The following is a 72,089-nucleotide window of genomic DNA, read 5'->3' as shown; positions in this document are numbered from 1 at the left end:
AAAAAGGCTCCTAGGTGTATTTTTAGGAGACAACACCACAACACCACAACACCACTTGGTCTGAAATTGGTGCCGGTACTCATTTTGTGTGCCGGTAGTGTTTATACTGTATTTAGGTGCAGGAACTCTGCAATAGTTTTAAGCCAATATTTTTAAGCTAATATTCTATTGGAAGCAGTAGACATTTTGAGGTGCCAGTACTCAGTTCTGGTGAGCTCCTGACCAAGTCAAACACTGTGTATACTGATTATGCTGCCAAAACTAATATTTCCAGATACAATAACATGTATGAGAGTTAACAGAACAGGTTATTACTTTTCTATTCTGAGTTTGTTTCAAACCAAAACTTTCAAGTTAGGGTTCATGTCAAAACAACTAAATAAATCTGAATTGTAATGTAATTGTATAATGGGTGGGAATGTACCTGCAGGTGTGCCAGTATGTATCACATATTACATTGATGTGTTAAACCCTGCATATTTCTACAATTTCTCTTCTTAAAATGTGATTTTAAACCGAACCCTAACCACACTACTAACCTTATGACTAACCCTAACCTTAAATTAAGACCAAAAAGTGCATTTTTGTTCTCATTAATTTGTATGATAATAGCCAATTTTGACCTTGTGGCTGTGCTATCACGTGGAAACCCAGATGAGAAGGGACAAGGTGACGATGCAAGCATACGTGACCAAAGAATATCCAGAGGAAAATAAAGATGTCATTATTTTAATTTAACTAGGCAAGTCAGTTAAGAACAAATACAAAATAAGTATTGATACACATTCAGTTCTTATTCCTGCTTAATAACAGGACTATCCAGACAAGGAAAAGTTGAGTTTAAAAAAAATGCCATGTGCGAAAACTTCATAAAAAGCTAACCAAAGGTTTTTGTTGAAATATACTATGTTAAAAACACAAAATACTAAAAATACATTCATTATTTTGCTAACAAAAATGAAATGCTATATTGTATGATAGTTGCTATGGTAAATGTATTCTACAATACACCATCTTGAGAAAGGTACACAAAAAAAATACTGCTAGTGTAGGTTGATTCCCATTTGGGTGGTTGGTTCGCTATTTTCAACAGTGCATCACAGTTAACATCTATAGAAAAGGCAGTGCAAGTAGCTAGTTACTTCTGGTAAAGTAAAAAACAAACATACAAATCAACATTTCAATGTCTGTTCATTTACAGTCAATTCATGTGTCTCTTTGAATAAAAATCACTGAATCAAATTTTTGACCATTTAATACCGTTATTAGACTTTATTCTAATGCGTTTTTTGGCGGTTGTTCTCTTCAAGCCTGTTCTTCTGGGTTTCCATGGTTTCCTAGCTGAAACAAAGAAAATGACATATCGTCATATAGGCTATTCTTCAGTTGTACAACTGACTATGTATCCCCCTTTCCCTTTCCCTTACTACGTCACAGTAAGGTGCAGAACGATCGGTTTGCCTGCTGGGGGGGGCAGGGAGAGCCTCAGCTCGACTAAAACCATGTAAAACTATTGAAAACTCTGTGCAAATTAACCTAAACTACACATACTTGTCAGTTATAGCATAATCATATATTATATTACACAAATATCCAATTAATGTGGCCAAAATTGAGAGATTGAGGAGTAATCCAGCTGTTTTGGGGCACTGTACTGCACTGAAAGCTGGTTGCGCTTGATCCCGTTAGAAATGGACAAAGTCATGAAGCATGTTCCTTATAACCTGATCCACATACTGCACCACTACTACAACTCATCTTCCTGGACGTGTGAGCGGTTCATCTATTCAGTATCCCCAGTCACATCATGACCACAGCTACATGTAACTTCTACCCGTCTATAATCTGCCACATTTAAATGATTATGTCTGTGCATGAGTACGTGTGTCATGGCCATTATTATACCTTTAGCACAGACGTCCATGCAGCTTTGCCTGGATATAAAGTTGTTGCTGCTTCCTCCACAGCCTGAATAGATGAACTGCTCACACATCCTGGAAGCTGAGTTGTAGTAATAGCGCAGTATAGACGCAGCACAGCCTCCTTTATCCAGGGGATCCAGGCAGAGCATAGGAGTAGCTGTCAATCACACAAAACAACTATAAGAACTCTCAAAGAGAAAGCTACTCTTCAGCTAACATTATCTCGTTTCTGGTGTCTTAATTACATTAGTAGATGTAAAATTGAGCGAGGGCACTGGATGTAATCATATCGGAAAAATGGAGTCTAAAGAAAGGACAATGAGTACTCTGTAAATGTAGTCTACTCTTCAGCTAGCATTGTCTAATTTTAGACCAAGAGGATCATCTCTGGCTTCTGAACATGAACAGACACACAACTGAGAGAAGGCTGTATAGAGGGCCATTTGGAATCATTTCAGGCCAATTTTTGCGGAAAATTAAGGCACTCGCAAACTGTGAGGCGCTTGAGTATCGTATTGATAGAGCAGGCTGTTAGTCAGGGTTGGTATTTTTGGACTGCTGTTCCTTCTATCTTGTTTAATTTCCTGATTACTTACAGATGTATGATCTTAATTTGAGCCAGCAGGAAACAAATCCTACAGCAACAGGAAATGTGAATTATTGTGTAGATTATATTTCAAGATGCAATATGTAACTTTTTGGGCGACCCAACTGAATTCACATAGAAATGTTAGTTATAAATCTGTCATTCTCATTGAAAGCAAATTCTAATTCTATGCTTCTTAAGTTACATTTTTGCATATTTTCCTTTTGGTTTTGTGCACCAGCTTCAAACAGCTGAAAATACAAAATGTTTGGTTATGGAAAATATATTTCACAGTGGTTTAGATGGTACAATTCTCTACACTATAATTTCTTATTTTGTCACATATCCTGAAATTAGGCAATCTATCTGAATTTTAGCAACCAGGAAATGGTGGAGCAATTTCTGCATAGTGCACCTTTAATATAAATGGTTGTAGGGGTTGATACATTTCGTAAGGGAAAATAAAGTCTGAAATTTTAAAGTGGGAATTACAAACTTCAGAAGCCTTTTTAAATGTCAAATACACTACACGTTTAAAATGTCCTGCATTGCAGGAAAGTTATCCTACAACAGTGTGATCAAATTAAGATCCTACATCTGTAAATATCAACTATTACACATCCTCATGGTTAGGTTCTGACGAGGATGTGGGTGTTTACAATCAAATTGCCCGGCCGATTTCATGAAAGAGGTTCCTCTAATCTTGTTTCTACATACTTCTTCATGTAATTCTTGTGAGCAAAGTTAAATATGTTTCATCAAAATGAATACAAAGTTAACAACACAACAGAGTAAGCACAGTAGAACACAGTAGAATATGGTTATAACAAGCATTTTCACGTGGAATGAGCCTATGTGCTCAACACTGATGTGTTAACGTGGAAATGTTTTCCCTATTGTGCAGTACAGCTGATAGAAAACAGCCTGACTGTTGACTTTGACCATTCTCCACATACTTTTGTGTGGTCTACAGTACTCCATGCAAGACATCTGGTTCTGGAAGCGGTTCTCGTTGCCCTGACAGCCACCGTAGACAAACTGCTCACACTGCATGGTGGTCATGTTGAAGAAGTAGCGCCAGTGCATGGCACGGCAGGGGCCCTCCTCCTTCTGGAACCTGCAGATCTGGGGGATCTCTGGTGGTTGTAGAAGGTGCAAAGACACACATTCGTATAAGAACTATTGAAAAATGAAACGTGTCACGGTTACCCTAAATAAATTGATGTGTCCATTTCAAATCTTTAGTACTTTAATAGGTCAGATTTCCACAAACATCATGATTTCAATGGTTACAACAGTTTTGATGGCATATGAAATAAATAAATACATTATTATAAACAGCAAACTTTTCAATGCAAAGGAAAATTACTGCAATTGCTAAACAAATAGTCTTTAATTAAAATGCAAATAAACTTACTTGGTATCCTAAAACATGCTTTCTTACATTCCATAAAACTCATGAAGTTGTTGCCATTCCCTTGGCAGCCTCCATAGCTGAACACCTCGCATTGTTGAGTGATAGTATTGTAGTAGTAACGCTGGCTATCTCCTCTGCAAGGCCCCTCGTCTACTGGAAGAAGACACACCTCTGGAATGAGAAGAAACACACAACATCAACACTATTGCTGGCTATGTAATTAGGGGCTCTATTCAATCTGTATCGCTGAAGCGTTACAGATAACATGCTTGACATGTAAAGGTCAATTCCTGTTAAATCGGTAGCGTTTACCATAATGAGGGAACATTGCCTTTAACTGTCAATCAAACTGTAACCCTGAAATCCCACGATACGGATTGAATTATTCCCCTAGGTAAAGACATCTCTGCTGAAGTACAGATTCATGTCAACAACAACTTTATCACTACTAGAAAGGCTTGAGCCAACGCCCATTATATTGATTATCATGGGGTTGAACGGTATTCTGGTGCTTTGAAAACTCTCATAACGAATAAAATCAACAGTCACGGTAATCAAATGTTTCTTTACCTTGTTTCGGTGACAACGCAAAAACGTAACAAAGGGAGCATGAAAATATCAGAAAAATCAATGAACTGAACTCCATTGTTGTAGATCGGTTCTAAATTCAACTACCCTTCTAATTTTACGCACGAGATGTGCAGCCATTTATACTATTGTAAAGGTTTTCCCAAGGGGCCGGAGGGGCGGGCTATAGCTGATGACTCATTTGTCATTTTCATAAAAAATCGTAGTAGGTCTTAAAACGACCTGATTAATGTGGTGATTTGAATCACAGACAATGTCATATTGATAGACAGCTAAAATATTTATGCAAGACGCCCATCTTGGTTAATAGCTATGGTCTAATCATTGCTGTGGAAATACACCAGAATAGATGTAGGCTAGTCTGGGAACGAAACTACTATGCTATTAATAAATCATCGGTTTCATGAGAATAATGAGTTGTTAACAGGTTTATGACCATATGTGTCATGTTGTGGACTGCTGTCTTCAGAGTAGTTCAATTACATGATAATGGTGTCTCTATACATTCCAAAATCCCGCATTCTCCACATAAGAGATGTTTCCAACATATTTACTTGTTGAGGATAAAAGGCTGTGCATGATTACGAAGTGCACATAAACATAACCTTTGCGGTTAAATTCACGTATCGGATAAAAATGTCAATATAAATGTGTTTCCATTACATTTTCTACTCTACTGACGGTTTTGTCACAAAAAAATGTTGAGTTACATAGAGAATGTGCCCACTCTGGCATAAACACGTGGGCTCTAGCCGACAACTAGCAACTACAGTGACTGTATAGCCTATTACTACATGATGAGATTATTATGGACAAAATAGCGAGATTATTTTTATTTGTCAAACAGCAAAGCATCGATCATAATGTCACCAGAATAAAATCCTCGATATTTACTGGAAATGAGCATTAAACTCATCACCATGCACTTTTACCACCCTGTCAAATTCATAATATATTTAATCTGTAGCCAATAAACGACATGCTTTCCCGCCTTGTAGTGGGAGGACCACACAACATGTCATCATCACATTACTCCAAGTTTATTTCTATATGACGGTTATTATATCAATATTTGTGCATAAAAGCATTCCCACCGCAATTTCTTACAAAATACATTTTATTGACACAAAAAGATCCCAACTTTTGTAGCATATTTTGTGTTGTCACATTTATAAAGTTTACCGACAAATTGCCTCTTTCCATCAGGCCTGTCATGATATTTTTTATCCAACAGGTACTTTACTCACACACAAAGTTTGCATTTGAAACGCAGTAGTTGTAACAAATATATCAGTAGAGTTGAAAGTGCGATGAAATCCCAACTTGTATTTGTCATTCGGTACATGGGAATTTAGCCAAATATTTTTTTTACGTGCACTATGTCATCAAGCACATCCCTTTATCTGCAAAAAGTCAGTTAGATGGAAATACCTCTGCTGGGAAAATGCGCATATTGTTTTCTGCAGATTTTTGAATATTCGCATGAAAATGTGTTGCAAATTGGATGGAAACCTAGTTATAGAGATTGTCTCCCACCATGTAGAGCACCAAACAAGTTTCAATTCATTTGCAGTGGAGATTCTTTTCATTTCACACCGGTCACCCTGTTTTGTTCTGTGCCTGAATCCAAAACATACAGGCAGCACAATTCAAATGTAGGCTAGGATCAGTGCTTGACCTATAATTGATTGAATATTGAATAGGAGCCTTGGTCTAAGAAAAGAAAGGCTTATTTCTCAATCTCAATACATTTAAATTACATAGGTGGAGTACAGCAACAAGAGGGGGAAATTATTTCATAACATGAACCCCTGACTGTCCTCTTAGTTAAACCTTGATTCCATCGCTCTCAGTATATTGTAGAGGACGCTGTCATTCATTCCATAGAAATGACCTCCACCCCATTCTCAACATGGCTCTTTCTCCCTTGACAGGATCATGTCTGACCAGTGACCACTATACTCCCACACACTTTTTCTCTCTGCACCTTTTCTCTGCATTGACATGAAACCTTTCTACATCTGAAAGGCACAGAACATGTAGGCTAATAGATACATAGGAACCCATCTCATGGATGCATCAGCTGCAGTTTCTTTCCTACATCTACACTCTCCACTGAAAACACGTTACCTTGCTTCGTCCCAAAGCCATAGAAAATGTGACTTATAGTTACTTAGACTATACTAGCCTACACAGCTCATGGATGCAGCTATTGCAGTATCTCTATGATTTCAGTTTAAGCTCATCAATCCCTTATATCTCCTGGAGAACTGCTATAGTTGTCATATTCATAAATCAAATCAAATCTTATTTGTTACATGCTTCGTAAACAACAGGTTTAGACTAACAGTGAAATGCTTACTTTCAGGTCCTTTTCCAACAATGCAGAGGATCCTAATGATGATGTATCCTTCATCATGACAGGTTGAAGGTAAATACAGATTAGCCTTCTTATCATGCTAACATGAACTGCCGTGTCCTTCCCCTTGACCCATATCTGCATAGGAACAGTGAAGATAACCACAGACAATATATTGAACGTATTAACGTATTATAGATATTCTTCCACACTTTATGGCAATTTTAGACGTCTCAAGAACACAACTTCCAATCTAACACCTGTACTTTGGAGAGTGGCCCTTTGCCCTCTGCTATGATTCTACAGTGTTGGAATAAAGGGCATTGTTTTAATCAGATTAAGATATTAGTATGTTTATGCAGATGACTTTATAACCTGGATTGAGGGAGAGGGATTTCTCTGGCAGTTTTCAGGGGTGGAAGACTGGTCCTTGTAAGACACGGCAAGTCCTTTTGTTTCTTGTCTTTTATGAATTAATATATGTTTGATGAATTCATATTATTCAATTCATTAATCTAGCAATCATAGGGAAGGGATAATCTGAGTGTAGGATTTGGGACTATTTAAAAAATATAATATACCAATGAATATTCACAACCCCAATCAACAAAACAATTAATGAAGTACCACCTAATGTATGCAATTATGATTATCAAGCTTCTACGTGGCACATTTTAAAATAGTTTTTGTGAGTGTGGCTCTACTTTAAGAATAATGTTTACCTTCCCTTCGGCAACAATGTATTTATTTTCTTTGACAGACAATGCCGGGGGTGATAAATATGGACGAGTTGACAGACGTGGATAAGGCTAAAATGGAAAGAGACCAAAAGAAGATTGAAGTCAAGCTTGAGAGATGGCTGGTAAATTTGACCAGCTTACTTTAATTGATCATTTTTCCAGTTGTAAAAGTAATATCTATGTAGGAACAATAAGAGATCTGGATTGGTGATCAAATGAGACTGTAATGGCATTCTTGATATTAAAGTTGTGTGTGTTACCGGTAGACCATTATTTTGTACGACAGACGTCTAAGTGCTGTACAGAGTTTATGGAGGACGTTCAGGCTGGTGTAGAAGAGGACACTCTGGTCAAAGGTATTGCAGAGGACAATAACCCATTCAAGGAGTTGAAAGATGGATGTGTTGTCAGCTGAAGAGGACAGGAAGAACAGATTAGACCCTCTCTAGTGCCCAAGGACATTCCCCCTACCCAGGAAACATTGCTGGATCACCATTAGCCAACCAAGAAGAAACAAAAAAAACAAATTAAAATTTCTGAATATATATAAACCTCATGAACCCATGTAAATTAATCTCCCTGAATTGATGCAGTAAATAAGAGTAGTTTTTGGCAATGATTGTCAGAGCTTTGTTGGATGGTTTATTTGTCAGTAAAGTGCTTGTCTCCCACATCTCTGAGTGTGCACCATCTGTTTCGTTATTAGATGAAATCAAAGTCATTAAATTAGCTTCTTTACAACTACAAGTCACCTGGGCTGTTTCCAAAGACTAAATAGCTGTTGAGCTCATATATTATAACTGATATACATTACCAGTCAAAAGTTTGGACACACCTACTCATTACAGGGTTTTTCTTTATTTGGACTATTTTCTACATTGTAGCTTGGCATTCTCTCAACCAGCTTCAACTGGAATGCTTTTCCAACAGTCTTGAAGGAGTTCCCACAAATGCTGAGTACTTGTTGGCTGCTTTTCCTTCCCTCTGCAGTCCAACTCATCCCAAACCATCTCAATTGGGTTGAGGTTGGGTGATTGTGGAGGCCAGGTCATCTGATGCAGCACTCCATCACTCTCCTTCTTGGTCAAATAATCCTTACACAGCCTGGAGGTGTGTTGGGTCATTGTCCTGTTGAAAAACAAATGATGGCCCCACTAAGCGCAAACCAGATGGGATGGCGTATCGCTGCAGAATGCTGTGGTAGCCATGATGGTTAAGTGTGTCTTGAATTCTAAATAAATCACAGACAGTGTTACCAGTAAAGCACCCCTACATCATCACACCTCCTCCTCCATACTTCACAGTGGGAACCACACAGGCAGAGCTCATCCCTACCTACTCTGTGTCTCACACAAAGACACGGTGGTTGGAACCAAAAATCTCAAATTTGGACTCATCAGACCAAAGGACAGATTTCCACTAATCTAATGTCCATTGCTTCTTGGCCCAAGCAAGTCTCTTCTTATTATTGGTGTCCTTAAGTAGTGGTTCCTTTGCAGCAATTCAAGCATGAAGGCCTGATTCAGTCTCCTCTGAACAGTTGATGTTGAGATGTGTCTGTTACTTGAACTCTGTGAAGCATTTATTTGGGCTGCAATTTCTGAGGCTGGTAACTCTAATGAGCGTATCCTCTGCAGAAGAGGTAGCTCTGGGTCTTCCTTTCCTGTGGCGGTCCTCATGAGAGCCAGTTTCATCATAGCGCTTGATGGTTTTTGCGACTGCACTTGAAGAAACTTGAAAAGTTCTTGAAATATTACGGATTTACTGAGCTTCATGTCATAAAGCAATGATGGACTGTTGTTTCTCTTTGCTTATTTGAGCTGTTCTTGCCAGAATATGGACCTGGTCTTTTACCAAATAGGGCTATCTTCAGTGTACCAACCCTACCTTGTCACAACACAACTGATTGTCTCAAACTCATTAAGGAAAGAAATGCCACAAATTAACTTTAAACAAGGCACTGTTAATCGAAATGCATTCCAGGTAACTACCTCATGAAGCTGGTTGAGAGAATTCCAAGAGTGTGCAAAGTTGTCATCAAGGCAAAGGGTGGCTACTTTGAATAATCTTTTTTGGTTACTACATGATTCCATGTGTTATTTCAGAGTTTTAATGGCATCACTATTATTCTACAATGTAGAAAATAGTAAAGATAAAGAAAAATCCTGTAATGAGTAGGTGTGTCCACACTTTTCACTGGTACTGTATGTTGTAAAGGGATAGGCTAATGTGAATTATTGAAAGATGGTACTGAGACAGACAGCTTGTAGCACAGATAACGCTAAAGCAAACATTCAAACTTATCCATTGTTTGTTTTTTCAAGTGCTTTTTCAATGGAAAAATGTCAAAGGGAAAATAAGCAGCAAGTATGTTTTAGTCACCACCTGCCATTATAAAGTTCACCCTTGGTACACTACGCCTTGATACTTTGCCAGTCATGACCTATGCCAACTGCAATGATACCTGACATGACCATTGCGCATGAGCGAATCCTAGACGCACACACAACTGTCACTTGTACAGAAATGGCTGATTGACGGAGCTCTGCGACTGAACTTGGCAGGTGGCCGTCATTTCTACAAATTAACCTTGATTAGCAGTACAAGAAAGCTGATTGGAAATGTGTCATCTAAATCCAAAGCCGCCAGTGGTTCACAGACAACGGCTGATCATTTAAAGACTATAGACTAGAATATTTAGCACGAAAGGTGTCTCTCAAAAGCTATGAACGAGTGCTATCCTAACTAGCTATCAGAGCATAGCATGACAACAATGAAACAGAATAGATAAATCATGATTAAATCTCACAAAGAAAGTGAACTAATACAGCTTTCGTGGATATGAATATTTGTGATATAACTCGCAAATGATAGTAACACTACATAACGTGAAAGTAGATGAAAGGTCACTAGCATAAAGGCTAATTCAGCTCGAGCTGTCCATAAACATGACGTTTTTTTTTATGTTGATAGAAACGAGTCAGGTTCTATTCGTATTGTATGAATAACGTTCCAGTTATGCCCTACGACAATATTTCCCAATATTACAAGCTTCTCAACCTTAACAGAACTGCAAAAGCCTCACATTGTTTTGCTACAGCCTTGTGGGAGAAAAAAATATCTACTGGCTGTCACGTGATGTCTGTCTTGAACTTGAAGTGATACCTTTGCACGATGGTAACATTCTACATCATCAATTTGATATTGATATTTTGTTAATGCAGTCGTTACTGCCCATATAATTAATGAACAACTAGCAAATTACCTGTAATTTACTCCCTGAGAAAGAGAAAACAGTATAGCAATAATCTGCTTGATAAACATGCTCTTCATATTAATCAGGCTTATTGTAAGCAACCCTGGTCCTGGAGTGCCACAGGTACTGAGGTGTTTGAGTTATAGCAAAGATGATCTATTATTGACAAGATAGTCGAGTGACCGCTCTAACAATGGAAATACATGTCCTCAAAGATGGAGGGCAGCCGGGAGGAGAAGAGAGCCCAACCATTAGGAAACTTAAATTAGATCAAATAAGCATCATGTTCTATTCGATCAAATAAGCCTGACATAGCATATTAGCAATTACATTTTTTGTAAACAAAATTAAACACACATTGACCTCCACTGCGTGGTCCTATTTTTGTGGACAGATTTTGGGCAGACCCTCTCGCTTCACCTCTGCTTCTCTGGTTATAGAGCCCACACTTTTAGCTTTAGACCTGAGAGACCAGTAAGTGGAATCCTGCCAATCATTCATGTTTATCATTTGTGACTCTTTAAATGACGAGGCAGGTGTGGGATACTGTACCTAGTTGGAGCAAGGCATAAGCTAAACCCTACAGTAGGCTACCTGCAGCTCTTCAAGGCTACATATTGCTAGACTAGACAGTCACCGGGGGCAACAATCTCAAACTACAAACAGAGACCCTATAAAAAGAAACAAACAAAGACTGAGCGGTAAATGGAATACATTTTTTGTGTGACTCAAACCCCAAAGGATGCAGGGAGGTTGAAAATAAACAGACATGCGAAAGAATAGGAAGGATATTAAAGCAAAAAGGAAATTAGGAACAATATGAATACAACACACCAGTGGGGAATATAGGAACTTCCGTTTATTAAAAGAATACAGTTTAAGGTTCCGTGCATTGTAAACTTGGTAATGGCACACAAAAGGGTTACGAGAAATTGTTGAGTGACTACAATGTCATAATCACATTGCATATCCAATCAGAGTGATTCAGACCTATCCCACCAGAATGTTCTAACCTCACTTCATTTTAGAGTAAAGTAGAACTTCTGAGTTTACTCAATTCCAAAACCTCAGCTCAATCATACCTAGCCTATGTTATTTTGTTTGACATATCAAGATTTCGGGGGAAATTCCGTTTAATCAAAATGTTGAACTGTAGTATACTTCTTCTGCTTACTTCTTCCTCAAGTGATAGGCAATTCCACTTTCACATTAAAATGTACGTCAAACAAAAAACAATTATTGCAAAGTTTAACAAACCATACCGCTCTATGCACAAGGACTACTTTGAACAATGTCCACAGAAGATTTGACAAAAATACATTGACTTGAAGAACAGTGCAGATGCAAAATAAGGTAAAATAATGACGGTCTGCGATGCTAACATGCTGACCAGACCGGACAAGTCGTGTGCGTGAGCATCGCAAAATACATTTAGAAATCCATGTTATTCAATTATTGCACCCACACTGCTCGCGTGTGCCAACGAGCGTCTGCGATGCCAAGGGCTAAAATAGAACTCCTTTCTATTTCTGACGCAGATCGCACTGAAAGTCCTGCCTCTCCCATCTCCTAATTGGTGTATAGAAGCAGGTACCCACGTGTCATCTTCTCATGGGTTATGCCCATGTGGGTGATTGAAAGACAAACTGTTTTGCCAGTCGTCGTGGTAATACTATGAAAGTTTAGATGCCAATCACCATATAAGTTCAAAGATGAAAAAGCCTGAAAGGAGGAGAGATGACTAGAAACGATTCGGTTGGCCGTTTTATGTATGGATTAATTGTCGTAGATGTGTGGATTAATTGGAGTAGAGGACCTTGTGCATTTCAAGTAAAATAACAACTCAATGTTTATATCCCAGGACAAATTAGCTAGCAACAGCAAGCTAGCTAAATAGGACAAATTTGCTAGCAAGTGCAAGCTAACTAGCTAAATTGCCATACATGTTGAATGCTTTTCGACCTGTCCCCAAATTAATGTAATTGTTTAAGAGTTTGTTTTGATATTTTAACCTGCGTGTCGTGATCGCGTTTGGTGTAGGGGGACAAAATAAATGTATGCACGATAGCTCACGATGGCGCACGCGCACAGCCGGTTTGGGTTTCGTGTTAGTGCTGTTTGTGCTGTCATTCTGGTACCAAAGTGGACATTTTTAAAAGTAGTCCTTGTGCATAAAGTTATAATGTTTGTTTTAATTTTCAATCATTGGTTTTTGTTTGACATACATTTTAAAGTTAACATTCTGAGTCTCAACTTCATTCTGTTACTGTGAAAGTGCTCAGATGTTACAGCTAGGTTTGAAACACAACCGTGTCAGGGGAAAGTAGTGTTCTTGACAGTGCTCTTGACCCCGACTCACAATTCACAGCTCTGCGGTGTGAAATTGTTCTGGTATGCAACACTACAAGTTAACAATAACCTTTGTACAGTGCATTGAGAAAGTATTCAGACCCCTTGACTTTTCCCTATTTTGTTACATTAAAGCCTTTTTCTAAAATAGATTAAATAAGAAAATGTGCCTCAACAATTTACACACAATGCACCATAATGACAAAGCAAAAACAGGTTTTTAGAAAAAACAACCTTATTTACGTAAGTTTTCAGACCCTTTGCTTTGAGACTCGAAATTGAGCTCAGGTGCATCCTGTTTCCATTGATCATCCTTGAGATTTGATTGGAGTCAATCTGTGGTAAATTCAATTGATTGGACATGATTTGGAAAGGCACACCTGTCTATATAAGGCCCCACATCTGACAGTGCATGTCAGAGAAAAAACCAAGCCATGAGGTCGAAGGAATTGTCCGTAGAGAGGGGAAGGGTACCAAAAAAATTCTGCAGCTTTGAAGGTCCCCAAAAACACATCATTCCTTTACCCCTTTTTCTCTCCAATTTCATGGTATCCAATTGGTAGATACAGTCTTGACCCATCGCTGCCACTCCCGTACGGACTCGGTAGAGATCGAAGGTCGAGACACATACATCCTACGAAACACAAACCAGCCAAGCCGCACTGCTTCTTGACACAATGCCTGCTTAACCCGGAAGCCAGCCGCACCAATGTGTCAGAGAAAACACTGTGCACCTGCGACCGTGTCCATTGTTCCCGGCCCACCACAGGAATCGCAGGTGTGCGATGAGATAAGAGCATCCCTGCCGGCCAAGCCCTCCCTAACCCGGACGACGCTGGGCCGATTGTGTGCCGCCCCGTGGGTCTCCCAGTCACGGCCGGCTGCGACAGAGCCTGGACTTGAACCAGGATCTCTAGAGGCACAGCTAGCACTGCGATGCAGTGCCTTAATCCACTGTGCCACTCAGGAGGCCCGCCTCCATCATTCTTAAATGGAAGAAGCTTGGAACCACCAAGACTCTTCCTAGAGCTGGCCGCCTGACCAAACTGAGCAATCGGGGGAGAAGGGGCTTGGTCAGGGAGGTGTCCAAGAACCCAATGGTCACTCTGACAGAGCTGCAGAGTTCCTCTGTGGAGATGGGAGAACCTTCCAGAAGGACAACCATCTCTGCAGCACTCCACCAATTAGACCTTTATGTGGTCAGATGGAGGCCACTCCTCAGTAAAAGGCACATGACAGCCCACTTGGAGTTTGCCAAAATGCACTTATAGGACTCTCAGACCATGAGAAACAAGATTCTCTGGTCTGATGAACCCAAGATTGAACTCTTAGGCCTGAATGTTAAGCGTCACGTCTGGAGGAAACCTGGCACCATCCCTACGGTGAAATATGGTGGTGGCAGCATGCTGTGTAGATATTTTTCAGCGGCAGGGACTGGAAGACTAGTCAGGATCAAGGGAAAGATGAGCAGAGCAAAGTACAGAGAGATCCTCGATGAAAACCTGCTCCAGAGCGCTCAGGACCACAGACTGGGGCGAAGGTTCACCTTCCAACAGGACAACGACCCTAAGCACACAGCCAAGACAATGCAGGAGTGGCTTCTGGACAAGTCTCTGAATGTCCTTGAGTGACCCAGCCAGAGCCCGGATTTGAACCTGAGCGAACACCTCTGGGTAGACCAGAAAATAGCTGTGCAGCAACGCTCCCCATCCAACCTGACAGAGCTTGAGAGGATCTGCAGAGAAGAATGGGAGAAAATCCCCAAATACAGGTGTGCCAAGCTTATAGAGTCATACCCAAGAAGACTCAAGGCTGTAATCACTGCCACATGTGCTTCAACAAAGTACTGAGTAAAGGGTCTAAATACTTATTTAAATGTGATATTTCCTTTTTTTCCAACCTGGGGTATTGTGTGTAGATTGATGAGAAAAAAACAACTATTTAATCCATTTTAGAATAAAGCTGTAACGTAACAAAATGTGGAAAAAGTCAAGGGGTCTGAATACTTTCCGAATACACTGTATATGATTTAGGGTCCCAGTAAAGATAAACATTTCCCTTTCCAAGACCTAGCAGATCCTCCCATTTGCCTTCCTGAGGATTTGAACTTTGGGAAATGAAGCATTTATTGCAGAGGAAGAGGGGTACCAGTACTCTGCTCATAGCTGCTGTTTGTAGCCTATGCTGTGTTTTATATCTGACAGGTTTATAACTCATGCAGTCCTCTGAAGTGAGTGGAATGTGTTTAGTGTTATTGTTCTGAAGTCCAGAAAGAAAATGTGTAAATCTGGTTGTCCTGTTCTCATAGGTTATACACATTTGTTTTTTTGGCTGGTAGAGGAGCCGTTACTGTCTATGTTGGAAAATAAGAAGTTCAGATCCTATGGTCTTATAAAATAAGTGGTGTGCAGAACTTGGACGGAATCACGGAATTCAGACATTAAAACGGAATTCAGACATTAAAATGGAATTCAGACATTAAAACGGAATTCAGACATTAAAACGGAATTCAGACATTAAAACAGAATTCTGACATTAAAACGGAATTCACCAATATTCAAAAATGTATTGAGCATACTAGGGAATCAAGTAAATGTATTTCAAATGAATTAATTTGCCCAAATTGATCGTATATGAACAGAATGCATCAGGGATTCGTATTTTCTGCAACTTTCTTAAGAGGAATGTCCCTGTCCATGTGTGTGCGGTGCACGCATCTACCACTTTGTGTAGCTGTTAGCGATTATGCTAGCTAATGAAAACAGTCTTCTGGTAGATGGAAAGGCTTCCTCAAAAACATTCTCAATTAAAGCTGCAATATGTCTCATTTTGGGCGACCTGACCAAATTCACCTGGAAATGTGAGTTATAGATCTGTCATTCTCATTGAAAGCAAGTCTAAGAAGTGGTAAATCTGGTCAATGTGTGCTATTTCTATGCTTCTCATTCTCAAGTTTAGTTTTTGCATCTTTTACTTTTGGTTTTGTACACCAGCTTCAAACAGCTGAAAATATAATATTTTGGTTTATGGAAAATATATGTCACAAAGGTTCAGAAGGTACAATGAATCTCTAAACTATACTTGCTTGTTTTGTCACATAAACTGAAATTAGGTTAACTATTATAATTTTAGTAACCAGGAAATGGCAGAGCGATTTCTGCATAGTGCACCTTTAAATGTTAACTACAAACTTCAGGATGTAATTTGTTTTGCAAATTCTTTGTTTTGCAAATTCTTTGTTTTGCAAATTCTTTGTTTTGCAAAGTCTGACATCACATGTGCGCTACAAAAACACAGCTAAACAACAGCCTCTTGCTACAGTAGGTGTGTGCTTCAATTAGCAGGCCTGGACAACTCTAGGGGGCTTGATTGGTGTCACACTTTTGCCCCAGCTAACACACCTGCCTCCAATAATGAACTAATCATGATCTTCAGTTAAAAATGCAATTATTTAAAATAAGCTGTGTTTGCTAGGGATGATGGGGAAAAAGTGTGACACCAATCAGGCCCCCGAGGACTGGAACTGCCCAGGTCTGAGTGGTAAACTACACCCAAAAATCTACATTTATTATATTTTTCTCAGACCTCAAAAGTGGTCTCCTGATGTGATTTAAGCATTATTGTGTTCTTAGAAAGTCCAAAAATAGTTGTTTTTCTATTAAAGAAGTGTGATTTAGAGAGTAAAAAGTGATTTTCTAGCTGAAGACGATTTGGAAGAACAAATCAAAATTGTTCCTGGGTTACATACTGTTGACATGGGACCTAGTCAAGAATAGTGCACTATGTTTTTTTTTACCTTTATTTAACTAGGCAAGTCAGTTAAGAACAAATTCTTATTTTCAATGACGGCCTAGTGGGTTAACTGCCTGTTCAGGGGCAGAACGACAGATTTGTCAGCTCGGGGGTTTGAACTTGCAACCTTGTGGTTACTAGTCCAACGCGCTAACCATTAGGCTACCCTGCCGCCCCATGTAGGGAATATGGTGCCATTTGGGAGGGATCCGTGGTACCAAGGCTCTGTTGGAGCTCCCATTTCTCAAGAACAGGAGTGTTCCACTCCTCATCCCTTCACTCCCTAAGAAAAGTCTTAATTCATGATGCAAATATATTATTGTCGCTCTATTTGGAGGGACTAATGTTGTGAACCGCTTCCATCTCATGCTACTCAATGCCTGCACAAATATCTGTATTGTATGTCCATGTAGCTGGTATACTCCAACTGGTACAGTTAGTATTAGGGTGACTTCATTGGGAAATTAGATTTTATGTTTGGCTAACATTGTTAGATGCAAACATAGGCTTGCAATTCTCAAACTATATGATTGTTGCTCTATTTTTCAGGAATGACAAGAATTTGGATTGGGTTTGGTGGAGCTAGGTTAGATGGTCAGAGACTTAACCTGTCTCTATCTGCAGTCTTGTGAAACTGCAATATTTGAAGCATTATTGTGTTCTTAGAACGTCCAAACATAGTTGTTTTTCTATTAAAGAAGTGTGATTTAGAGAGTAAAAACCTGAAAAAATTGGGCATTTTTTTTAACCGGGAAAAACTAAATGGAGGAAGCTGTATTTGGGGAAAAACTAAATGGAGGAAGCTGTATTTGGGGAAAAACTAAATGGAGGAAGCTGTATTTGGGGAAAAACTAAATGGAGGAAGCTGTATTTGGGGAAAAACTAAATGGAGGAAGCTGTATTTGGGGAAAAACTAAATGGAATCAGGCAAAAAATGTAACAGTCTTTATAGGGCCCAAGTATTTCATCTTGCGCAATCTTTCGGAAATCTGGAAATAACTTTTTGGTGTGCATTTACCACTTGACAGGTTTTTTATTTGTCTTGAAATGCCTTCCAACACACACAGAAAGCCAGATCCTGTGCTGTCCTTTGATTATGAACTTAATCAAATTGAATAAGACTGAATTTTAAGATTGTATTACAAACTCCATTATGAAGAGTGACTCATGACACCTGACAGTAGCTTATGCACTGAAGGAAGTTACATTAGACTACATTTTGTAATTTTCCCCCATTAACTTCATAATTATGGTGGTTTTAATTGCTTTTAATTTTCTCTACCACACAGCAATGCTTGAAAGCATATTGATAGATGGGTTTGTCAAGGGTCTGTTGACTCTTTTGGACATTAAAAGTGACAGTGCATTTAAACAATGTGTTCTCTATACTAACTACTGTAATAGAATTAGGAGGAAGCACAGGTAATTGTGTAACCTCGAGCTATTTTGCGAAGGTAGTATTCATTGTTTAGAACCTTTCCCCCCAAATGGACACCTATTTGTATGAGGACGTGTGAGGATCTAGACGAAGCAAAACGTCCATTTTCAACCTGAGTTTCAGGTGGCTTGTTGACACCATTCACGCATTGTAAATTAAATGCAGATAGGATCAACACTTAAAGCTTATAATAGTTATACTTTAAGGCTCAAATCTCTTGTTTTTGTACTGTACTTTATGCACCTTGGAGAAAGAACACCATCCATCTCATCATGTTGTTTGTCATTGCCAATGAGGTCAGCATCTTAGCATGTAGGCAAATCATCTTCCCCTAAGAAGCTGTTGAGTTACCAGAGAAATGTGGGATATTGATAGTATCTTTTTAAGTGATTTTCCAGCTGAAGACTATTTGGAAGAACAAATCAAAATTGTTCCTGGGTTACATCCCAAGTAGCACCATATTCCCTATATACCGCACAAGAACGGGAGTGTTCAGTCTTGTGAAACTGCAATATTTCATAAAGACTTGTTGACAGTGGAGAAAAAGCCTATTCATATTTTGAATGGTATTTTATTCACCTGACTGTAATAAATATGTAGGGAGTAGCACACACAAAACAGTTACAGAGTTTAATGGCTGTGATAGGAGAAAACTGGGGATGGATCAACAACATTGTAGCTACTCCACAATAGTAACCTAAATGACAGAGTGAAAAGAAGGAAGCCTGTAAAGAATACAAATATTCCAAAACATGCATCTTGTTTGCAACACGGCACTAAAGTAATACTGCAAAACAATGTAGCTAAGCTATTCCCTTTTTGTCCTGAATACAAAGTGTTATGTTTGGGGCAAATCCAATAGATCACATTACTGAGTACAACTCTCCATATTTTCAAGCATAGTGGTGGCTGCAACATGTTATGGGTATGCTTGTAATCATTAAGGACTGGAGAGTTTTTCATTATAAATAAGAAACAGAATGGAGCTAAGCACAGTGAAAATCCTAGAGGAAACCTGGTTCAGTCTGCTTTCCACCAGACACTGGGAGATGAATTCACCTTTCAGCAGGACAATAACCTAAAACATAAGGTAAAATCTACACTGGAGTTGCTTACCAAGAAGAAAGTGAATGTTCCTGCGTTGCCAAGTTACAGTTTTTACTTAAATCTACATGAAAATCTATGGCAAGACCTGAAAATGGTTACCTAGCAATGATCAACAACCAATGACAGAGCTTGAATCATTTTGAAAATTATAATGGGGAAATGTTGCACAATTCCATGTCCATGTGTACTGTATATCACCTTTCCCTCTTACCTTGTCGGTGTCATAAATCATCGACCAGGAGATCAACCCCTATGTGGACCAATGGGTAGCATTGCCCAAGTCTTCAAACTCCTTGGAAAAGCCGGGTTTTTGGGTGTCAACAAACCAGTTGGTACAAACTACACACTTCCCTTTTTTCTCCAAATTATTTCCTCTTCTCCTGTAATTACTCATTAAACTTTTTTCTGAGTTCTGAGATATTTCTTTGCCTGATTCTGATTAATTTATGGAAAATTATGCTTAACCTATTTCACCGTCTCGTTCCTTAAAAAATGTTGTCAGTTAAATGCACTTCCCTTTGAAGAGAAGAGGATGAGTCATTTCAGACTACGTAGATGGTTTAATTAATTTAGTGTTTTCATGAACAATCACCTGAATCGGAGTGAGACAAGGAGCAATGGAAGTCTATTGTGCTTCTGTATGGTGAAGCATCATTCCCCGTGAAAGGGTCTAGATAGATAGAGCAGTAGCAAGCGATAATGGGATCCTCATAGAACCCTGAGTGCCCGATGTGTCAAACTGTGCACTGCTCTTCATCAGAAGTCAACAAAAGAAGCTCTCAAGGTCTAGCATGAGAAAATTAAGTTTAGTAATTATTTCATTCCATACCAGACTCAAGATGAAATAGGCCAAAGATTACTCTTCATTTTCATAAGAAAAGTTAAAGGTGCACTATGCAGAGATCTCTCTGCTATTTCCCACATTTTCAAAAAAATGTAATAGTTCGCCTAATTTCAGTTTATGTGACAAAACAAGCAAGTATAGAGTCGTTGTACCATCTAAACCGCTGTGAAATATATTTTCCATAACCCAAAATATTTTCAGCTGTTTGAAGCTGGTGTACAAAATCAAAAGTAAAAGACACCAAAGGAAAAATAGAAATAACACACATAGAACAGATCTACATCTCCCATTTCTATGTGAATTTGGTCAGGTCACCCAAAAATATACACATTACAGCTTTAAGGAGTGCTTAGCATGTAATTCTGGCTTTGGCCCACTCCAATGAATATGTGGAAGTGAGAAACTGCCATATTGTGGTATATATATAGTGTATATATTTTCCAACTGTGAATGTGTGTAGTCACATCCCACAACAGCTGTCAGTCGCATCTCCATTCCAGATGCTGTCCTCTACCGCCTGCAGTGTCACTGAGAAAAAAAGATGAGACTGTTGGGACAACTTTGATTCAAATTTGTATGCATACTGAACACAAATATAAACGCAATAAGCAACCATTTCAAATATTTTAGTTTCAAAGATACTGAGTTACAGTTCACATAAGGAAATCAGTCAATTAAAATGCATTCATTAGGCCCAAATCTATGGATATTAAATGACTGGGCAGGGATGCGGCTATGGGTGGGCCTTGGAGGGCATAGGCCCACCCACTTGGCAGCCAGGCCCACCCACTTGGCAGCCAGGCCCACCCACTGGGGAGCCACGCCCAGCCAATCAGAATGAGTTTGTTTTCCCCACAAATTGGCTTTATTACAGACAGAAATGTATCCTCAGCACCCAACCACCCAATCTCTCAGACGATCCCGCAGGTGAAGAAGCCGGATGTGGAGGTCCTGGACTGGCGTGGTTACACGTGGTCTGCGGTTGTGAGGACGGTTGGACGTACTGCCAAATTCTCTAAAACGACATTGGAGGCAGCTTATGGTAGAGAAATTAACATTAAATTCTCTGGCAACAGCTCTGGTGGACATTCCTGCAGTCAGCATGCCAATTGCACGCTCCCTCAAAACTTGAAACATCTGTGGCATTGTGTTGTGTGACAAAACTGCGCATTTTAGAGTGGCCTTTTATTGTTCCCAGCACAAGGAGCAACTGTTTAATGATCATGCTGATTAATCAGCTTCTTGATATGCCACACCTGTCAGGGGGGTGGATTATCTTGACAAAGGAAAAATGCTAACTAACAGGGATGTAAACAAATTTGTGCATAACATTTGAGAGAAATAAGCTTTTTGTGCAAATGGAACTTTTCTGGGATTTTGCGTTTATAATTTTGTTCAGTGTATATGATATGTATTAGAAGTTTGAGGATTTAAAGTGATGATTCATTCCAAGATGTAGTTTTGCCAGATGTTTTCAGACCTCATAAGTGGGCGAGATTGGTTCAAGTCTCACCACAAACCAATCTCGATCCAAATACAGTATATAATACACCAAATTAATAGAAACGAGAACTCATCTCGGCATTAGTCGCACTAGATGTCAAAACATCTAACAAACGTTGATTTTGAAGTCTATCTACTTCTTTAACAAAGAGAGTAATGCAGTGGAGTGGGTGTCATAGGTCGTGGGCCCTGCGGGGAAATTGGCTCATAAATCTAGCTAGGTCAGAGGAGAGTATTGACTACAAAGCCCTTCAGCATTAACAGCTGGATTAGAAAGAATGGGGACTAGGAAGGCTGTCCGAGACACACTATATTACCAGATAGTATATTAGATATCCCCTTTGTGGTTTAGCCTACACTGTAAGAGACACTGATGAGATGAGACACATATTGCTAATAGCCCAAATGTGGCACTAATAGGGATAAGCGATACCACTGTTAGGCCTATTTGTGCTATTATTGTAGCTATACAGTACCAGTCAAAAATTTTGACACACCTACTCATTCAAGGCTTTCTCTTTATTTAGACTATGTTCTACATTGTAGAATAATAATAAGACATCAAAACTATGAAATAACACATATGGAATCATGTAGTAACCAAAAAAGCGTTTTAACAAATCAAAATATATTTTAAATTTTAGATTATTTAAAAGGTAAGAATGCCAAAACACTATAGCCTACGTGTTTTGTCAGTTTTATCTCTGTAGTTTTCCTCAGAATACTAAATTGTAAAATGTTGGTCTCCCGAAATGTGCCTCCAGACATTTGTCTGGTATGTATCGCCTGATCTACTCTAACTCTAAATAGTTAGTAGTACCTTCTGTGTTACCCTGAATGCTTGTACAATAGAGATCAGGTCTGTCCCCAATATAAAGCTTCTCTATGCTAAAACATGTATTAAAGCGCTAAGCTCTCAAAGTGTGCTGTTATGAGTCTGGTTAGATTGATTGGAATGGAAGAGGACTAGGAGGCTTAGCACTGACTAGGAGGCTTAGCCTTGCACTGCTGGGATGGAGAAATACCAGGTAGACTGGGAATGGTTTTCACAGAAGAGATAGCCACTGAGGGATTTAAAATGTCAAATACAGATGACACATCCTTATCTTCAGATGACGGCAAAGACTTAGCTGAGAACCATGAGGGACGTGGATTGCAGGAGTCATTTGGAATGCAAACATGACTGTGGTGAGAATGTGGAGTGTTACTACTCTGGGAGTCACCCAATGGAATGAGAGTTCTAGGGCTCAAAGGCAATACCAAGCTGGCAAGCTCCGACCTTAGAGTAGCTCCAACTATTTCAAAGCTTTTAATTTCTTGGAACATCTCTTGAAGCTGTAATACAGTACAAAACAAAACCTTGGCAGATAGTATCAACGTATGAAACAATCACATTTCGACTACTAATCTATCCAGCGGGCACGGCCCACTCTAGTTTTTACAAATGATATCCAAGTTTGGAAGCACAAAGCCAACCTTCACATTTCATAAGATACATTTTCTTCCATAAGGACATAAGGAAAGGCGGGATAACAGTGAAACACTAGAACCAGAACAGGAAGTGTTGCACAGTCAACGGGGAGCATAGCATGGATGACCTCTCCCTCCCTCCCTCCCTCCCTCCCTCCCTCCCTCCCTCCCTGTGTGTGTGTGTGTGTGTGTGTGTGTGTGTGTGTGTGTGTGTGTGTGTGTGTGTGTGTGTGTGTGTGTGTGTGTGTGTGTGCGTGCGTGCGTGCATGCATGTGTGCGTGCGTTCGTTCGTGATGTTATTCCACCCTCAGACAGGACAGTGGGATCCAAAATTCAGCCTCTGACATTGGCCCGTCTCTCACCAGACTGACGAGGCTTGGCAACACGGCTGGGTTTTCCACTGACCAGAATTTTTCTGATAGTTCTGTTATGATGGTCCAATGTTATGTTACCCTGACTTTAGCCTCCTCAGTGCCCTCTACTCTCTCTCTCAGCCACTTAGTAATAATATAATAATATTACACATACTCTACCGGTAACTCGTTATTCTTATCCTAAATGAAGTGATTTTGAGCACACTTACTTTTTGGGATTCTAATTTACGTACTATAGCATTCTCATTGGAAGTCATGGGAACACTCTGGAGTCGCTGCCAATTAAACGGTTGGATCTCTGTAACGCCACTCTAACATTATTACTGCTCATTTTGCTGAAGAGGGGCTTTATAATGCAGTTATGTAGTCCTTATGTATACCTTCAAAGTTGTTGTTTGTTGTAAGTGGGTCATTGTTGTGCTATAGTGGAATCCCTTCCTGTCACGACACACATGTAAGGGATATCTACGGCTGACATTGTTTGCTTTCCGTTGCTCCACTACCACGCCCAGCTATTTTGCTAAAACTCTGTCGAACCTTCTGCATTTCCGGCTGTCAATATTATCCTCAACGGGGTTCCAGGCCTGTCACACATTTATCTCCAAACAGCTTTCCCCTGGCTGCAACATGAAAGACATTTGGCAGGTGAATCTGACCATTCTGGCTGGAGAGGAGAGGATAAAACTCTCTGGTGTCAAAATGTTCTTGTAGTTATTCGTCATCATTAGTGTCTGTTTATGTCTTTTTTTTCTCGCGTCTGATGTTTTGTTGGGGGTTTGTGATGTTATGAAATCTGACAGAGGTGTCAGACTGTTGTCATTTTCCCATTGAATTACTGTCTGGTTCCATTTGGCAGATTAGAGCTAGTTGATTCATGTAAATTGGCCAATTTGATATTGTTTTTCTCTTTTTACATTAAAGCATTTTGTTCAGATAGCTTGACAAATATATGGGCATGAGATCAGAACTGCAGAGAAATTCTCTATTGAAACATAAAATGGGTGCATTAACATAGATTAACTTTACTGAACATTTAAAAGATTGCTAGTTGGCCTTCAGCGCTCTCTGTCTTGTGTGGAAAGTGCCCACTCATTTCAAGCTGTGGTAACAGATATTGAAGAGAAAAGAAAGGGGGCGGTGTGGAGTTCCCTCTGCGAGATAACTGACAGTTAGATGGTTTAACACTGTGTTATTAAAGGTGCAATGTGCAGAAATCGCTCTGCCATTTCCTGGTTGCTAAAATTAAAATAGTTTGCCTAATTTCCGTTTAAGTGACAAAACAAGCAATGTATAGTGTAGAGGATCATTGTACCATCTAAACCGCTATTAAATATATTTTCGATAACTAAAAATATTGTTTTTTCGGCAGTTTGAAGCTGGTGTACAAAACCGAAGGTAAAAGACAAAAAAATGTAACTTAAGAACGGGAAGCATAGAAAAAGCATACATAGAACAGATCAACCGCTTCTTAGACTTGCCTTCAATGACAATGACAGATCTATAACTCACATAGTGATGTGAATGTGAATTTGGTCAGAATCTTTAAAGCCCTGATGTCTTACCTGTATGGGCAATTTGCATAACTGTCATGATACACCAATGATCTTATACTTTTCAAGAAAAACATGTATTCTATTTTCTACGTAGCTTTACAGCTACTTTCATTGAATACATTCACATTTAAATACATTCCAAGCCTTGCTTATTAGGTTGCCGATCACCCAGGTTACTAGGATATGCTAAAGTATATTTAATTGTTTGCATAGTGCAATTAAGTTACTTTAAAGTGATTTGGGCATGAAGCGCGAAAAATGCAAATTTAGCATTGGATTTATGCCGCAAATGCTAAAAAGTTAGCATTTGGAGATAGTGGCTCGGTGAACTAAAAACATGGCTTGCTGTCTTACGATGTCCATAGACTGCTTACAGGGTAAAGAAAACAAATGTGTATTTTGTAATGTGTGTGAACGATCCCTTTAAGAGGGAGTTTGTATGTTATGTATCCTGGGTGAACTATTCCTATAAGAGGGTGTTTGTGTTTATGTGTACTGTGCAGAGTATGGAGGCCTAGGCCTGGACTTCAGCTACAGTATTGCCGTGTCAGAGGAGCTGGGTAACATCCGCTGTGGAGGCATCCCCATGGCCATCGGAGTCCAGACTGATATGGCCACACCTGCCCTGGCTAGGTAAGGTATATACTGCACCCATCTGGCACATAGGCATGCTATTTTCTTTATGAGCCAATGAAGAATGTTTATTTTAATCTCTATGGTAATTAGCCTCTGTTTATTACACACACATAAACATGTATAAAGTCAAGCTTTTTTGAAGACACTATTATAGACCACCTAGTCATCTGAGTTTCAACATGCAACAATAACAATCCAAAACTAGGGCTCAGTGACTTCTAGAAGTATTCTAATACAGAGATTTAAATACATAGATCATGTTATTCAGGATGAGTCAATCAGCTATTCATTGTACATAGCAAAATAAGCTTAAAGGGATAGTGTGAGATTTTGGCAATTAAGCCCGCTTTATACTAAGATAAACTAATGAATTCCATTTGTATGTCTCCACGTGCAGTTTGAAGAAGTTGAAGGTAGTTTGTGAGCTACTGCGTTAGAGCAGTGACTGGAAGTATACCGGAACAGCTACTTGAACAGCTCTTCAACACCACTGTCTCTGTGTGTTGTGGTACTGTAGGTTTGGCTCTGAAGAGCTGAAGAAGGAGTTTCTGCTGCCCTCCATAACGGGAGACAAAGTGGCCTGTCTGGGAGTGAGTGAAGTGGGAGCCGGTTCCGATGTTGCTAGTAAGTTGCCTTAATTTAGTATCCCACTAGTAATTTATTATGGCCTGACTTCCGCTTCCCCTAAAGTGAATTCTCAGTAAGAACTCAACCACTCAGGTCAAAAAAGTTGGTGGATCACAGTTGTTTGGAAAAGGTTATTCTACAGAACTTGGCGTCATATTGGATTTAGATCATACAGTGTCATGGATCCAAGATGGTCTGTTTCTAATATTCTCTGTTTTTAAGCTGTGGCTCTATGGATCAGGATAAAACTGGAACTGACCAACTGGAATTAGAATTACATCTATTAAGAGTACAGTCCAAAAGCAGTGTCTGTCTCTCTCTCTCTCTCCCTCTCTCTCCCCCTCTCTCGCTCTCTCTCTCTCTCTCTCTCTCTCTCTCTCTCTCTCTCTCTCTCTCTCTCTCTCTCTCTCTCTCTCTCTCTCTCTCTCTTTCCTCCAGCCATCAAGACGAATGTGGTACGTAAAGGTGTGAGTATGTGGTGAATGGTGGTAAGATGTGGCCAGCACCAGTGGCGGTCCGTCTCACAATAACAAGTCTCTCATCTGTCTGCCTATGAACTCTCCTGGTGAGACACACTGATATATACTTTGGGGGCTTTCACACCAAATTGTTTGGAGCGGTTTTCCCTCTTAGTTCTGTTCATTTGGACTGGTGTGAACACTCTATCCGCACTCGGCAGCACACGAAACAATGCAGCGCGGTTCGCTCAAAAACGCTGCAGTCTGATTCCATCCATACCCTGGTGCGGTTCTCTGCAGGTGAGAATGCAGTCTGGACCAAACACAGGAAAAGAACCAGAAGCGTGCAGTATTATTGGTTGTTTGACTGCGAGCATTTGATTAAATGTACACAGTAGCATAACTTGACATCACTGAAATATTATGTGTGTAGCAATGCGTTTATGAGCGCATCCCATGCAGATCAGAAGAGACGGTCACTTTGAGACACAACATCGGGAGTCTGTGTATTGATGGTCAGGGAGTCCAACCAATATAGGCTACTGAATATAGCCTCCCGCATGTTGATGGATGACCAAAGCGAAAGTAATATGATGTTTGGGACACGCAAGTTATGCTTCTTGATAATCATACATGGATTTAACGTGAGAATTTTCTCCAATAAACAAATGACTTGTATTAACACTGTGGCAATGTGAAACCAACTGGACCAAATGAAAAAAAAATACAATGTAACAAATAATCAAACTCTGATTCGAACTATAGCTCAGAACTATGTGTGAAAAGCCAACTCTGTCTAAGCAAACTCTCCAACAGTCAATAGCTTCATCTCCCGTTTTTGGGCCTAATTCAGAAACAAAGTAGTCAGGTAGTCATTCAAAAATCATGTTATAAACACTATTATTGCACACAGAATGAGTCCATGCAACTCATTATGTGACTTGTTAAGCAAATGTTTACTCCTGAAGGGGTTGAATACTTACTGACTCAAGAAATTAATTAATTAATTCATTTGTAAAAATTTAGAAAAACATAATTCCACTTTGACCTTATCGGGTATTGTGTGTAGGCCAGTGACCAAAAAACTCCACAATTGAATCCATTTTAAATTCAAGGTATAACACAAGAAAATGTGGTAAAAGTCAAGATATGTGAACATTTTCTGAAGACACTGTAGATATTGACATTTCTGTAATACAGTACCTCTGATTACTCAAATTTTCAGTGCTCTTGGCACTGTGACCTAAAACCAAGGGATTACATTGTCATTTCACTCTGCTGTGTCATTCCATTAGGGAGCTAGCTCATAGTCTCTGGTGTCCCACCCAAGACCACATGATGATGCTCCATCTCTCTCTCCGTTGTTTCCCTCGCAGGGGTTCACATCGCCCGCACGATCGACAAGACGGGGATGTCTTCCGACACAGCCGAGGTCTTCTTCGATGACGTGTGCGCGCCCTGCAAGAACCTCATTGGTCAGGAGGGGATGGGCTTCACCTATCAGATAGTTAGCTTCTTTACTGGCTAATCGTTAGTATTCAGCTAACCACAGTTTGTGGTCATCAGCTATCCTTTAGCTCGAAAATCTATTGCTAGTTTTTTACGGCGCGGCTCGGACCAGAACATACCGGACCTATTTTTCTCTTCATGTCCCCGGATTTCAACCGCAAGCTCTGGACATTTATACCTGGATCTCGAAGCTAGCTGGCTGCTATCCGTGTGACTATCGGCTTACGTCGATCCCGGAGCAAACATCAATTATTCCGGAGCTAGCCAGCTGAAGAGTTCCATCAGCCACTCCTGGGCTACAATCACCTATCCGGACCCGTTTTACTGCCAACGCGGAGCCCCACCGGGCCTTTACAACTGGACTACCGACGTTATCTGCCCAAGGGAGTCATCCAGCTGGCTCCACCGTCGCGATGTTACCTTAACGCCCATCTGCGGTCCGCTAATCGTTAGCTGTCTTATTGGCTGCTATCTGAATAGATCTATCGGACAATTGTTTTCTTTTTTTCTTGGGCCTCTATAACTATATCTATTTTTTTTGTGCATTGGATTGATCCCCTCTACCACACGGAACCCCACTAATCCTACCACACGGAACCCCACTAATCCTACCGACGGAAACTCACAAGGTGGCTAAAAACAGACCTCCATCCTATGCTAGCTTGCTACCGATGGCCCGGCTAGCTGTCTGAATCGCCGTGACCCCAACCAACCTCACTACTCAAGGGACCCTTTTGATCACTCGACTAAGCATGTCTCTCCTTAATGTCAATATGCCTTGTCAATTGCTGTTCTGGTTAGTGTTTATTGGCTTATTTCACTGTAGAGCCTCTAGTCCTGCTCACTATACCTTATCCAACCTATTAGTTCCACCACCCACACATGCGATGACATCTCCTGGTTTCAATGATGTTTCTAGAGACAATATCTCTCTCATCATTACTCAATACCTAGGTTTACCTCCACTGTATTCACATCCTTCCATACATTTGTCTGTACATTATACCTTGAAGCTATTTTATCGCCCCCAGAAACCTCCTTTTACTCTCTGTTCCAGACGTTCTAGACGACCAATTCGCTTTGCTTTTAGCCGTACCCTTATCTTACTCCTCCTCTTTTCCTCTGGTGATGTAGAGGTGAATCCAGGCCCTGCAGTGCCTAGCTCCACTCCTATTCCCCAGGCGCTCTCTTTTGATGACTTCTGTAACCGTAATAGCCTTGGTTTCTTGCATGTTAACATTAGAAGCCTCCACCCTAAGTTTGTTTTATTCACTGCTTTAGCACACTCTGCCTGGCTTAGGAAGACCACCAAAAATTCTGAAATGTTCATCCCTAACTACAACATTTTCAGACAAGATAGAACTGCCAAAGGGGGCGGTGTTGCAATCTACTGCAAAGATAGCCTGCAGAGTTCTGTCCTACTATCCAGGCCTGTACCCAAACAATTTGAACTTCTACTTTTAAAAATCCACCTCTCTAAAAACAAGTCTCTCACCGATGCCACTTGCTATAGACCACCCTCTGCCCCCAGCTGTGCTCTGGACACCATATGTGAACTGATTGCCCCCCATCTATGTTCAGAGCTCGTGCTGCTAGGCGACCTAAACTGGAACATGCTTAACACCAGAGCCATCCTACAATCTAAGCTTGATGCCCTAAATCTCACACAAATTATCAATGAACCTACCAGATACAACCCCAAAGCAGTAAACACGGGCACCCTCATAGATATCATCCTAACCAACTTGCCCTCTAAATACACCTCTGCTGTCTTCAACCAAGATCTCAGCGATCACTGCCTCATTGCCTGCAGCCGTAATGGGTCAGCGGTCAAACGACCTCCACTCATCACTGTCAAACGCTCCCTGAAACACTTCAGTGAGCAGGCCTTTCTAATTGACCTGGCCGGGGTATCCTGGAAGGATATTGATCTCATCCCGTCAGTAGAGGATGCCTGGTTATTTGAAAAAAATGCCTTACTAACCATCTTAAATAAGCATGCCCCATTCAAGAAATTTAGAACCAGGAACAGATATAGCCCTTGGTTCTCCCCAGACCTGACTGCCCTTAACCAACACAAAAACAACCTATAGTGTTCTGCATTAGCATCGTGATATGCAGCTTTTCAGGGAAGCTAGAAACCATTATACACAGGCAGTTAGAAAAGCTTTTTCAAGCAGAAATTTGCTTCCTGCAACACTAACTCAAAAAAGTTCTGGGACACTGTAAAGTCCATGGAGTATAAGAACACCTCCTCCCAGCTGCCCACTTCAGATAGGAAACACTGTCACCACTGATAAATACACTATAATTGAGAATTTCAATAAGCATTTTTCTACGACTGGCCATGCTTTCCACCTGGCTACCCCTACCCCGGTCAACAGCACTGCACCCCCCACAGCAACTCGCCCAAACCTCCCCCATTTCTCCTTCTCCCAAATCCAGTCAGCTGATGTTCTGAAAGAGCTGCAAAATCTGGACCCCTACAAATCAGCCGGGCTAGACAATCTGGACCCTTTCTTTCTAAAATTATCTGCCGAAATTGTTGCCACCCCTATTACTAGCCTGTTCAACCTCTCTTTCGTATCGTCTGAGATTCCCAAAGATTGGAAAGCAGCTGCGGTCATCTTCCTCTTCAAAGGGGGGGAAACTCTTGACCCAAACTGCTACAGACCTATATCTATCCTACCCTGCCTTAAGGTCTTCGCAAGTCAACAAACAGATTACCGACCATTTCGAATCTCACCATGAGATTTCGAATCTCACCACCAGCGATGTAATTTACAAAATAGCCTCCAATACCCTACTCAACAAATTGGATGCAGTCTATCACAGTGCCATCCGTTTTGTCACCAAAGCCCCATATACTACCCACCATTGCGACCTGTACGCTCTCGTTGGTTGGCCCTCGCTTCATACTCGTCGCCAAACCCACTGGCTCCATGTCATCTACAAGATCCTGCTAGGTATCTCAGCTCGCTGGTCACCATAGCATCACCCACCTGTAGCACGCACTCCAGCAGGTATATCTCCCAGGTCATCCCCAAAACCAATTATTTATTTGGTCGCCTCTCATTCCAGTTCTCTGCTGCCAATGACTGGAACGAACTTCAAACATTTCTGAAACTGGAAACACTTATCTCCCTCACTAGCTTTAAGCACCAGCTGTCAGAGCAGCTCACAGATTACTGCACCTGTACATAGCCCATCTATAATTTAGCCCAAACAACTACCTCTTTCCCTACTGTATTTATTTATTTATTTATTTTGCTCCTTTGCACCCCATTGTTTTTATTTCTACTTTGCACTTTCTTCCACTGCAAATCTACCATTCCAGTGTTTTACTTGCTATATTGTATTTACTTCGCCACCATGGCCTTTTTTTTGCCTTTACCTCCCTTATCTCACCTCATTTGCTCACATCGTATATAGACTTGTTTCTACTGTATTATTGACTATGTTTGTTTTTCTCCATGTGTAACTCTGTGTCGTTGTATGTGTCGAACTGCTTTGCTTTATCTTGGCCAGGTCGCAATTGTAAATGAGAACTTGTTCTCAACTTGCCTACCTGGGTAAATAAAGGTGAAATAAATAAAACATTAATAAAAGATGCTGCAGTTCCAGGAAGAGAGACTTTGGGCGGTGGGCAATAGTAAACAAACCTCTCCAATTCAGTCCTGTTTCTTTCCTCCCTCCCCCACTCTGCCTCTCTCTCTCCTTCCTATCAATACTCTACTCTGTATTTCCGTCTGTGGGGGTTTTCCGGTATTCCTTAAACTGTTTCTAGTTCAAGGAGAGACGTCGTCAATTTGAAACTTAATCCAAACGTCATTTTTCATAATGGGTTCAAAGGGTTTCCGCATGTCAGCCAGTGTGACGAAAGAAGGAAGTTCATAGCCAGGCTAAACCAGTTCAGAAACATCAGAGTCAATACAGTTACACAACATAGTTTTTTTCACTGCAGAGTTGACTTTCAGTTCATTCCACGGACATTCTGGACATTCAGATTGGTAATTTTGCTCAGGAAATGAAATCTAATTCGTTTAGGCATCTAATCAGAAAAGAGTTCCCATTGTCGCACTTCATGGACAAAATACATGTGGTTTCCATGGTTTTTAAGAATGTAGCCAAGGTAATAACTGTAATTGAATGACCCCAGTGTTAATTTGTCGATTTGCGTTTTTCTGTTTTCTTTTTAATACGCGAGACGTCAGGATACTGTCTGATAGAGGAGGCGCTGATGAGGGGCGGCAGGTACTGTAGCCTAGTGGTTAGAGCTTTGGGCAAGTAACCAAATTACTATTATTATTTAGACTGTGCTTGATAACAGTCTGGGTAGCTTCTTATCCATTTATTCATTGACTGTTACACTAAACACAAACCCATAGACACACACACACACACACACACACACACACACACACACACACACACACACACACACACACACACACACACATAGACACACAAACACACACACATATAGACAGACAGTTATATCTGTATATGCTCATTGATTTGTATCATCCACCCACTTCCAAGTTAAAACTAGTTTCACACAAAGAGGGGAAAAAATAGGACATGATGTCACGTTCTGACCTTTATTTCTGTTTTGTATTTATGTAGTATGGTCAGGGCGTGAGTTGGGTGGGCAGTCTATGTTTGTTTTTCTATGTTTTGGGGCAGTTCTATGTTTTCGGCCTAGTATGGTTCTCAATCAGAGGCAGGTGTCATTAGTTGTCTCTGATTGAGAATCATACTTAGGTAGCCTGGGTTGCACTGTTTGTTTGTGGGTGATTGTCTATGTTAGTGGCTTGTGTCAGCACAGGTCTCATTTTGTAGCTTCACGGTCGTATTTGGTTTATTGTTTTCGTTACTCTTTTGCATAGTGTTCAGTCTTTCTTTATTAAAGATTCACCATGGACACTTACCACGCTGCGTATTGGTCCTCAGATCCATCTCGCCTCTCCTCTTCAGATGAAGAGGAGGACGGCCGTGACAGAATCACCCACCAACCAAGGACCAAGCGGCGTGGTAGAAAACAGCGACGACAGCAGCAGCAGCAGCGGCAGCAACAACAACAGCGGCCGGCTTCACAGGACTACACAACTTGGGAGGAGATAGACAGATGGGCCATCGACCCAGGGAGAGTGCCGGAGCCCGCCTGGGATTCGATGGAGCAGTGCAAGGAAGGTTACAGGAGAATGAGGTTGGCGAAGGCAGCACGGCAGTGCGACAGGTACGAGAGACAGCCCCAAACATTTTTTGGGGGGGGGCACACGAGGGGTGGAGCTAAGCCAGGTAGCAGACCTGCGCTCACTCCTCGTGCTTATTATAAGCAGCAAGATACTGGGCAGGCACCGTGTTATGCGGTTAAGCGCACGGTGTCGCCAGTACGTGTCCATAGCCCGGTGCGCTATAGGACAGCCCCCCGAGAGTGTCATGCGAGTGCGGGCATCGAGCCAGGGCGTATGGTGCCTGCTCAGCGGGTCTGGTCGCCGGTACGCAGTTTTGGCCCAGGGTATCCTGCGCCGGCTCTGCGTGCTGTGTCTCCGGGGCGCTGGGAGGGTGCAGTGCGTCCTCTGCCCGCGCTCCGCTCGTGCCGGGCGAATGTGGGAATGGAGCCTAAGGGAGAGGTGCGTGTAGTAAGCACTAGATCTCCCGTGCTTACCCACAGCCCGGTTCAACCTGTGCCTGCACTCTGGAGGGTCCGGGCTAGAGTGGTTATCCAGCCTGGGGAAGTGGTGCCAAGGTTGCGCACCAGAGCTCCAGTGCTCCCCCACAGCCCGGTCCTTCAGGTGCCTCCTCTTAACCCCAAGCCTCCTGAAGGTCTTCCCAGTCTGGTGGTTCCTGTGGCAGCCCCACGCACCAGGCTGTCTCTCTGTCTCCTCCCTGCAGGGGGTCCTGTCTGTCTGGCGCCGCTGCCGGAGTCTCCCGCCTGTCCGGCGCCGCTGCCGGAGTCTCCCGCCTGTCCGGCGCCGCTGCCGGAGTCTCCCGCCTGTCCGGCGCCGCTGCCGGAGTCTCCCGCCTGTCCGGCGCCGCTGCCGGAGTCTCCCGCCTGTCCGGCGCCGCTGCCGGAGTCTCCCGCCTGTCCGGCGCCGCTGCCGGAGTCTCCCGCCTGTCCGGCGCCGCTGCCGGAGTCTCCCGCCTGTCCGGCGCCTCTGCCGGAGTCTCCCGCCTGTCCGGCGCCTCTGCCGGAGTCTCCCGCCTGTCCGGCGCCTCTGCCGGAGCCTCCCGCCTGTCCGGCGCCTCTGCCGGAGCCTCCCGCCTGTCCGGCGCCTCTGCCGGAGCCTCCCGCCTGTCCGGCGCCTCTGCCGGAGCCTCCCGCCTGTCCGGCGCCTCTGCCGGAGCCTCCCGCCTGTCCGGCGCCTCTGCCGGAGCCTCCCGCCTGTCCGGCGCCACTGCCGGAGCCTCCCGCCTGTCCGGCGCCACTGCCGGAGCCTCCCGCCTGTCCGGCGCCTCTGCCGGAGCCTCCCGCCTGTCCGGCGCCTCTGCCGGAGCCTCCCGCCTGTCCGGCGCCGCTGCCGGAGCCTCCCGCCTGTCCGGCGCCGCTGCCGGAGCCTCCCGCCTGCCCGGCGCCGCTGCCGGAGCCCCCCGCCTGTCCGGCGCCGCTGCCGGAGCCCCTTTGCCCAGAGCCCCTCTGTCCCGAGCAGCTGCCCCTCTGTCCCGAGCAGCTGCCCCTCTGTCCCGAGCAGCTGCCCCTCTGTCCCGAGCAGCTGCCCCTCTGTCCCGAGCAGCTGTCTCTCTGTCCCGAGCAGCTGTCCCTCTGTCCCGAGCTGCCCCTCTGTCCAGTGGGGTCATTGAGAGGGGTGGTCATGCTGAGTAAGCCACGGAGGCGGACAATAAGGCGGACTAAGACAATGATGAGGTGGGGTCCGCGTCCCGCGCCAGAGCCGCCACCGCGGACAGATGCCCACCCAGACCCTCCCCTATAGGTCAAGGTTTTGCGGCCGGAGTCCGCACCTTTGGGGGGGGGTACTGTCACGTTCTGACCTTTATTTCTGTTTTGTATTTATGTAGTATGGTCAGGGCGTGAGTTGGGTGGGCAGTCTATGTTTGTTTTTCTATGTTTTGGGGCAGTTCTATGTTTTCGGCCTAGTATGGTTCTCAATCAGAGGCAGGTGTCATTAGTTGTCTCTGATTGAGAATCATACTTAGGTAGCCTGGGTTGCACTGTTTGTTTGTGGGTGATTGTCTATGTTAGTGGCTTGTGTCAGCACAGGTCTCATTTTGTAGCTTCACGGTCGTATTTGGTTTATTGTTTTCGTTACTCTTTTGCATAGTGTTCAGTCTTTCTTTATTAAAGATTCACCATGGACACTTACCACGCTGCGTATTGGTCCTCAGATCCATCTCGCCTCTCCTCTTCAGATGAAGAGGAGGACGGCCGTGACACATGAACTTCCTCACACAGCAACTTAATCACAGCCTCTGTGTACTCCACCCTCTGTAATACAATTGACAAACAACTATATATATATATATAGTTGTTTGTCAATTGTATTACAGAGGGTGGAGTACACAGAGGCTGTGATTAAGTTGTGTATATATATATATATATATATATAGACCCATTTCCCAGCCACATCATGAAAAGTAGTGCGCGCAGTTTGGAATCAGAAAGCTCTTTGTTTACCTAGGAGTGGATACGATCACATGCAATTTCAAATGCAGCTCATGCAAGTTAACCAACATGTAATCAAACAGGTAATCATCGCAGATGTCATCAGAGCAGTTGTTCTCAAATCTGTTCTCTAGGACCTCCAGACAATTTTATTTTAGCGCTGATTAATCTAATCAAGGGTTTGCTGATTAGTTGTCAAGTTGAATCAGGTGTGCTAGCTCTGGAATAGATCAAATCCATAGAATGGCTGTGGGTCCTCAAGGAGAGGTTTGAGAACCACTGCATCAGAGGTTGATTACCTAGCAAACTAGCAAGTACTGCTGAGCAAATCACGTTTTTTGATTTCAATATTTTTTTTAAACATTAAATGAGCTATGCATTATGTGGGTTGAATGCTGTAACAACACAGAATAAAACAATCAATAAAAGTCCCATGATGGTAGTGACTGCCCATTACTGCTTATCACTTATTAACCACAGTTTATTCACAACTTTAATTTAATGAAATAATTAAGTTGTTGCGTATGTTACATTTGTTTTATTTGATGACTTTATTATTTCATTCCAAGTTATCATATCATCTCTATAGAGCTGCTGTCTGACAGAATCAGGTTAATTAGTTCTTTAAAAAATGAAAAAAGGTCAAATATCACTAACAGAGCTAGGTAAAGCCAGAATAATATACTTGTTGAACATAGCTATAAAGGGGAAAGGGGACACTTAGTCAGTTGTACAACTGAATGCCTTCAACTGAAATGTGTCATCTGCATTTAACCCAAACCCTTCAGTCTTGTGCGCTTTCGTGGTCATCACTCACTCACTGTTAAGTTTGTCAAGGTCCTGACTTTAGCGTTAGCTATCCTGCTACAGAGCTTGTTGGTGAGGGAATGCACACATCAAGTTTCAAATTGTATTAGTCTTATATACGGGATACACATGGAATACACCATTCAATGAAATGCTTACTTGCAGGTTGCTTCTCAACAACGCAACAACAATAAGAAATAATAAAAGATAAGAATACGAACATAAAGTAAATGTCTCAGTAGAATAAACATTTTAGCACGCATTGTAGCACAAGTATATTACACGGCATGTATACTGAACAAAAATATAAATGCAACATTCAACAATTTCTATGATTTTACTGAGTTACAGTTCATATAAGGAAATCAGCCATTTCACTTGGAATACAACCATGCATGTGTGGTTCACAGATACTTTAAACAAAAAAGGTAGGGGTGTATGTCACGTTCTGACCTTTTATTTCCTTTGTTTTGTCTTTTTTTTAGTATGGTCAGGGCGTGAGTTGGGGTGGGCAGTCTATGTTTGTTTTTCTATGTTTGGTTTCTGTTTCGGCCTAGTATGGTTCTCAATCAGAGGCAGGTGTCGTTAGTTGTCTCTGAATGAGAATCATACTTAGGTAGCCTGGGTTTCACTGTTGGTTTGTGAGTGTTTGTTTCCGTGTTAGTGTTTGTCGCCATACGGTACTGTTTCGGTTTTTGTAGATTTCACGTTATCTTTTATTGTATTTATTAAAATATCGTCATGAACACTTACCACACTGCCTCTTGGTCCGATCCTTACTCCTCTTCAGACGAAGAGGAAATCCGCCGTTACAGTGTAGATAAGAAAACCAGTCAGTATCTTGTGTGACCACCATTTGCCTCATCTCTTTCACATAGAGTTGATCAGGCCTGTGGAATGTTGTCCCACTCCTCTTCCACTCCTCTTCATTGGCCTTGCGAAGTAGCTGGCTATTGGAGGGATCTGTAATACACTGTCGTACTTGTCAATCCAGAGCATCTCAAACATACTCAATGGGTGACATGTCTGGTGAGCATGCAATAGGCTTGAATATTTTCCCGGTATTTTACATGTTCCATCCCGAGAATAAATCACTTTTTTCCCAGGTAACCCGGTATTTCCCTCCAAAACCGGAAGTGTCATTCAAAAGCTTATAAAGCATATAAATAGGCCTATGTCTGGATTTGAATAGAGCTTTGAAAATTCAAGCCTGATGCTACCTGAGTGATGATCCGTACATTAAATTAATTTAATGAGCCCAAGCCCCAAAAAGCCCAAATTATTGTACCATTATCCAATAGGATAGAATAAATGATACAGGTTACTGCACATTACATATTTCAGAAAAACAAAAGTCCATAGATGTAGCTAACTATATGCTCGGGTAAATACATGAAACTAGCTCCAGTAGGCTAATCTTTTTGAGTGTGAACTGTATTACTGAACTGTATTGTATTATACTGTATTATATGGACTGGAATTAAGCACATCATTCAGACCATGATGAAGTGGGAAGTCACATACGATTCTGGTGCAGCAGATGTGCAAAGCTGTCATCGAGGCAAAGGATGGCTACTTTGAAGAATCTCAAATATAAAATATATGTTGATTTGTTTAACACTTTTTTGGTTAATACATGAATCCATATGTGTTACTTCATAGTGTTAGAAAAACCCTGGAATGAGTAGGTGTGTCCAAACTTGTGACTGGTACTGTATGTCTATATGTCAATCTAGAACAAGGATGATCTATTTTGGATGCAATTTGAATGGAGTTGAGAGAAAGACTGCGAGAGAGTGCACTGATTTAAAGCAACGTTAATCGAGTGAACAAAACAAAATATTTTGTTTACAAATTAAGTCAGATGGAGATGGGTAAATTAAACACGCATTCTGTCTTTATATTATTGTAGCATAGGCCTACCTCTCACAAGAAAAAAGTGACCATGATAAGATGACAGGCATTGTGAATTGTGCTCCACACTGAGATGGGCTTTCTGTCCCCACCCTGAGCGTGGAGGATTCATCATGCAGAGGCCGTATAGAAACCAGATTTAGACATTGCATATAATTTAACAGTTCCATTTCCCGCCATGCTGTTCATATAAATAATTTATTATAATTTATCAGTTTTTCGTAGTTATTTATTTAAAAGGGCGTGATTTTGGGAGGTAAATCCCGGTAAATCTTGGTAACCAGGTCCCCGCCATTCAACCGTAGTATGCAAGCCATGGAAGAACTGGGACATTTTTAGCTTCCAGGAAATGTGTACAGATCCTTGCGACATGGGGCTGTGCATTATCATGCTGAAACATGAGGTGATGGCACGACAATTTATGGCACGACAATTCAAATTGCCATAGCTAAAATGCAATTGGGTTCAATTTCTGTATCTTGTCTGCCCATACCATAACTGCACCGCCACCATGGAGCACTCTGTTCACAAAATTGACATCTGCCATTTGCCTAGTACAGTTCAAACCGGGATTCATCTGCGAAGAGCACACTTCTTCAGCGTGCCAGTCGCCATCGAAGGTGAGCATTTGCCCACGGAAACCGGTTACGACACCGAACTGCAGTCAGGTCAAGACCCTGGTGAAGACGGTTTCTGACAGTTTGTGCAGAAATTCTTTGGTTGTGCAAACCCACAGTTTCATCAGCTGTCTGGGTGGCTGGTCTCAATTGATCCCGCAGGTGAAGAAGCCGGATGTGAAAGTCCTGGACTGCCGTTTTTACATGTGGTCTGAGGTTGTGAGGCCAGTTGGACTGCCAAATTCTCTAAAACGACATTGAAGGCAGCTTATGGAAGAGAAATTAACATTAAATTCTAAGACAACAGCTCTGGTGGACATTCCTGCAGTCAGCATGCTGTCGCGTCTTTGGTTATGCCGGATTAAGTGATATTACATGCTATTCTATAAAATCCTAAATCCGTAATTAATATTACCTGATTGAGCTAATCATGTAAATCATGTAAATGTAATTAACTATTTCGGGGCACCACAAAATAATATTTATAGAACTGTTATCTTCCGAATAAACTCTTAAAGACCTAGTAATATTTTACATCAATAGCAGTCAATATTAATCATCACCTTAATTCAGTCTCATCTGAAAGTTGTCAATTGTTGGTTATCTTCACGAGCCCTGGCTAACAAGTTGAATCAGCAATACAAAATTGGGTTTAATTATTTATTTACTAAATACCTAACTAATCACACAGAATTACATATACAAAGACTGAATCGTACCTTGATTACAAATTACGTCCTAAAGGAAAACGTCCCTGGCGGGCGGAACAGATATGACAGCTGGTTACGCAAAAGAAAAGGGGCTGGGTTTGAGTGAAAGAGCGGGAAGACTGAGGGACAAAGGGAGAAGCTGTGCTATCGTAAATACGGTATCTTATGCATTCTAAATTACCGCCCATTTGGAAAAGGAAAATGCAATAAATATTTACTCTGAGCTGCCCTTCGGTTTGGTTTGGTGGTAGATGGAATGCCATGTTGCCAAACCGAGTCCTTTGAAGAATGTCTCTGGTGGTCAATTGGATACGTTGTAGTAACGTCATTGTGTGGTAGACGGAAGACTCTATCTGTTCTTTCCTAGCCCGCATTTGCAGCTGCTGTGGCTAACTCAACGGCTAGGAGGTATCACTTCTGTAGTGAACAAGAGTTCAAAGTTCATACCATTCGCAACCAAAGCTCACGCTGAGGTTGGCTTAGTTCTGTAGTTGACATGTTAGTCCTTTTAACGCAGAGGCTGCAGACCTCACGTACTTGGAACAGGAGGTTACATTTTCGTCGAGGCTTTATATAGTGGCGCGAGAAGGGTGTATCTGAAAAGTTTTATAACCCATGTCTCTTCACAGGGGCGGGCCACTGATTGAGGAGAGCCCTAACCTTATGAAAACCCAAATCTCTCATTTGGAAGCTAAAATTTAATTGAATCTCTTAACCAATAATTTTATATTCAAACATTTAAATTGAACAACAATTCCATGTGAATCCGATAACTCTGATGTGTAGACTTTCCACTGTAGAGTTTATGTCATCCTATCATTGAGGAGAATGTCTCAGGTGACAACTGAACTGACATCATATTCATTAAGTACCACCGCATATGTTCAATTGGTCGGATTACCAGAATATAGTTAATTTCCCCCCACCTTCTGATGTTCCCAGAATCTCTATGTTAACCAAGGGGTTTTCAAATTTCATATCAGTAGGGTAGAGAGAGGAAAAAGGGGGGAAGAGATATTTATGACTGTCATAAACCAACCCCCAGGCCAACGTCATGACAATGCCAATTACATGCACCCTCAAAACTTGAGCCATCTTTGGCATTGTGTTGTGTGACAAAACTGCATATTTTAGAGTGGCCTTTCACTGTCCCCTGCACAAGTTTCACCTGTGTAATGATCATGCTGTTTAATCAGATTATTGATATGCCACGTCTGTCAGGTGGATGGATTATTTTGGCTTTAGTAGAAATGCTCATTAACAGGGATGTAAGCAAATTTGTGCTCAAAATTTGAGAGAAATAAGCTTTTTGTTCAGTGTAGATAGAAACTGTCTCTGAGCCTGTTGGTATCAGACCTCATGCTCTGATACCATCTTCCCGATGCTGTGGGCCTTCTTCCATGATGCTGTGGGCCTTCTTCAGGCATTGTTTCGAGAAAATTTCCTGAATAGGTGAGAGCATGGTCCCAGTGATGTACTGGCCATCTTAACCACCTGCTGGAGGGCCTTGCAGTTGTAGACGGACCAATTCCCATACCAGGCCGTGATGCAACCATAATCCCCTCAAACGTGACGTTTGCTTGTAAACAAAAAAAATCTCTATATTACTGTTCAGTAACCATGAGGGACAACATCATCCAGGACACCATTCAGTACACCAGACAGAGGAAGATCTTCAAGATGTCTGTTCTCTACCACCAGTCAGTCCACGTCAGACTGGCTGAGCTGGAGACAGAGATCGAGCTGCTGCACTCCCTCCTCTATCGCTCCACAGGTGGGTGTATTCAAGATAAGGTAATGAATGCGTCCCAAATGGCACCTCATTCCTGATGTAGTGCACTACTTTTGACCAGGACCCAAAAGGCTATGGTCAAATGTAGTGCACTACACAGGGAAATTGTGGAATGTAGTGCACTACATAGGGAATAGGGTGCTATTTGGGACAATGACTGATTTCCATGGGGAAAGGCCTGACAGGCCTCGATTGGTGAGGGTGAGCACTAAGGACTTAGGAAAGGAAACCACCAAAGATGTTAGATACAGCCACAAACTTACAGCAACATCAGTGAAATTCAACTCTCCTTGTGTCCCCCCAGCTTTGTACATCAAGGGCAACGATGTGACTAAGCTGGCATCCATGGCTAAGCTGAAGGCAGGCCATCTGTCCAGGGAGGTGGGGGACAGCTGCCTGCAGTACTGGGGAGGAATGGGCTTCTCCAGCGATGTCCTCGTCAGCAGGTTTTACAGGTGAGTGGAGAAGAAGAAAATCTAAAAGAAGGTTCAGGACAGCAGCTTAATTCAATGACACATTTTGGAGAAAACTCCTTGTCAAAGAACTGAATAAACTCTGCAACACTTTATGTGAAGGTTACAAGTTCAGCGTATCAACCTGTCATAAGCCATTACTAAATGTTTTGTTTGCTAACCATTCATGAAGTTCATATTATTTATATTATATCATTTGTTCATGGATGTATTAACAAGTCCTACATGCATAAACTATGATAAGTTGCTTATTAGCTGATATGCAAATTAAGTGTTAGCTAACTCCACAAGGGTTTTATGGAGCCACTGTCGAATGCTGTGCTTTCATTGGTCAGATGATGCAGTACAGGTCTGTTTACCTCTCACAGTAGTCCACTGCTTTATCGTTGTTACTACTGTACTCTGATGTGGCAAATCAAGGCAATGAGACATGGGCTGTGTTTCAGAGCTTAGATGTTGCTAACGCCTGGATAGGTATTTTAAGTATAAACTAACCACATCTATGTTATAGCAATTTGTCAGTCGATGACAGTCGATTACGTGGCACGGAACCATTGGTTGTTAGCTGTAGAACGCACCCTAATTCCTATGTAGTGCACTACTTTTGACCAGAGCCCTATAGGACCTGGTAAAAAGTAGTGCACTAGGTAATAGTGTGCCATTTGAGATATTCAATGATAGGCATCTGGGGGTCAAGGGTCACTGTCACTGTTAGTTGAAAAGATCTCAGTTTCATCACTTCCACAAACCCTTTCTATGTACAAACACTGTTCATATGCAATATGCAGATAGATAGTGTACGGAGGAAATTAATGTCTGGTCTAAACCAGTTGAGCAACCAACTCTCTGTTATTATCTATACATTGTCACTTTAATAACTCTACCTATGTGTACATATTACCTCAATTACCTCAACACCGGTGCCCCTGCACATTGACTCTGTACCAGTACCACCTGCATATAGCCCTGCTATTGTTATTTACTGGTGCTCTTAAATTATTTGTTATTCTTATCTCTTACTTTTTTTGTTGTTGGTATTTTCTTAAAACTGCATAGTTGGTTAAGGGCTTGTAAGTAAGCATTTCACTGTAAGGTCGACTACACCTGTATTCAGCACATGGGGCGGCAGGGTAGCCTAGTGGTTAGAGCGTTGGACTAGTAACCGGAAGGTTGCAAGTTCAAATCCCCGAGCTGACAAGGTACAAATCTGTTGTTCTACCCCTGAACAGGCAGTTCCTAGGCTGTCATTGAAAATAAGAATTTGTTCTTAACTGACTTGCCTAGTTAATTAAAATAAATTAATGGGACAAATACAATTTGATTCAATTTTTTTGTCAATATAGTTATGCAACAGTGATGTTGACTTTCGATACTACCAATCAAATCAAATGTTATTTGTCACATACACATGGTTAGCAGATGTTAATGCGAGTGTAGCGAAATGCTTGTGCTTCTAGTTCCGACAATGCAGTAATAACCAACAAGTAATCTAGCTAACAATTCCAAAACTACTACCTTATAGACACAAGTGTAAGGGGATAAAGAATATGTACATAAAGATATATGAATGAGTGATGGTACAGAGCGGCATAGGCAAGATACAGTAGATGGTATTGAGTACAGTATATATATATATATGAGATGAGTATGTAAACAAAGTGGCATAGTTAAAGTGGCTAGTGATACGTGTATTACATAAAGATGCAGTAGATGATATAGAGTACAGTATATACGTATAGATATGAGATGAATAATGTAGGGTATGTAAACATTATATTAGGTAGCATTGTTTAAAGTGGCTAGTGATATATTTTACATCATTTCCCATCAATTCCCATTATTAAAGTGGCTGGAGTTGAGTCAGTGTGTTGGCAGCAGCCACTCAATGTTAGTGGTGGCTGATTAACAGTCTGATGGCCTTGAGATAGAAGCTGTTTTTCAGTCTCTCGGTCCCAGTTTTGATGCACCTGTACTGACCTCGCCTTCTAGATGATAGCGGGGTGAACAGGCAGTGGCTCGGGTGGTTGTTGTCCTTGATGATCTTTATGGCCTTCCTGTGACATCGGGTGGTGTAGGTGTCCTGGAGGGCAGGTAGTTTGCCCCCGGTGATGCGTTGTGCAGACCTCACTACCCTCTGGAGAGCCTTACGGTTGTGGGCGGAGCAGTTGCCGTACCAGGCGGTGATACAGCCCAACAGGATGCTCTCGATTGTGCATCTTTAGAAGTTTGTGAGTGCTTTTGGTGACAAGCCAAATTTCTTCAGCCTCCTGAGGTTGAAGAGGCGCTGCTGCGCCTTCTTCACGATGCTGTCTGTGTGGGTGGACCAATTCAGTTTGTCTGTGATGTGTACGCCGAGGAACTTAAAACTTACTACCCTCTCCACTACTGTTCCATCGATGTGGATAGGGGGGTGTTCCCTCTGCTGTTTCCTGAAGTCCACAATCATCTCCTTAGTTTTGTTGACGTTGAGTGTGAGGTTATTTTCCTAACATCACACTCCGAGGGCCCTCACCTCCTCCCTGTAGGCCGTCTCGTCGTTGTTGGTAATCAAGCCTACCACTGTTGTGTCGTCCGCAAACTTGATGATTGAGTTGGAGGCGTGCGTGGCCACACAGTCGTGGGTGAACAGGGAGTACAGGAGAGGGCTCAGAACGCACCCTTGTGGGGCCCCAGTGTTGAGGATCAGCGGGGTGGAGATGTTGTTGCCTACCCTCACCACCTGGGGGCAGCCCGTCAGGAAGTCCAGTACCCTGTTGCACAGGGCGGGGTCGAGACCCATGGTGTTAAATGCCGAGCTGTAGTCGATGAACAGCATTCTCACATAGGTATTCCTCTTGTCCAGATGGGTTAGGGCAGTGTGCAGTGTGGTTGAGATTGCATCGTCTGTGGACCTACAGTAGTTCATTCCATGAACATTCTGGGTCAGATTGGTAATTTTGCTCAGGAAATGAAACTTTAATAATTGAAGCATCTAATCAGAAAAGAGTCCCCATTGTCGTACTTCATGGACGAAAATAGTACGTGGTTTACATGTTTTTTAAGAATGTGGCCGAGGTTATAACTGTCATTGAATGACCCCAGTGTTCATTTGTTTTTCTTTTCTTTTTTATTCGCAGAGGCGCCAGGTTATTGTCCATTGGAGGAGGTGCTGATGAGGTAATGCTGTCAATCATCTGCAAGTACATGGACACCCTACCCAAGGCCCCAGACAAGAATTGATGTCACAGTGCTAGTGTCTCTTTCCCTTGAGCTACACGTCAATCCAGAACATTAGGCGGATTGGATTATGCTGAGCCGCTGGACACAAGTCTATGGCCTGTGACATAAATGGGCAAAAGCGGTGAGGGAGGAGCACTCTTCTCAAATTGAACAGTAATCTCCCCCACTGTCATTTTGTCAACAAGGCAGCATGGTATGTTGTCCAGAAACATTTCTTTCCATTAAATATATGTTAGAATTTTCAAACAAGGCAGATAGTGTTTTTATCAACAGCAATCACTTTTGCATGTGAAAACACAGAATCCTACTCATTACTCCACGTGGTAATTACGTGACTTCTGATTCGAGCCGACTTCGCCGTGGGCTTTGAACCGGGCACCTGGCTCCCGCTGGGAGGCAGCCCGGTTCCAAAACGAATGCAATCAACTTTCACCCGGCGCAAAACACACCTACCCAGGGCAAAACACACCTACCCAGGGCAGATGAATCGAATCACCTCATAGTTCCTTTTCTTTCACTTATCTATAATGACTGGATAGGTGGTAGCGATACCTCAACGTAGTTTCCGCCATTTTGCTTACATCTATCCAGTCCTATCAAGTCCGTGAAGGGGAGTGAACAAGGTCAGAAGGAACAGAAACATTTTCTGGAATTTAATGCAGCCTTAGAAATCAAAGAACTGAAGAGCAATTCATAAACTCTTAAGTTAATCCATTTAACCACTCATCATGGCTATTGGGCAGTTTTGCATTTACCATATGATAATGCATCTACTAGACTACAGGGCAAGACAGAATTTTTTTTTTCAAATAAGATTCTTCGGTATAACTTCGGTTCCATTCATTGCCTTACAGCAATTGAAAACAGCCCATCCTACAGATGTGAATTTATAATTATTGTGTGTTCTTTTCAATGTGAAGTGGAAAGGATTTGTAATCAATGTCAAAAATCAACTTTTGTCAGCACAGATTCTGTCCAATTTTTGCAGATAGTCTCAGGAATGCAATGAATAGTATGTACCGTTATTTGTATAAAATAAGCTAAATACTGCACCTCAACTGAGCCTGAATATGTTGACATCTACTTAATGAAAGTGGGGAAATGGATCTTACTCGCTGAGTCAAATTCAAAACATACATCTTGTTTATTTACATATAAAACACATTTACATTAAAGTTGTTCACGGGAGAACAGTGTGTCGTGGTGGAGATGAACGGTCACTGTAGAATGGATAGGAAATGTTTTGAAGTGAGAGTGTAGCCTTATAATTTATTCCTCAAAACAAATAAACAAGGTGTGTGTTTATAGTGGAACTCTACAGTTGAACACTATTGATCACATGTCAGTGTCACACTGGATCAAGCAATCTCTTCAAGATCATGACATCTATCACACTTGCATACAAATAGCATTATGAATCATGCACTGGAGAGCTCCTCAGTGACTCAGCCTAGAGAGCTTAGTCGCATTTGTATATACAGTGCATTCGGAATGTATTCAGAACCCTCGACTTTTCCCACATTGTTATGTTACAGCCTTAATAGCCTTAAATTTTCTCCCCCCACCCTCATCAATCTATACACAATACCCATAATGACAAAGTGAAAATAGATTTGACATTTTTGCTATATCTTATTAATTCAGACCTTCTGCTATGAGGCTCAAAATTGAGCTCAGGTGCATCCTGTTTCCATTGATCATTGAGATGTTTCCACAACTTGATTGTGGTCCACCTGTGGTAAATTAAATTGATTGGACATGATTCTGGAAAGGCACACACTTGTCTATATAAGGTCCCACAGTTGACAGTGCATGTCAGAGCAAAAAGCAAGCCATGAGGTCGGAGGAATTGTCCTTACAGCTCCGAGATTGTTTCAAGGCACAGATCCTGGGAATGGTACCAAAAAAATGTCTGCAGCATTGAATGTCCAAGAACACAATGGCCTCCATCATTCTTAAATGGAAGAAGTTCGAACCACCAAGACTCTTCTTAGAGCTGGCAGCCCGGTCAAACTGAGCAATTGGGGACTTGGTCAGGGAGGTGATGAAGAACTGACAGAGCTCCAGAGTTACTCTGTGGAGATGGGAGAACCTTCCAGAAGAACCACCATCTCTGCAGCACTCCACGGATCAGTCCTTTTATGGTAGAGTGGCCAGACGAAAGCCACAACTCAGTAAAAGGCACAAGACAGCCCACAAAAGCACCTAAAGGACCATGAAACAAGATTGAACTGTTTGGTCTGAATGTCAAGCGTCACATCTGGAGAAAACCCTGGCAGCAGCAGGGACTGGGAGACTAGTCAGGGTTGAGGGTAAGATGAACAGAACAGAGAACCTTGATGAAAACCTGCTCAGGATCTCAGACTGGGGCGAAGGTTCACCTTCCAACAGGACAACGACCCTAAGTCTCTGAATGTCCTTGAGTGGCCTAGCCAGAGGCCAAACTTGAACCTGATCTAATATTTCTGGAGACCTGAAAATAGCTGTGCAGCAACTCTCCCCATTCAACCTGACAGATTGAGAGGATCTGCAGAGAAGAATGTGAGAAACTCCCCAAATACAGGTGTGCCCCAAATACAGTCATACCAAGGAAGAGGCGAGGCTGTAATCGCTGCCAAAGGTGCTTCAACAAAGTACTGAGTAATGGGTCTGAATATTTATGTAAATGTGATCCATTTGTTTTTGTTGAATTTGCAAAAATGTCTAAACCTGTTTTTGCTTTGTCATCATGGGATAGTGTTTAGATGGATTAAATTGTTTTTCAATTTTAGGATGCTGTAATGTAACAAAATGTGGAAAAATTCAAGGGGTCTGAATACTTTCCGAATACACTGTATGTTACTGCTTAGCCTTACTAGATCACTCAGTTACAAAATTAACCTAGAATATCTCATTGTTAATGGGCATTGTTACAATTGTGAACTTATGGCAGTGTCTATTAATTCCATCAGGGCTGTCTAAAATGAATAACAGCCATGCATTATTACCCCCTATTGTCATTGTCACACTGTTGGTTAAGGGCTCCTAAGTAAGCATTTGATGGTAAAGTCTACACTTGTATTTGGCGCGTGACCATTTGATTTTAACATTTGTTTATCATCATCCTGGTCTTCTGATCCAATGGCGGAGGCAGGGAGGGAAAAGCCGGGGCCTCCTGTAATGCATCACCTCAGTTTGATAAACCAGTAGAGGAGGGTAAAGACGAAGAGGCAGAAGAGCAGCATGTAGCACAGGAGCTTGGTCTGGCTTCCTCTGGAAAGCTGCTTCACTCTCCCTATGGTGGCCCCCAGCAAACCACCTGTTGAGTCAAAGTCTGAGTCCTGTTAGCAGAAAAAAATAACAAAATAAATCCAGTGACATGTTTTGCTGTCCTGATATGAATTGCTCTGTGAAATAGCCGATCTGTTGTGCAATATCGTGAAATGATGCCAACTCAGCTTATTTTTTTTCATTTGTGCAATCTGGCAGAAGGGGGTACAGAAAGTGAGATGTGTGTGAATAGGTATTTTTGCTGCTGTGTACTTATGCAGAGTAGACAGACAATGACTCACTTCCTTACCATATCATCCAAAATTTTGTTCTGGTACTTCACTTCGGTTCCAATATCTATTGACAGCTGTAGGACAAACATGGAATAGGTTAATCAGAGGACTTGATAACAATATGAGATAGCCAGACCTCTAAACCCCATATTATATAATTTCCCGGAGCCCTGCCCACATTGACATGCTTACATGTTTCAAGGCGCTGACTTTGGCTCTCAGACCCTCTTGTAAGTGTTCATTTTCCTCTTCATACGCGCTGTACCCGCTGGCCACATAATTTCCAGGTCCTCCTTCGCCTGTTTGACATGTACAAAAGCATTGATCTACGTTAGCTAAATAAACTAGAAATATCTAGCTAACGTTACCTATGAAGGCCTGTCAGGTAGCATCAGTGTGGGTAACACGCTTACGCATTAAAATGTAACTTAGCTAAGTAGGTAAAAGACAGTTCACAAGTTAGCTATAATGCAACCATGATGACAATTACCAAAACAAGTTGGTCAGTAAGTGTAGTAGCTAGCTAGCCCGTTCTTTATACATATGTGAGCTAGCCAGCCTGCTAACTACCCCGAATGAGCGTTCTCCATTGAAAACGATGGACTCAAACAGAAACTTACCCAAACCTGCGCGTCTCATTTTGATTTATTCTATCAGAGATGTCCTATCTTTAAGGTGATAGCTAATGTCAGAGATTTTATCCGAGCAGCAGTAGCTATTTTTGTTGGTAGCTGGCAGGCTAACACTAATTCAACAAGATCGGAAACGCCACGACATCGTACGGAAGCCGATAAGGCAAATACTAAAATTTCATCGCAGAGGATTAAATTATATTTTTACTTCATCACCGCACCAGAGAGCAATAATAACGAATTGAAAATAATTGCCCTCAATTAACAGTCACAGGGAGTGCAATGGATGTCATGACATAAACAAATAGATAAATTAGAGAATAAATGTAAAATCTACAAAGGGGAATTTTATTTTAGGAGTCTACAAAACCCAAAAGGAATTGATCATCTGTGCAAGCATCTGTGGATTGACTGCATTGTTTGAATGGACTGTTGGCATATTGGCAGTTAAAAAACATTTACGGAATCATTCTTCTAAAACTGGTTGGCTAGCTAGCTAACAAACATACATTGCAGATAAATTCTTGAAATTCATTATTTTACCCAATATTTTATCACAACACTGGCAAACCATGGCTTATCAACTCCCTGACCAAAATTGCTGACTTTTATCCCATCAAGAAGGTTCATTTCCATTCTACTATTATTCTAATTCATAAATCTTTGGGGCAGCAATATCAAAGAGGGTAGGAAACGAAGTTACGTTTTTTGGCAATATGATCTGTTACTGTTCACATCGACCACACCAACAACATCATTGCATTTTGGTACATCAGAAGTACATTCCTATCCGATGGAACGCTGCGTTTGCCTTGCAGCATTGCGTTGCAGTGCGTTCTGTGTGGTGTATATGTTGGATTTATCGAACGTACAGTATGCGTCAAAACTGTGCATAGACGGCTTGACAAAAATGGTAGCAGAAGGTGAATGTTGATCTTTTGCTGCACACATATCCACATGATGCTGCACACAATTTAGCTCTAACACTAAAGGTGTGATCGAGGCATAACGCCTTGATCACACCAATAGTGTCCCTGCACAAAATAGTATCTAGGCGTGATGACGCCGCAATATGATATGCAACTGTGGTGTTAGGCGTGATGATGTAGCAATATGATATGCAACTGAAGTGTTAGTCATGATGACGCAGCTATATCATCTGTAATTGAGGTGTAAGGTTTGATGACTGATGAGGAAGAAATTGATCAGATTAGTGAGTCATGGTGGTATAACCTCTCATTCGCTCCTATAATCTTCTCTTTATTAATGTGACATTTTGAGTTTCACTATCCAATTATGGGGCTCCCCCTTTCGTTAGTAAGGGATGACAAGAGTTGGAGAGAGCATGTCATGGAGGTAACCTTAAAGGGAGAGATGGCACTCATTAGGCCAGATGTACACTGAGTATACAAAACATTAGCAATACCTTCCTAATATTGAGTTGCACCCCTCACTTTTGCCTTCAGAACAGCCTCAATTCATCAGGGCATGGACTCTGCAAGGTGTTGAAAGTGTTCCACAGGGATGCTGGCCCATGTTGACTCCAATGCTTCCCCACAGTTGTGTCAAGTTGGCTGGATGTCCTTTGGGTGGTGGACCATTCTTGATACACACAAGAAACAGTTGAGCTTGAAAAAACCAGCAGCGTTGCAGTTCTTGACACAATCAAACCGGTGCGCCTGGCACCTACTATCATACCCCATTCAAAGGCACCCATTCACCCTCTGAATGGCACACATACGCAATCCATGTCTCAATTGTCTGAAGGCTTAAGAATCCTTCTTTAACCTGTCTCCTCCCCTTCGTCTACACTAATTGAAGGGGATTTAACAAGTGACATCAATAAAGGATCATTCTATCCAGAGTATTGAGGTAGTGAATTAGTGATGTAAAAGTTGCTTCCACTAGACTTATGCTATCTTGTGAAGAGTACAGTGGCGATTTTAGTATGTAAACCTTGGTGAGAAACTCAACATTTGTTTTTTAGATGCATGCCAGCAAAGCCACAACACTAAACAATACATTAATTGCACTATAACGGTGACAAATGGTGCCCACAAACTGTTAGAGCCTATATAAAGCTATCCCAACTGCAGAGCTTTCTTTTCAGCACCATGGAGTGAATCTCATGGAAACCGTCAATTATGCAACAAAAAAAAGGATTCTAGGTGTAGAGATGAAAATAATGTTTAATTAGTTGATCACTGTTGCAGATGTGGAGATTTCCTAAACCTACGAATGCCAATCACTGTTACAGATGTGGAGGTTGCCTAAGCCTATGAATGCCAATCCCTGTTGGAGATGTGGAGATTGCCTAAACCTACGAATGCCAATCACGGTTGGAGGTGTGGAGGTTGCCTAAGCCAATCACTGTTGCAGATGTGGAGGTTGTGGATGTAGCGTATGTGAGGCGGTGAACAGGGAGATTGTGGGGTAAGTTATTATAATGAGATACAGACAGTAGCGTTACATCCTGATGGTTCTAATTAGGGCCAGGAGCTGACAGAGGAGATGAGAAGTGCTGGTGAAAGAGGTTTAGAGAACCTACGTGACTCAAACGACAGACCTATCAATTAAAACATAGCTATTTCAATATAAATGACCGTTGTCAATATCACTGGAGAGATGATGATACTCATTTATTCAAATACAATGGCTAATAAATACATATTAAATCTAATTTTAAGGACTATAGCTCATATGCATTTCAATTCCCATCCACATAGACCCTCTTTTCCCACACTATGCTTAGAGTCAGAGGGAGGGAAGAGCCCATTCATTTAGCTGTGCGTGCGTTCTCGTTATATTTATGGATCTGATAAGATTAGCCCCATCTGAAGCATTTTACTAAGCCCTTTTCAACTCTTGGCCTCTAAAAGCTGTCAGGACAGAGGACACTGTTAATCTCCACAGCATCTCTTCTCTCGCTTCAGGTGAATTGATTGACTGATGTTCACACATCTTTTAGCTATATGGATCAGAGCAAACTATTCCCTAAGGGGGAGATTATAGAAGCTTTTTAAAAAGTCTGAAATCTTTTGGGACCAACGTTGATTTGCGTTTTTGTTTCATGTCCTTAGATGTGTCAATCGGTTCCCTAACACCAGTAGATGCTTGCCTATTTTTGCTAATGCCTGCATATATTTAGTAGGTTACATTCAAAAAAACAATAATATTAAAATCTGTTGAATATGTAAATACTTTAGCCATCTCAGTTTTTCTCTAGCTGCTCAGGATGTTACAGTTTATTATCTGAATAATCCTGATTAGACTAATTTATTTTTGGAATGGAGAGATCTCTCATGAATCAGTCAGAGAACAGCGAGAATAGATTAAAAGAAAGTATGTCAGAGGAAGAAAAGGAAGGTATTCTAATGAACTCTTTTTTTAAAGAATTCCCCCAACCCCTCAGTGATGCTAAAAATCAATTTGACTGCAAATTAGTCCTTTTTAAAAAGTAAAATCCAGCTGGTCGGGGGAGATGTATGTCTCTGAGTGGCTAGAGAGTCTTAGCAATACTCCCTGTTCTTTACATGGGGAGATTCTTGTGATTTCATTTCAACATGTTTTTGTTTTGTTGGGTTAAAAAGGGATAAATGGAACAGGTTGCTCCATTCAACAGTGTTAGCCTGACGTTAGCAGATTCCTTTAGATCTACAAACTGGATGATAATTGCTGTTAGTGTCTGTCTGTTTGGGAAATCATTTGAATTGACTGAGAGACTGCCAACAACCTCCCTACATCATCCATCTAAAAGCCTCTGTCTCTGTGGTCATGAATACCTTCAGGGAACCAAGTCAGTCCTAATTAAAGGAGTCATTACTCAAGCTGAAATAAGTTCTCTGAGTTTTGGGCTAGGTTTCAGCAGGGAAACACATATCATGATTCCTCTGTGTGACTGCTGCACTCCCCTAGAGCCTCACTCCTACGCCAAGCAAACCTTCCCCATCACGAAAGGACCCAACAGAACTGTGTTTTTTAGGATGTGTCAATAGAATCGTTGCTGTCAGTTAAATTAAGCCTTGACTTGTATACTCACCTGACAGACAGGACCCATGAGGCTATGCATGTATCTGTATTGATTAATTATTTGATTGTACATGTGAGGGAATCCCATTGTGATCTCTTTTTTATGGGGGACCTGTTCAGATCTCAAATCTGGATTCAAAATGCATGCACAGCAACAACAACTGAACTACCTATAAGCCGAGGAGCACATATGACCGATCATGATACTCATCAGAAATATGCTTGATATTAGTTTAGCTTAATCAGAGCCAACATGGTTAAATAAAGGTTCAATAAATAAAACAGGCTGTATGTCCGTGGTGTCCTGGACAAACTCTAAACAGGAGAACATTAGATGAGGATTATTCACCTCATGTAATGGTGTTGTATCAGTGTTGTTTCTAATACAGATTCTGAGAAATATCATAGGCGGTCTATTAGACGTACTTTGCCTTGGAAACAGTGGCTTGCGTCAATGACTGAATGAAAGAAAACTCTTAATAAATATTCCAACAAAAACAGACTATCTATTGGTATGGCAAGATGGAAAGGCAGTGAGTAGACCTGCTGAGATCATTGAATTATTACAGGGTTGTTATAGAGGCTGTCCTCTATTTGACTTTGGGGTATACCTGCCTGCCTCTCTCTCTCTCTCTCTCTCTCTCTCAATCTCTCTCTCTCTCTCTCTCTCTCTCTCTCTCTCTCTCTCTCTCTTTCTCTCTCTCTCTCTCTCTCGCTCTCTCACAATCTCTCTCTCTCCCTCTCTCCCTCTCGCTCTCTCTCTCTCTCAATCTCTCTCTCAATCTCTTTCTCTCTCTCTCTCTCTCTCTCGCTCTCTCACAATCTCTCTCTCTCTCCCTCTCTCCCTCTCCCTCCCTCTCTCTCTCTCTCTCTCAATCTCTCTCTCAATCTCTTTCTCTCTCTCTCTCTCAATCTCTCTCTCTTTCTCGCACCCTATTCCCTTCATAGTGGTTGTCCTTGATGATTCAAGGTCGTTTGCTGCTTTGGATAAAAGTGTCTGCTAAATTGCATATATTAATAACCTACCTATAGAACTACCTAGTGACCCAGTGACGATTTGAAGGATCCTTATCGGTCATTCGATGGTATCTCCCCAAATGGCCCCCTATTCCCTTTATAGGGCTCTGGTCAACGGTAGTGCACTGTAAAAGCTAACATATATAATTGTTTTAAGATGGTCATACCTTGGATCATTTAGCTATTTGATTTTGAATTTTAGGACCCCTTTAGGTATAAAACAAATATATTGAAAACCTATTTTATAAATATTGGATTTGGCCTTTACTACTATAGCCCATAGAAATGCATTGAATAACACATTCATAAATGGCAAAAAAGAGGAATAAGGGTTTGAAGTGTCCTATATCTATGAGATATAAGAATGCTTTTTTGGACACATATTTAACCCCTTGTTTTTGGCACAAAACTACCTCCATACTTCCATTAATTTGTATGGGTTACCTTCAGACGAGTCCTGTGACATATCTCATGTTTCCATAGAGGGGTCATATTAATTTAAAAGCCAAACCGTTTGAGCGCTACGGACGTTTTCGTGAGAAGACAGATTTTCATGATGTCTCCTGGTCTGACAAACACCGCTGTAGGTTAGTCACTTTCCACTGCAGATGTGGAAGGCCGAAATAGGCAGATTCAGTAAATTGAGACCAGTTGTGTAAAGTACTTAAGGAAAAATACTTTAAAGTACTACTTAAGTCGTTTTTGGGGGTATCTATACTCTACTATTTATATTTTTGACAACTTTTACTTTCATTTCACTAATTTCCTAAAGAAAATAATGTACTTTTTACTCCATCCATTTTTCCTGACACCCAAAAGTACTCATTTTGAATGCTTAACAGGACAGGAAAATGGTCCGATTCACACACTTACAGTATCAAGAGAACATCTCTGATCATCTCTACTTCCTCTGATCTGGCAGACTCACTAAACACACATGCGTCCTTTGTAAATTATGTCTGAGTGTTGCAGTGTGCCCCCTGGCTATCCCTAAATTTAAAAAAAATAGAAAATGGTGCCGTGGTTTGCCTAATATAATGAATTTGAAACAATTTATACTTTTACTTTTGATACTTTAGTATATTTAAAACCAAATACCTTTTTACTTTTACTCAAGTAGTATTTTACTGGGCGACTTTCACTTTTACTTGAGTCATTTTCTATTCATGTGTCTTTACTTTTACTCAAGTATAACAATTTTCTTAAACTGACAGATTTTGATGGGGATGTGTTTATTATGTTCCTTAGATTGACGCACGCATCAATAGAATCTCAAGAATTAAACATGAAGGAAAATGTTGTGAGGTGAAAAAATAGCATCACTGATGAGTCACTGTATAAGCCACTGACAAAGTTATCTATACCTAGGTTAATGAATAATGATGGGAACAAATTAGGTAGTTGTGTGGGTTGTCTTGGTGACCATCTTGAACCAGGACTTCCAAGGTCTCAAAGTCTGACTACCATAATAGTGGAAGCCTGTTTTGACATTGCATCTGCCCTGATTCTGACAAGTGTTATGAAAGAGTGGGAGTGACTGAACACAGACCGGACAAATAAGACTGATGTCCTCGTCTTGATCTTTGAATATGTTAACAGGAGAATTTGCATGCATCATCACATCTTATTTATAGACGTCACTGTTTTGTCTTGTTGCTTTTCTTATTACACGGCCAACAGAAATAATCCATTCTGAGGTAAATTCACAATTGTATGCATTGATGCAGCCTTGTTTGTTATTACCCTTGGAAGGCAGTTCGGTGTGTCGTGCTCTGCATGCTTTTGTCCTGTATAATTGAGTATTACTACGGCTCAATTCCATTCGCCTCTAACTGCTGGTTCTCTGCGTGACAGGCTTTGACAAGTAATTTATAGTTTGCTGAATAGAGTAAATAGCCTGGGTTAACCCCCCTTGGGTAGCAGCCAACAGCACAGCGATGGACCGCACGTTCCGTAACAGGTGTAAGTGCTTGTCAATTCAACACGATACCAGTTATTTCCTTTATTCACGCCTTGCTTGGCATAGACGGGGGCCCAGACTGTATTTGGAGAATGTATTTCCCCCAGAGAAACTGACTGTCAATCAGAGGATTTGAGCACAAGAGAAGTGGCCATCTGGTAAACATAATCAAGCTTGTTTCTTAGTTCATATTATGAGGGAATGCCTGTTTGCAAAACTCAGGCATCACATATAACTGTTTTATTTGTGTAGTCAGAACTACAGTACCAGTCAAAAGTTTGGACACACCTACTCGTTCAAGGTTTTTCTTTATTTTTACTATTTTCTACATTGTAGAATAATGTTGAAGCCCTCAGAACTATGAAATAACACATATGGAATCATGTACAGAAGTAATCAAAAAAGTGTTAAACAAATCAAAGTAGACACACTTTGCCTTGATGATAGCTTTACACACTTTTGGCATTCTCTCAACCAGCTTCATGAGGTAGTCACCTGGAATGCATTTCAATTAACAGGTGTCTTGTTAAAAGTTAATTTGTGGAATTTCTTAATGAGTTTGAGCCAATCAGTTGTGATGTGACAAGGAATGGGGGTATACAGAAGATAGCCCTATTTAGTAAAAGACCACGTCCATATTATGTCAAAAACAGCTCAAATAAGCAAAGAGTAACAACAGTCAATCATTACTTTAAGACATGAAGGTCAGTCAATCCAGAAAATGTCAAGAACTTTTAAAGTTTCTTCAAGTGCAGTCGCAAAAAACATCAAGTGCTATGATGAAACTGGCTCTCATGAGGACCGCCACATAAAAGGAAGACCCAGAGTTACCTCTGCTGCAGAGGAAAAGTTCATTAGAGTTACCAGCCTCAGAAATTGCAACCCAAATAAATGCTTCACAGAGTTCAAGTAACAGACACATCTCAACATCAACTGTTCAGAGGAGACTGCGCAAATCAGGCCTTCATGGTTGAATTGCTGCAAAGAAAGCACTACTAAAGGACACTAACAAGAATAAGATACTTGCTTGGGCCAAGAAACATGAGCAATGGACATTAGACCGGTGGAAATTTGTCCCTTGGTCTGATGAGACCAAATTGAAGATTTTTGGTTCCAACCGCTGTGTCTTTGTGGTGAACGGATTATCTCCGCATGTGTGGTTCCCACCGTGAAGCATGCAGAAGGAGGTGATGGTGTGGGGGTGCTTTGCTGGTGACACTGTCAGTGATTTATTTAGAATTCTAGACACACTTAACCAGCATGGCTACCACAGCATTCTGCAGTGATACGCCATCCCATCTGGTTTGCGCTTAGTGGGACTATCATTTGTTTTTCAACAGGACAATGACCCAACATACCTCCAGGCTGTGTAAGAGCCATTTGACCAATAAGGAATCAAATCAAATCACATTTATTTATATAGCCCTTCGTACATCAGCTGATACCTCAAAGTGCTGTACAGAAACCCAGCCTAAAACCCCAAACAGCAAGCAATGCAGGTGCAGAAGCACGGTGGCTAGGAAAAACTCCCTAGAAAGGCCAAAACCTAGGAAGAAACCTAGAGCGGAACCAGGCTATGAGGGGTGGCCAGTCCTCTTCTGGCTGTGCCGGGTGGAGATTATAACAGAACATGGCCAAGATGTTCAAATGTTCATAAATGACCAGCATGGTCAAATAATAATAATCACAGGCAGAACAGTTGAAACTGGAGCAGCAGCACGGCCAGGTGGACTGGGGACAGCAAGGAGTCATCATGCCAGGTAGTCCTGAGGCATGATCCTAGGGCTCAGGGGCTCAGGTCCTCCGAGAGAAAGAGAGAATTAGAGAGAGCATACTTAAATTCACACAGGACACCGGATAAGACAGGAGAAGTACTCCAGATATAACAAACTGACCCTAGCCCCCCGAAACATGAACTACTGCAGCATAAATACTGGAGGCTGAGACAGGAGGGGTCAGGAGACACTGTGGCCCCATCCGAACATACCACCGGACAGGGCCAAACAGGAAGGATATAACCCCACCCACTTTGCCAAAGTACAGCCCCCACACCACTAGAGGGATATCTTCAACCACCAACTTACCATCCTGAGACAAGGCCGAGTATAGCCCACAAAGATCTCCGCCACGGCACAACCCAAGGGGGGGCGCCAACCCAGACAGGAAGATCACTTCAGTGACTCAAACCACTCAAGTGACACACCCCTCCTAGGGACGGCATGAAAGAGCACCAGTAAGCCATTGACTCAGTACCTGTAGTAGGGTTTGAGGCAGAGAATCCCAGTGGAGAGAGGGGAACCGGCCAGGCAGAGACAGCAAGGGTGGTTCGTTTCCGTTCACCTTCACACTCCTGGGCCAGACCACACTCAATCATATGACCCACTGAAGAGATGAGTCTTCAGTAAAGACTTAAATGTTGAGACTGAGGCTGCGTCTCTCACATGGGTAGTAACTAGAAGGTTGCAAGTTCAAATCCCAGAGCTGACAAGGTACAAATCTGTCGTTCTGCCCCTGAACAGGCAGTTAACCCACTGTTCCTAGGCCATCATTGAAAATAAGAATTTGTTCTTAACTGACTTGCCTAGTTAAATAAAGGTTAAAAAAAATATATATATATATATAATTATCCATAAAAATCGGGCTCTATAGGAGAAAGCCCTGCCTCCAGCTGTTTGCTTAGAAATTCTAGGAACAATTAGGAGGCCTGCGTCTTGTGACCGTAGCGTATGTGTAGGTATGTACGGCAGGACCAAATCAGAGAGATTGGTAGGAGTAAGCCCATGTAAAGCTTTGTAGGTTAGCAGTAAAACGTTGAAATCAGCCCTTGCCTTAACAGGAAGCCAGTGTTGGGAGGCTAGCACTGGAGTAATATGATCAAGTGTTTTGGTTCTAGTCAGGATTCTAGCAGCCATATTTAGCACTAACTGAAGTTTATTTAGTGCTTTATCCGGGTAGCCGGAAAGTAGAGCATTGCAGTAGTCAAACCTAGAAGTAACAAAAGCATGCATCATTTTTGGACAGAAAGTTTCTGATTTTTGCAATGTTACGTAGATGGAAAAAAGCTGTCCTTGAAACAGTCTTGATATGTTCGTAAAGAGATAGATCAGGGTCCAGAGTAACGCCGAGGTCCTTCACAGTTTTATTTTGGACGACTGTACAACCATCAAGATTGATTGTCAGATTCAACAGAAGATCTCTTTGTTTCTTGGGACCTAGAACAAGCATCTCTGTTTTGTCCGAGTTTAAAAGTAGAAAGTTTGCAGCCATCCACTTTCTTATGTCTGAAACACAGGCTTCTAGCGAAGGCAATTTTAGGGCTTCACCATGTTTCATTGAAATGTACAGCTGTGTGTCATCCACATAGCAGTGAAAGTTAACATTATGTTTTCGAATGACATCCCCAAGAGGTAACATATACATATAGTGAAAACAATAGTGGTCCTAAAATGGAACCTTGAGGAACACTGAAATTTACAGTTGATTTGTCAGAGGACAAACCATTCACAGAGACAAACTGATATCTTTCCGACAGATAAGATCTAAACCAGACCAGAACTTGTCCATGTAGACCAATTTGGGTTTCCAATCTCTCCAAAAGAATGTGGTGATCGATGGTATCAAAAGCAGCACTAAGGTCTAGGAGCATGAGGACAGATGCAGCACCTCGGTCTGATGCCATTAAAAAGGTAATTTACCACCTTCACAAGTGCAGTCTCAGTGCTATGATGGGGTCTAAAACCAGACTGAAGCATTTCATATACATTGTTTGTCTTCAGGAAAGTTTCTAAAACATTTGAGAGGAATGGAAGATTCGATATAGGCCGATAGTTTTTTATATTTTCTTGGTCAAGGTTTGGCTTTTTCAAGAGAGGGTTTATTACTGCCACTTTTAGTGAGTTTGGTACACATCCGTTGGATAGAGAGCCATTTATTATGTTCAACATAGGAGGGCAAAGCACAGGAAGCAGCTCTTTCAGTAGTTTAGTTGGAATAGGGTCCAGTATGCATCTTGAAGGTTTAGAGGCCATGATTATTTTCATCATTGTGTCAAGAGATATAGTGCTAAAACACTTGAGTGTCTCTCTTGATCCTAGGTCCTGGCAGAGTTGTGCAGACTCAGGACAAATGAGCTTTGAAGGAATACGCAGATTTAAAGAGGATTCCGTAATTTGCTTTCTAATGATCATGATCTTTTCCTCAAAGAAGTTCATGAATTTATTACTGCTGAAGTGAAAGCCATCCCTACTTGGGGAATGCTGCTCTTTAGTTAGCTTTGCGACAGTATGAAAAATAAATTTTGGATTGTTCTTATTTTCCTCAATTAAGTTGGAAAAATAGGATGATCGAGCAACAGTGAGGGCTCTTCGATACTGCACGGTACTGTCTTTCCAAGCCAGTCGGAAGTCTTCCAGTTTGGTGTGGCGCCATTTCCATTCCAATTTTCTAGAAGCTTGCTTCAGAGCTCGGGTATTTTCTATATACCAGGGAGCTAGTTTCTTATGACAAATGTTTTTAGTTTTTATGGGTGCAACTGCATCTAGGGTATTGCGCAAGGTTAAATTGAGTTCCTCAGTTAGGTGGTTAACTGATTTTTGTCCTCGGGTAGGCAGAGCGAGTCTGGAAGGGCATCAAGGAATCTTTGTGTTGTCTGGGAATTTATAGCACGACTTTTGATGCTCCTTGGTTGGGGTCTGAGCAGATTATTTGTTGCAATTGCAAATGTAATAAAATGGTGGTCCGATAGTCAAGGACTATGAGGAAAAACATTAAGATCCACAACATTTATTCCATGGGACAAAACTAGGTCCAGAGTATGACTGTGACAGTGAGTAGGTCCAGAGACATGTTGGACAAAACCCATGATGATGGCTCCGAAAGCCTTTTGGAGTGGGTCTGTGGACTTTTCCATGTAAATATTAAAGTCAACAAAAATTTGAATATTATCTGCTATGACTACAAGGTCCGATGGGAATTCAGGGAACTCAATGAGGAACGCTGTATATGGCCCAGGAGGCCTGTAAACAGTAGCTATAAAAAGTGATTGAGTAGGCTGCATAGATTTCATGACTAGAAGCTCAAAAGATGAAAACGTCATTTTTTTGTTGTAAATTGAAATTTGCTATCGTAAATGTTAGCAACACTTCCGCCTTTGCGGGATGCACGGGGGATATGGTCACTAGTGTAACCAGGAGGTGAGGCCTCATTTAACACAGTAAATTCATCAGGCTTAAGCAATGTTTCAGTCAGGCCAATCACATCAAGATTATGATCAGTGATTAGTTCATTGACTATAATTGCCTTTGAAGTAAGGGATCTAACATTAAGTAGCCCTATTTTGAGATGTGAGGTATCACGATCTCTTTCAATAATGGCAGGAATGGAGGAGGTCTTTATCCTAGTTAGATTGCTAAGACGAACAACGCCATGTTTAGTTTTTCCCAACCTAGGTCGAGGCACAAACACGGTCTCAATGGGGATAGCTGAGCTGACTACACTGACTGGTAGGCTGGCTAACAGCCTGCTGCCTGGCCTGCACCCTATTTAATTGTGGAGCTAGAGAATTTAGAGCCCTGTCTATGTTGGTAGATAAGATGAGAGCACCACTCTAGCTAGGATGGAGTCCGTCACTCCTCAGCAGGCCATGCTTGGTCCTGTTTGTGGGTGAGTCCCAGAAAGAGGGCCAATTATCTACAAATTCTATCTTTTGGGAGGGGCAGAAAACAGTTTTCAACCAGCGAATGAGTTGTGAGACTCTGTTGTAGAGCTCATCACTCCCCCTAACTGGGAGGGGGCCAGAGACAGTTACTCGATGCCGACACATCTTTCTAGCTGATTTACACGCTGAAGCTATGTTGCGCTTGGTGATCTCTGACTGTTTCATCCTAACATCGTTGGTGCCGACGTGGATAACAATATCTCTATACTCTCTTCACTCGCCAGTTCTAGCTTTAGCCAGCACCATCTTCAGATTAGCCTTAACGTCGGTAGCCCTGCCCCCTGGTAAACAGTGTATGATCGCTGGATGATTCGTTTTAAGTCTAATACTGCGGGTATTAGACTTAAAACTATACTAAATTTACTATCTGTACTTACTGGTAGCACAGATGCTGTTTCATCCTTTCCTACACTGAAATTATCCTTGCCTAACGATTGCGTCTGAAGCTGGGCTTGCAGCACAGCTATCCTCGCCGTAAGGCGGTCGTTCTCCTGTATATTATGAGTACAGCATCTGCAATTAGAAAGCATAATGTTAATGTTACTACTTAGCTTCGGCTGTTTGGAGGTCCTGACAAACCACGTCCAGATAAAGCGTCCGGAGTGAAAAAGTTGAATGAAAAAAATTTGAGTGAGGGGAAAAACCAAAAATATAAACGGTAATTAAAAAGTAAAAACCGTAAAGTTGTCAGGTAGCAAAGTAAGGTTGGCAACAAAACGCACAGCAACACGTAAACAAGTCTGCAAGTTGTGAACGGTAATAAAACCTGCCAGATGTGATGGAGTGCTGCATCAGATGACCTGGCCTCCACAATCACCCAACCTCAATCCAATTGAGATGGTTTGGGATGAGTTGGACCGCAGAGGGAAGGGAAAGCAGCCAACAAGTGCTCAGCATGTGTGGGAACTCCTTTAAGACTGTTGGAAAAGCATTTCAGTTGAAGCTGGTTGAGAGAATGCCAAGAGTGTGCAAAGCTGTCATCAAGGCAAAGGGTGGCTTCTTTGAAGAATCTAAAATCTTAAATATATTTAGATTTGTTCAAAAGTTTTTTGGTTACTACATGATTCCATATGTGTTATTTCATAGTTTTGTTGTCTTCACTATTATTCTACAATGTAGAAAATAGTACAAAATAAAGAGAAACCCTTGACTTTTATTTATTTACCTTTATTTCCCTAGGCAAGTCAGTTAAGAACAAATTCTTATTTTCAATGACAGCCTAGGAACTGTGGGTTAACTGCCTGTTCAGGGGCAGATTTGTACCTTGTCAGTTTGGAGATTTGAACGTGAAACTGTTCGGTTACTAGTCCAACACTCTAACCACTAGGCTACCCTGCCGCCCCAATGAGTAGGTGTGTCCAAACATTTGACTGGTATTGTATTTGTGGAGGTAATTTCACATTTTTTTTCTATGTAATTTCCTTGAAATCTATGTATTAATTCTCTATATTCATGATTTAATCTGTTCTAGCCACAGATTGTGCACCATTTAAATTAAATAGATTGATTGTCAATGGAAAATATCCATTGAAAAGGTGGAATCTGACATAAATGTCGGCGTTAAGCAAGTGGAATGAAAAGGGAAGCCCACGCACCTCTCACCATGTAGCCTACAGCTTAAGCTATAGGTATATATCTGCAGAGATCCACACACAAGCCTCACAGAGAATGTTTGATGAGAGGACAACTTCATTAACGTTCTTAATTAAACCCAGCAGTGATCTTGATTCGTTTTTTGTATAGAATGAATCATCGTTGCAAATCCCCCTGGAAATCTTCTTGATACTTAGGATGAGTTGTAGTGTTGTGTTTCGTGAAGTTATCCATAGGTCACTGTCAACTTGGGCACCCATCGATAGCCTCTCTCAGGTCGTCCCGTGTCCTGACTTCTCTGTGAGAGTAACACAGTTTAGAGAAGGACCTAGTGAGGGTGTGAAGGATCCCTGTACTTTTAAAAATATTTGAACCCCATCGTAGATGTCTGTCAAAAGGACAAAGCCAAAACCCTAATACTGCTCTCAACATATTCTCTTTCTCTTTGCATAATCTGACGGCGGTAGAAGTGCCCTGTGGCCAATGAACACTCATGATTTATTATGACGAATGCAATTACTTACGGCCATTAGTCATGTGATGGCATCTATTACATACGTAGTGTGATTAGCTAGTTATTTTACCAGTTTAAAGGTCCAATGCAGCCATTTTTTATCTCAATATCAAATAATTTCTGGGTCATAAACTTACTGTGATTGTTTTCAATTACAATGGTTAAAAAATAAACAGAAATAGCATCTTAGCAAAGAGCAATTTCTAAAGCAATAATTTTGGTCTGAGTGGGGAGGGGAAAAGTGAAAATGAGCTGTTTTTGGCTAAGAGGTTTAGAACTATCTTTGTTATTGGTCTATTAACTCATTTAATGCATGGTGATGTCATCCCACCAAAACAGGCTGAAATTTCAGGCGGTCTTTTCAAACAGCAATTCTCTGAGCCTTGAAGCATCTTGATTCATTTCACTGGTTCTATTATTTTCTCATTTGTATTAAGACATAATATTCCGTCTTATGGCACTCTACTGTGAAAAGAGCAACAGTGCCATCTAGTCCAGTTTCTCGGGACAAGCCTCTATGTTCCCCACATAGAGCCTCTATGTCCCCCTTCAATATCTACTCCTCAGCCTATAAAGACTTTCTGTGGCTATGTTCCCAGATAACAAAATTGAGTTTAGTATTAAGTAAAAAATTGTCTCAATTTTAAAAGTGCATACTGTAAGTGATTATACGAAGGACATCAGTGCATTTTTGCAACAATGGAAACCTCATCTTTACTAAAATTCAATAGTGTGTGAATTGTTTTAAGAATTGGACTGCTGTGCAAACTCAAAAGGGCTTATTTTTTAAACTTCTAATGTACACTACATCTTCATTGATCTTTTCTGAGGTGAAAATTATGTTTCTCATGGTGGATAAAATGGTAACGGAAAAAATGACAGCAGTTATACGGGCGCCCAACCAATTGTGCTATTATGTGGGGGGTTTTTGCGTTATTTGTAACTTATTTTGTACATAATGTTTCTGCAACCGTATCTTGGATATCAGGACAGCGATCACTCACCACGGAATAGACAAAGATTTTTTCTACAACAAGCAGGATGCACAGGACATTCTCCAAACACCCAACAAGGCCGACATCCCCGTTATTTGCAAGAGGAAGCGACACAGGTACAGAGAACAAACGGACAATTCTACAAAATAAATAATCTTTTCACCAGCGATCAAGATGAAACACTGAGCATAAATATATATATTGATTGCAATTGTTCCCGAATGAGTGAGCGTTCATGTGCAAAGGATTAGCATTTCAATTGTTATAATTATCACTTTGTAGTGACTTCTTAGTCGACCCCCACTTCCCCTTTTGTCTAACAAGCCGCCATGCCGGTTTAGCCCACTAGGGCACATTCTCCTATCATTTCATGTAACCACATTTACCTTGTTTGTTTGTTTGTTTATACATTTCTGTGAATTACGTAGTTAGTAATAAATCAATGATTTAAGACAATTGATGTATGGATGACTCATAGTGAAGACTGGGTTCGTGCAGATAACCAACAATTTATGACGTTTGGAATGAGACTAATGTGAGGTAAAGTAAATAATTCATTAATTCGAAGACTAATTGATCAGATAAAATATCTGAAAGGTTATTTTAGGAAATGATAACTTTGTAATCTGAATATTTTTCCTCGGTGCCCCGACTTCCTAGTAATTACGGTTACATGATTAATCAGTCTAATCGCGTAATACTAATTACAGAGAATCTTTGATAAAAACTATCAGTCTTCAATTAATGATAGTAAAGACACGACACAATCAATCAATCAGATTCCAAACTCTGCACCATGGCCAAGACCAAAGAGCTCTCTAATGATGTCATGGACAAGATTGTAGACCTACACAAGGCTGGAATGGGCTACAAGACCATCGCCAAGCAGCTTGGTGAGAAGGTGATAACAGTTGAGGCGATTATTCGCAAATGGAAGAAACACAAAAAAACTCTCCCTTGCCCTTGGGCTCCATGCAAGATCTCACCTCGTGGAGTTGCAATGATCATGAGAACGGTGAGGAATCAGCCCAGAACTACACGGGAGGATCTTGTCAATGAACTCAAGGCAGCTGGGACCATAATCACCAAGAAAACAATTGGTAGCACACTACGTCGTGAAGGACTGAAATCCTGCAGCGCCCGCAAGGTCCCCCTGCTCAAGAAAGCAGATATTAATGCCCGTCTGAAGTTTGCCACGGAACATCTGAATGATTCAGAGGACAACTGGGTGAAAGTGTTGTGGTCAGATGAGACCAAAATGGAGCTCTTTGGCATCAACTCAACTCTCCGTGTTTGGAGGAGGAGGAATGCTGCCTATGACACCAAGAACACCATCCCCACCGTCAAACATGGAGGTGGAAACATGCTTTGGGGGTGTTTTTCTGCTGAGGAGACAGGACAACTTCACCGCATCAAAGGAACGATGGACGGGGCCATGTACCGTCAAATCTTGGGTGAGAACCTCCTTCCCTCAGCCAGGGCTGATACGGCTAAGGGCAGTATCCAGGCACTCTTAGCCGTGGTATATTGGCTATATACCACAGCCCCTCAGGCCTTAATACTTAAATAAACAACCCTGTATGTATGATCTTGTATGATCAAAAATCCGGTCAACAAAATTAATACAGACTGCAGACGTTTGTTCTTGAGGATAGAGAAACCTTTTGTCTCCAAAAGAGCATCACTGTCATTGTCATTCAAGACAAACATCAACCTGTCTCTTTGGAAATTAAAATGGACATGGAAATATATTTCCATCTAAGCTTTTTCAATTTAATCTCCTTTCCTGTGTTTTTTAAATGTCTCTCAAGGCTGCCTCTTCTGTACTCCTCAATATTATCTCTCTGAAAGGTGCCAAGGGTCAATCGTTTTTCATCCCATGGTTTCCGATTTCTGACTGATATGTCGCAGCCGAAAATCAGAAGTTTTAAACCCTTATATTATATAACTGTGTCACTTTGAAGAGTTTAGAGACCAAAATCTTCCCAAAGTCATCCTGTCAGTCTGTCTGAAAGCCATTTAAAAGCTCTTCAAACCCATTTAAAAGCTCACAGATTAAGCTAAACAGTATACGTTAAAGCCGGGCCATAATTGTGCATCTTTAATCTGAGTGATTGCATTAGGGTGGTGTGTATGCGTGCATTTGTGCGGGCATGTGTGTGGGCGCACGTGTCTGTGTGTCACGACTCCCACCGAAGTTGGCTCCCCCGCCTGCGTGTTTGGGCATTTACTTTTGGTGCCGCATTAAAGTGCCTCTTTCCCCTGGACCTCTCTGCTCTCTGTGCCTGATTCCTATCTACACACCTAGTCAGCAGTGACACTGTGCATGTTTGCATGCCTGCGTGCGTATGTGTGTGTGCATGCTTGCGTGGGTAGCTGGGTTGGTTTGTGCGTGCTTGAGATACTGAAAGAGGAGGATGTCCAACTGATGTTTACTGGTGGAGAAAAAAACTGAACGAGATATTAAAGAGGCAGAGAGGCTGAGCTGTATAACACTAATACAGAGTTTGGTTATGCTTTGATATTCACCATTCTGCATGATGTCTTCATCCACAGGGACAGAAATAGTTGAAAATCAGACAGAGAAGCATTGCTTTGGGTCTTATTTCACTACTGGCCCAGTTCACTGTGAGAATGAATAACGAGTCCATTTTGTTTTCTTCTGGACACGATAGTAACTGACACTTGAGCGGATCTTCAAAGCACTGGAATCTGGTGTGAGACACTTCAATCTTCACTGATAAGCCATTAGTGCCGAAGGGGAATATAATTTTTTTACTGTGTTTTCCCCCCCACAGTTCAACTAAGATTGCCTAATTTCTACACAGACACAGATGTTGCTGCCTGACATCGTCCCCAGGCTCCACTGCTAATACATGAGAAAGAGCCGGCTGGGTGGACCAGATTAGTCTGTACCTCATCCTGAAGCCCAGGTCTTCTGTGGACCAGATTAGTCTGTACCTCATCCTGAAGCCCAGGTCTTCTGTGGACCAGATTACTCTGTACCTCATCCTGAAGCCCAGGTATTCTGTGGACCAGATTACTCTGTACCTCATCCTGAAGCCCAGGTCTTCTGTGGACCAGATTAGTCTGTACCTCATCCTGAAGCCCAGGTCTTCTGTGGACCAGATTAGTCTGTACCTCATCCTGAAGCCCAGGTATTATGTGGACCAGATTAGTCTGTACCTCATCCTGAAGCCCAGGTCTTCTGTGGACCAGATTAGTCTGTACCTCAGAAGTCCAGGTCTTTTGTGGTACAGGTGGTAGACTGGTGATCTTAGAGCTGGAGCTCTAAAGACGAACAAATCAACCCTGTTGATTAAGTTTTAACTTCGCTTCATTTGTCAGCCCACTGCCCTTGTGTTTGTGTGTGTTTGTGTGTGTTTGTGTGTGTCTGTCTCCATTTCTCCATTTCCATTCCTAGTGGTTCTGGATAGCAACACACTCACCCCAGCCAATCCCAACAGGCCTAATAATGCTTTCCACAACCGTTAATTACCGTTCAGCAAATCTGCTTATATTTCAGCAAGAGTGATTAATAGGGGCACTGGTTCTCAGGAAGGAGAGCCTATTGATTAACAGATTAGCCATCTCCCATGGTGCTCTCTCATTCTCTCTCTCTCTCTCTCTCTCTCTCTCTCTCTCTCTCTCTCTGTTGTTGCTCCAAAAGACACATGAGTGGAACATCTGAAAGATGAACGTGTTGATTGAAGTAGCCTCTAGTCATACAGGCCGGCTGTCTGTGTTTCAAAACCCTGATCAAGGCTAAGGGCCCAAAGACACTTTTATCAACTTCCACTGTCCTCCAAGAGTTTCTCAATTTCCTGTTAAGTCTGTGCATGATGTCCATTAGTTAGATCATCTGTAGGTAACACAGGACTGAAGGCTGTTTCTTCTAGGCTCAATGAAAGGAGCATAAATGTTGAATACAATTCATGATGACTGTGTATCAATCAATGTCAGGTGGAGGGGGTTGAATATGTTGGGTACATTTAGTAAACTTCCACAAAACAATGGAATGCTGTCATCTCTTAAACATAAATATGTTCACCGCAGGATCCTCAGTTGAGCATTTCACTTAGTTGCTGTTTTTTGTTGTTGTTTCTCCTTTATTATTAAATTGTGAACTGAATTCTTTCACAGAAAAATAACTATCTGGAGGCAGTAAACACTGAAAAGGACTTCAGTGTACCTCCCATCCTTCTAAACCCATAGGGGTCCCTGTGTTGCCGTCTGTCAATGTAATTTCAATGATTCTGAAATTATTCTGTATTCCAGAACTATGGGAAGTGCTTGTACTGCCATATTTCAAATACTTAAACTGTGCTTGCCTACTTGCCTGGTGGAATGTAACCAATGGAATAGTCCCAAAAGTGCTAACATCACCCATCTCACCCAAACGCTCAAAGTATTTGAAAGAAAACAAAAACTATTTGAACCCCAGAACTTCCTGTTGTTGAGTGTTCAGAGAGGCACAATTGGCTTGACGGTTACTCCTTAAAGCAGAGTACTGGTGTGTGAGACAGTTGAACAGTTGAATCACAGGGCTCCTGCCTATAACATCACTGCTGTGCCTGGATCCAATGTGATTCCTCTTCTCTGCAGGGGGTTCAGTCGGTGAGTTGTCCTTCTAATGCGTACACAATCCGTCCTTTGATGTTAAATCTTCTCCACAGTCAACGTTGAAAAGGACAAAAGACATGAAACCGTAGCAACACATCGTTTCTATTCTAAATGGTAACCTATTTCTATTCTGACTTGCCTAGTTAAAATAAAGGTTAAATAAATTCCATATTTATTCCCATAGGGCTCTGGTCAAAAGTAGTGCACTATCTAGGGAATAGGTTGCCATTTAGGATGCAGCTATTTCTCTGCCAAAAGCAGAGATATTGGAGATGCTCGAATGAGTTTCATCTGTTGTGAGGCTTACTTATGCACTAGCTTGAATCTAACCCATTTGGAGTTGATTCGTTATGGTATGTAAATGTTTTATTATCCTTCATGAATGAGGAGAGATAGGGGTTGACAGAATCATGTAGAGGTTGTCAGGGGGAAGTTGATGAGGAAATTAGTTGAATTAACTGAATTGAATTCAGTCAACAGACTGAACTGAATCAGCGAGGATCAATTGTTGTATTTAAATGTACATTAACAGGATAGTTCACTCAAAAACTGTCTTTAGTATTTTGTTCATTAGTCCACTGTTAATACAATCCCCCCAAAATGTGAGTGAACTATCCCTTTAAGCACTTACACGTAGAGTAGTAGCACGGCAGGCTGAACTGAGGACTGAATGAGTGAGGCCCCAATTATTGCATTTAATGTAAATACATTTAATGTACTTACAAAGGATAGCCTATATATACCTTAGTATATGTTTTACGAGCTGTCTACAGCAATGATTGTTATGGACTGATGCTTGTCTGATAAAAGACATAAAACTCTATTCAACCACTGATGCTTCAATTTGTCTCTTCTTTTTCTTGTTTTGAACCACTTTTGTAGTTATCTAAAGGTGGCTGTGATTTTTCCCCCCACTAATAATGTCTGTGGTTCCAGGAACCCATCCTACAAGAGACATTACCGTCCATGTGCTTTAGACTTCGTCCCAAATGGTAGCTTAAAGGGCCCTTTAAGTGGTGAGTGCACTTCAGATGTCGGATCTTAATTTGAGCCAGTTTACTACAGCAGGAAAAGAATCCTGCAGCAACAGGAAATGTGAATTATTATGTGGATTATAATTAATTGATTTGTTTTTGTAGGGGTTTCGTTAGGGCAAATAAAATAAAATCAGACATTTTAAAGTGGAAATTATAAACTTTAAAAGGCTTTTTAAACTTTGAATACACTACAAGTTTGCATTGCTTGCTGTGCAGAAAATTTCTCAGCAAAAATAGATGTGAACAAATGATTATCCTACACCTACGTATATAACGTGAATAGGGTGACATTTGGGACAAGGACCATGTGCTTTATTCTACAATTCTCACATAGGAACTTCATTGTGTCACGACTTCCGCCGAAGTGTCACGACTCTCCTTGTTCGGGTGGCTTTAGTAGTTCGACGTCACCGGTTTTCTATCCTCCACCGATCTACATTTATTTTTTCATTTGTTTTGTCTGTATTGTACACACCTGGTTCCCATTACGTTTGAATTATTTCCCTATTTATCCCTCTGGAGACGTCATGGTTTTGTGCGTGTTTATTGTTGTCAGCTGTCTCGTTTAGGTGATTTCTGGATTTTCGTTCTCCTTGTTGGAAGATTATTTTTGAGTAAAGTTACTATTATTACTCATCTCTGTGTCCTGCGCCTGACTCCGCCTTACTCACATCACCTAGACTTTGACACATTGAGAGGATAGATGTTTAACATGCTTTTTACATTTGTATAACAAACATTTTTTAG

General features: G+C 41.5%; 3 protein-coding genes and 1 pseudogene across 4 annotated transcripts; 2 read left to right on the top strand and 2 right to left on the bottom strand.

Annotated features, from left to right (window-relative positions):
- Positions 1–713: 713 nt before the first annotated feature.
- On the bottom strand, positions 714–4,658 carry LOC110488022 (tissue factor pathway inhibitor 2). 2 transcript variants are annotated; one of them, XM_021559977.2, is made up of 5 exons: positions 4,496–4,658; positions 3,926–4,096; positions 3,465–3,644; positions 1,906–2,079; positions 714–1,337 (listed from the first exon to the last, which is right to left on the bottom strand). In XM_021559977.2, exons 1-5 carry the CDS (start codon positions 4,569–4,571, stop codon positions 1,306–1,308), a joined length of 633 nt encoding a protein of 210 aa, XP_021415652.1. In that variant the 5' UTR covers positions 4,572–4,658; the 3' UTR covers positions 714–1,305. The 2 variants fall into 2 exon arrangements, with proteins under 2 accessions (XP_021415652.1, XP_021415651.1); XM_021559976.2 differs by having other exon boundaries at positions 714–1,341; positions 4,496–4,656.
- A 2,760-nt stretch (positions 4,659–7,418) lies between these two features.
- On the top strand, positions 7,419–8,284 carry LOC118946496 (guanine nucleotide-binding protein G(T) subunit gamma-T1-like). The gene is made up of 2 exons (XM_036971552.1): positions 7,419–7,734; positions 7,899–8,284. Exons 1-2 carry the CDS (start codon positions 7,636–7,638, stop codon positions 8,025–8,027), a joined length of 228 nt encoding a protein of 75 aa, XP_036827447.1. The 5' UTR covers positions 7,419–7,635; the 3' UTR covers positions 8,028–8,284.
- An 11,497-nt stretch (positions 8,285–19,781) lies between these two features.
- On the top strand, positions 19,782–45,734 carry LOC110489395 (annotated as a pseudogene).
- Positions 45,735–48,526: 2,792 nt separating this feature from the next.
- LOC110488019 (BET1 homolog) lies at positions 48,527–50,033 on the bottom strand. Its single transcript, XM_021559974.2, has 4 exons — positions 49,847–50,033; positions 49,419–49,525; positions 49,244–49,300; positions 48,527–49,004 (listed from the first exon to the last, which is right to left on the bottom strand). The coding sequence occupies exons 1-4, from the start codon at positions 49,863–49,865 to the stop codon at positions 48,849–48,851; spliced, it is 339 nt and encodes a 112-aa protein (XP_021415649.1). The 5' UTR covers positions 49,866–50,033; the 3' UTR covers positions 48,527–48,848.
- Between the last annotated feature and the right edge of the window lie 22,056 nt (positions 50,034–72,089).

This window comes from Oncorhynchus mykiss, chromosome 32 (genome assembly GCF_013265735.2).
Source record: "Oncorhynchus mykiss isolate Arlee chromosome 32, USDA_OmykA_1.1, whole genome shotgun sequence".
NCBI classification, from domain to species: domain Eukaryota; kingdom Metazoa; phylum Chordata; class Actinopteri; order Salmoniformes; family Salmonidae; genus Oncorhynchus; species Oncorhynchus mykiss.
The sequence above is the reverse complement of the archived record's forward strand: the minus strand, read 5'-3'. Positions and strand labels throughout refer to the sequence as shown.

Bases quoted from the DNA above. Each gene is read 5' to 3' on its own strand.
- LOC118946496 (XM_036971552.1), top strand. From the start codon at position 7,636: ATGCCGGGGGTGATAAATATGGACGAGTTGACAGACGTGGATAAGGCT. The intron at 7,735-7,898 runs GTAAATTTGACC...TTTGTACGACAG, and splicing joins TCAAGCTTGAGAGATGGCTG to ACGTCTAAGTGCTGTACAGA.
- LOC110488022 (XM_021559976.2), bottom strand. From the start codon at position 4,571: ATGGAGTTCAGTTCATTGATTTTTCTGATATTTTCATGCTCCCTTTGT. The intron at 4,097-4,495 runs GTAAAGAAACAT...TTCTCATTCCAG, and splicing joins TGCGTTGTCACCGAAACAAG to AGGTGTGTCTTCTTCCAGTA. The intron at 3,645-3,925 runs GTAAGTTTATTT...TACAACCACCAG, and splicing joins AGCATGTTTTAGGATACCAA to AGATCCCCCAGATCTGCAGG.
- LOC110488019 (XM_021559974.2), bottom strand. The intron at 49,301-49,418 runs GTAAGCATGTCA...TTTGTCCTACAG, and splicing joins AAGTCAGCGCCTTGAAACAT to CTGTCAATAGATATTGGAAC. The intron at 49,005-49,243 runs GTAAGGAAGTGA...TTCTGCTAACAG, and splicing joins ACAAAATTTTGGATGATATG to GACTCAGACTTTGACTCAAC.